The sequence below is a fragment of the Vigna unguiculata genome, chromosome 3 (genome assembly GCF_004118075.2).
Source record: "Vigna unguiculata cultivar IT97K-499-35 chromosome 3, ASM411807v1, whole genome shotgun sequence".
Lineage (NCBI taxonomy): Eukaryota > Viridiplantae > Streptophyta > Magnoliopsida > Fabales > Fabaceae > Vigna > Vigna unguiculata.
The window spans coordinates 37,657,747-37,729,835 of NC_040281.1; the positions used below are offsets into that span (position 1 = coordinate 37,657,747).

General features: G+C 28.9%; 6 protein-coding genes across 8 annotated transcripts; 1 reads left to right on the plus strand and 5 right to left on the minus strand.

The window, feature by feature from the left end:
- Positions 1 to 15,171: 15,171 nt before the first annotated feature.
- Positions 15,172 to 16,233, plus strand: LOC114176608 (uncharacterized protein At5g65660-like). Its single transcript, XM_028061694.1, has 2 exons — positions 15,172 to 15,491; positions 15,572 to 16,233. Exons 1-2 carry the CDS (start codon positions 15,276 to 15,278, stop codon positions 15,758 to 15,760), a joined length of 405 nt encoding a protein of 134 aa, XP_027917495.1. The 5' UTR covers positions 15,172 to 15,275; the 3' UTR covers positions 15,761 to 16,233.
- A 7,284-nt stretch (positions 16,234 to 23,517) lies between these two features.
- On the minus strand, positions 23,518 to 24,873 carry LOC114175408 (UDP-glucose flavonoid 3-O-glucosyltransferase 7-like). The gene is made up of 2 exons (XM_028060174.1): positions 24,858 to 24,873; positions 23,518 to 24,161 (listed from the first exon to the last, which is right to left on the minus strand). Exons 1-2 carry the CDS (start codon positions 24,871 to 24,873, stop codon positions 23,518 to 23,520), a joined length of 660 nt encoding a protein of 219 aa, XP_027915975.1.
- A 12,645-nt stretch (positions 24,874 to 37,518) lies between these two features.
- On the minus strand, positions 37,519 to 39,742 carry LOC114176302 (tyrosine aminotransferase-like). The gene is made up of 7 exons (XM_028061288.1): positions 39,234 to 39,742; positions 38,818 to 39,157; positions 38,521 to 38,739; positions 38,336 to 38,395; positions 38,057 to 38,212; positions 37,872 to 37,965; positions 37,519 to 37,786 (listed from the first exon to the last, which is right to left on the minus strand). The coding sequence occupies exons 1-7, from the start codon at positions 39,503 to 39,505 to the stop codon at positions 37,668 to 37,670; spliced, it is 1,260 nt and encodes a 419-aa protein (XP_027917089.1). The 5' UTR covers positions 39,506 to 39,742; the 3' UTR covers positions 37,519 to 37,667.
- Positions 39,743 to 45,081: 5,339 nt separating this feature from the next.
- LOC114174895 (transcription factor bHLH61-like) lies at positions 45,082 to 47,028 on the minus strand. Of its 2 annotated transcripts, none has more exons than XM_028059628.1 (4): positions 46,381 to 47,028; positions 46,004 to 46,177; positions 45,758 to 45,925; positions 45,082 to 45,673 (listed from the first exon to the last, which is right to left on the minus strand). In XM_028059628.1, exons 1-4 carry the CDS (start codon positions 46,957 to 46,959, stop codon positions 45,638 to 45,640), a joined length of 957 nt encoding a protein of 318 aa, XP_027915429.1. In that variant the 5' UTR covers positions 46,960 to 47,028; the 3' UTR covers positions 45,082 to 45,637. The 2 variants fall into 2 exon arrangements, with proteins under 2 accessions (XP_027915429.1, XP_027915428.1); XM_028059627.1 differs by having other exon boundaries at positions 45,289 to 45,677.
- A 14,825-nt stretch (positions 47,029 to 61,853) lies between these two features.
- On the minus strand, positions 61,854 to 63,588 carry LOC114174896 (transcription factor bHLH93-like). 2 transcript variants are annotated; one of them, XM_028059629.1, is made up of 4 exons: positions 62,937 to 63,587; positions 62,560 to 62,733; positions 62,314 to 62,481; positions 61,854 to 62,233 (listed from the first exon to the last, which is right to left on the minus strand). In XM_028059629.1, the coding sequence occupies exons 1-4, from the start codon at positions 63,516 to 63,518 to the stop codon at positions 62,147 to 62,149; spliced, it is 1,011 nt and encodes a 336-aa protein (XP_027915430.1). In that variant the 5' UTR covers positions 63,519 to 63,587; the 3' UTR covers positions 61,854 to 62,146. The 2 variants fall into 2 exon arrangements, with proteins under 2 accessions (XP_027915430.1, XP_027915432.1); XM_028059631.1 differs by having other exon boundaries at positions 61,910 to 62,229; positions 62,937 to 63,588.
- A 4,593-nt stretch (positions 63,589 to 68,181) lies between these two features.
- LOC114179096 (pathogenesis-related protein 2) lies at positions 68,182 to 68,771 on the minus strand. Its single transcript, XM_028065314.1, has 2 exons — positions 68,570 to 68,771; positions 68,182 to 68,475 (listed from the first exon to the last, which is right to left on the minus strand). Exons 1-2 carry the CDS (start codon positions 68,748 to 68,750, stop codon positions 68,189 to 68,191), a joined length of 468 nt encoding a protein of 155 aa, XP_027921115.1. The 5' UTR covers positions 68,751 to 68,771; the 3' UTR covers positions 68,182 to 68,188.
- Between the last annotated feature and the right edge of the window lie 3,318 nt (positions 68,772 to 72,089).

Here is a 72,089-nt window from a genome sequence, read left to right on the forward strand (position 1 = left end):
CAAACATCCAGTGATTCTAACTGATTATATGTATCCAGATAATTGAGTCCTAGAGTCTTGCTTATTAGTCATCCCTTGCTTAGTTGATTTATGTATTCTTGACTTTTAAATTGTATGTTCAATTGTATGATAAAACCCTTTTCGCTATAGCTTACCCTTTCTGTTTGCTTGTGTGTCTCGTGTGTGGTTTTCTCCTTTTGCGATGATTATCAATTTATTGGTGTGAGCAAATGTGGGAACTCCTAGTGATCGTAGTGGCGATGGGAATGCTGCAGCTTAGTTGGACATGGTTTGGGGTTGGGCTCACTGTTGAGCCCACGTTGAAGAGTTATTATTATATTGTAATCCCTTGCTTATGAGCAAGCTTTTGGTCACCTGATGAATCCTTTTGTATGTTAAGGGTACATTGGTGTGCCTTAGTTTTCTTTATTGAATACTTGGATGGTTGTGAAATCCTTATACTTTAAGTCACGTGCCCTTGGATATCATAATATGTACGGTGTTATATTTGAATAGATTTATCTATTATAATGGGACGTTACAATTTTAAAAAAAAAATGAAAAAAAAAGAAAAAAAACTATGAAGTGATATGTGACCGTTAGTGTTTATCACTGTTAATTATTTAAATGATATTAACAAAAAATGATAAAATTAAACAAAATTTACAAAAATTGAAACAAAATAAAAAAATATCAAAATTGAGTTGAGACAACTAAACAAGATAGAAAACTAATGAATGTGTATTTTAATCTAGAATTATATTACAAATTTGTTCACCTAGAGTTTCAACCTACCTAAAGAAATGTGAAATACAAGTCACATTAACGCACATTAATTCTAGAGTTAAGTAACTGAAACCATTGCGTATCCTATTTAAGGAGTACAGACAAGAAGAGTAAAAATTTCCTGTGAGCTGGCACTGTTTCCCATTTTATTTGTCAGGATGACATTATGTATACTATAATTACATAAGTAGCATCACTTTTCAAATAGTTTAGAATTCAATTTTTGGAGACCGAACTCTAACCTTCTTCTTGTTATTCTATACTAAAACACCAATCAGAATTCGGTTTCCTGGAGAGTGAATTTTGAACTAATTTTTTATTTTACCTTTTATGTAATTATTAATCGATACAACTATTTAATTGTTATTAGTATACTTACACTATTACTCTAACCGAAGAACTACTTTACTTTGATGTATATTAAAATTAAGATTATGCTCAGTTATTGTATTCTATTCTTCAAAATAAAAAAAATAAAGTTAGAGTATCTTAATATGAATACTTGTACTCGTGTATTATTTAATAACAAAAGGGTAAAGCCTATTTTTTCTTAATATCCGTTTTGTTTTGTGTGTTCGTTTATTAGTATTGTTACATGTTTGTTTTAGTGGTTGTTATAGGTATCATATATGAGAATATTTCCATACTTGATAGGAAAGACTATAATGATTGGTATGTGTAAATGAATGTTGTTTTTGTATTTTAAGAAGTTGATAAGGTTGTGAAAATAGGATTTTAAGAATCTCCCAACAAGAGTGCCTCGGAAGAACAAAAACATGTGCATAAAGGGCATATGAGATTGATTGCAAAGGTTCAAATTTTGTTCCATTAGTATCTTTCTACAATTGTTTTCCGGTAAATCTCAAAGGTCACCACTTCAAAGTTAGCAGTGAATGATATTCTAAGATAAATATATGAAAATTCCAAAAAAACAAAAAAAAATTAATGAATGGTGGATATTATATGTACAAACAAATACAAATCTCGTTAGGATAAACTTTAAATTATAGTTCAGATATCAAGTTAAAAAGGTGAACTTTAAATTTAATTCAATATTAAAAATTGGTTTGTAAGGTGAAATTTGCACCCTTTTATATATTACACAATTGTCTTATTTCTAGTCAATGTGAAACTTTCAACTACTTCTCTTCCAAGCGAGAGATTATTTCAAAACGTTTCAACAAAATTCATATTTCGACTAATTTTATGTGAACTTGTGATAAAACAGCTACTAATATTATAATAGTTGAAAAAATACTTGAAATTTTAATTTTTAAAAAGCTGAAAAGCTTTTTAAAAACACATAAATAAAAAGTGATTAAGAGAAAAAAAATACAATATGCAAAAACAAAAAAATTATGAATAATATATTTTTCAATAATATATAAAAATTTGAATGATCATCAAGATCCTCTTCTTAACTCAACTAATTTCAAGAAGAAAAGAATTTAAGAATTGAAAATCTATTAATAGAACAAACTAAATTATCTGTTATTGATGCAAAAGTAGAATTCAGGACTTACAATCAATTTTTGGTAATAAAATGTTTGCTAAAAATAATAATTAAACTAGTTACTTAAACATTTGATTAGTTTATAAATTAGTTTAACTAATACAAAAATGCTGAATAAGTAGCTTAAAATATTTTATTTTAAAAGCATATAACTTAAAAATATATGTTACTTCACAAATTTATATGAATATGTATTTTTTAATATTGTTTTGCAAAATACTTTTATTTTAGATATAATGTGTTTATATTTAATAAAAATAATAATAAATTTGTATGCCTATAATTTATTTATAAACATAAAATTTATAACTATTATTTTATGTTTGATTAAAAAGTTCGTTATATACAAAATATTTAATAAAAATGTGGCACACTAAGTTTTGGATAGTGAGAAATCTATCTGGGCTTTCTTTTCTTCCTGCACCACCAAGATTTCTTCTACAATCTCAAAAATTTGTCAAATTTCAAAAATAATTTTTCACCATTTAAGCAAAATCACATAGATCACATCCCTAAAATGACTTTCAAAAGTCGACTTTCGATGAAAGATACTACCAGATGTCAACATTGTAGACTTTAGGATGTCAAAGAAATATATATATATATATATATATATATATATATATATAAATATTTTATTTTTTTAATATATATTAAAGATAAATAATAAATAAAACAAAAAATAATAAAATAAAGAAAAAATAATTAAAATTTAAAAGAATTAAACTTTAAACAAAATTAAAAAAGGTAAAACAGAATAAACAATAATATATATATATATATTTTAAAAAATAAATAAAATTAAAAAATAATTAAAGTTTAAATTAGAAAAAAATATTTATTCTGTTTTAAATTTTTTTAATTTTATTTAAAGTTTAAGATTTATAAATTTTAAATGGTTTTTTTTTTGTTTTATTTATTTTTTATGTTTTCATATTTCGTAGTATATATTCTAAAAATAAGTAAAGTATTTATATATATAATTTTATTTTTATATAATGTATTGTAAAATAAATATGAATATAAAAATAAATAAAACTGAAAAATTATTAAACTTTAAATTTTAAAAAAATAATTGAAATATATATAATTTTGTTTTTATATAATATATTAAAAAATTAATAAAACAAAAAATAAATTAAAAACAATTAAACTATAAATTGAAAAGTAATATAAAAGAAAAACAATATATATATATATATATATATATATATATATATATATATATATATATATATATATATATATATATATATATATATATATATATTGATATCTGGAAATCCACAACTTTAATTGGATGTTGAGATTCAAAAGTATTATTTATCGAAAATCGTTATCTGAAAACAATTTAGGACGTGTAATCTGCGTGATTTTGTACAAACGTTCAAAGAATATTTTTGAAATTTAAAAAAATTTTGAAGAAGAAAAAAAAAACTTTGAGATGGAAGAAGGAAGGCCCTAATCTGTACCGAATCTGGACCTTGTTGCAGCAATGGACAAATGCTACTGAAAGACTTTTTCTTCCTGAACCCCATTATTACTAATTACATCCCATAATAGAAAAAGAAATTAAAATTTCCTCTCTCATTATCACCGCATCTCTGTTCTCCACTTGACAGGAAAAAGAAGTAGAAGAAAAGTAAAAACTTGTTATGAAAAAAAAACTTACTTTGGAAAATAACTAGTTCTGAAAAGTTGGTTTTAAAAAAATATCATATATGCTTTGGAAAACTAATTTTATAAATTAACTTGTTCAAGAAAGTATTCATACATTTTAGAAAGTTCATTCCAGGATATCATGTTTTACAGGATTTCCTATTCAGATATCTTGTCCAGATATCCTATTCAGAAAATCATGTTTTACAGGATTTCCAGGATAGATAATTCAAAAATCACTTCAACAAAAGGTAAATTGGTCATTTGAAATAGGAAAAAATAGGTTTTGGGCATTGAAATAATATTACTCAAAATTAAAAATAGTTCTTGCATCATTGATTTTATTTTTTTAACAGTATTAAGTTTATTCTAAGGGACAATCGTCACTTGTTATTTATTTATTTTATAAAATAAATTACATAACTCTCACTTTTCATAATTAATTTAAAAAATTTTAAAAATAAAAGAAAAATCAATATATGAAGATACAAGTATTGGCAAATGAATGGGTTCATGGTGACCACAGCCTCCTCCTCCTTCTTCTTCTTATTCTTATTATTATTCTTCTTCTTCTTATTATTATTATTATTATTATTATTATTATTATTATTATTAATATAATAATATAATTAAAATAATAATAATAATAATAATAATAATAATAATAGGAAGGTTGTGATTGGGGTTAACTCATTCTTTTTCATACACCTTCATATTTGCTATTTACACTTCCATATATTAGGTTTTCTATTTTTTTTTCAATTAATCATGAAAAACATAGGTTAAGCTGACTCAATTAATTTATTTTATAAAAAAGTTAAATAGCACATGTCACGCTATTTTGATGTTGTTAAAAAAATAGAGATCAAATTCAATATTTTTAAAAGTATAAAAATCAAATGGTATACAAATTTTGATCAAAACTATTTTCAATTTTAAATAATACTTCAAGAATAGAAACATATTTTTTTTCCTTTGAATATGAGAGTGTAGTTAGAAATTGTGGAGATGAAAAAAGAAAAAGTTGCCACTAAAATGGATTTGGGCTGGCTAAGCATAGGAGGTTCGCTGAGTTGAAAAGGTACGATTCCTATATTCTACACCTATTTAATCTAAAGGAGATTAACGATTCTGCAAGTGTCATAGCGTAATTTTAGATAATTAAAATATAACTTAAACACTATTTTAGTTATATTTTCTAATTTCTTTAACGGGTTATTATTAGTTTGAATGAGAACGTTGTTCCCAAGGTTCCAAAATAAAAAGGTGCAGTGCTTTTGATTCAAACACTATACTACCTAATAATAAAATAAGTTTCTATTCTCTATTATTTATTTCTCTCTTATTTTTATTTTTATTTCTACTTTCCACTTTCCGTCTAATAATTCTTTCTTTTCTTTATCTCACTTTAGAATCCAAACAGAGCTACTTGATGCACGTGCATGTATTATCCTGGTCTCAATCATAATTTCATCTGCACCAAACTTTGCATAAAATTGTTGACTTTTGTTATATATATGGCAAATTTTAACATTTTACTTAATTTTTTTTTTCCATGCAGAAATAGAAGAGAAATTCCGTTGGCTGTTCAGATCTTTTAATCATAACTACAATAGTAAAGTTGAAGTTTTGACGAGTGACTTGGCGTGCAAGTTAATGAAGAAAACTGGAGTTTTTTTTTTTGGCGGCTATTGAATTTTGGGAGTCAACATTAACGTAGTGAGAATAAATATGCATATTTTCACCTCAACTTCAACATGGTCACACAGGACTTCTAATTCATCACGCCAATGTCACTCTCACTTTTTTTTTTTTTTTCTCAACAGATAAATTAAATTTTATAATGACTGTTATTTTTAAGTTCTATTTTTCATGAATAAATAGCACTGTATTATAACCATGAAAACTCGAAGGAAAATTCAGTCCAACAAATACTCTTATGTACTTGCATTCTCCATTTGCATATTTAAACATTATCTCTCATATTTACATTCTAATTAATCTCAACGCGTTTACTATTTCTAAAGTTTTATGAAAATACAATTTGCTTTTCCATAGATTTTTAAAGTTTGCCAGATATATCAACTCAAACAAGATTATACGAAAATCATTAAATAACAACTAATTTTAAAAATAAAAAATAATTAATTATTATAATAATTAATTTTGATATCAATTTATAAAATAAAAATTATTAATGTCTAAAATCATTTATATTATAAATAAAAAATCGATTTATGAATTAGAGTCTAAATTGATACTTAATATTAACTACTAAAATTTCAGTTATTAAAAAAATAAAAATAAAACCATATTTGATAAAAAATAAGGTTTCATTTTTATTATTATGAATGATTAAATTACTAATATTTCAAGATTTTTTAGTCAAATAAAATAAAATTACTTTATAATAAATCTGCCGCTAGAAACATAGGTTTACAATAATGATCACATGGATTAGTAATCTCTATTACAAAAATGTCTACTTTTTTGTAGGTTTAATATTTTTTACCAAAACCCCTTTGATAGGCTCTATATAAGGAGGTTTAAAACTTTTTTGATATAACTGTCGCAATATATTACAGGTACCAGAAGTTTTTAAAAACTTCTACTAATTTTTTTGTGGCGAATCTAACTTAAATTTTTTGAAATTTCCGTAATTTAATTAGTAGAGGTTTTTAATCTCCACTAAATTAAAATAAAATCTCCACTGTTTAATTAGTTTTTTTAGTGATACAATTATTTAAGTTGACATGTATCACAATTAATTTTATGACATTGTTAGTTGAGTTTTCCTTTGTCAACTTTTTTTATCTAGAGATTTTTCAATTAATGTTGGCAAAAATGATCATAATTAATGTTGACCAAACACTTTTTTAATGAACATTTAAAAACAAAAATTCTAACAAACTACTAACTAATACTAAAAATTAGAGATGACAAATAAACCCGTCCCCGTGGGTATTGCTCAAACTCGTCCCCGTTTTGACGGGGAATCTCCGCATTGACTGGATATGAGTATGAATATGGAGAATCCACGACTTTTTTAGTTGGGAATGAGGATGAGTATGGGGATGTACATATCCCCGCCATAATACCCGTCCCCACCATATCTCCATTCTCGTTTAAATTATTAAAATATTCACATAACCATATATATATATATATATATATATATATATATATATATATATATATATATATATATTCTATTTTTTATTTCTTTTAATTATTTGGTTTGTCATGAAACTCATTTGCATCTCCAATATATTTTTTATCTTATCATAACCTTTATATAATTATGTTAAAATGATGTATGTTAATTAAAAAAAAATTATGCCTCACATTTGAATATTTCTATTATTTTTTAATATTTTTATTTATTATATATTTTTCTTTCACATGAAAATGTTTATACTCTCAATTTAAGGTAATATAACAAAAATTATTTACTTATTATTATTAATTTTTGTTTAATTTGAAGAACTCTTTTGTTTCATTAAAATAATTTTTGTTATTTTTCAACCATTGAGTATATATGTTGATATTTGAAAAGTTTTCTTAGTTCTCTAAGATATTTTTCATCTTATCATACCTTAATTATACATTTGATTTTCTTTGTGCGATTTCTTTCGATAGTCTCTCAAATTATTTCTAAAACACACATTTGTTAGTTTTTTAATATTTTTATTTATTGTTTATTTTCATCATGTATAAAAATATTTCGATATATTCTATCTAATTATTTTTTATTTTATAACTCATTATTAATCATACTGTAATTTTTTCACTTTCAATTATGTTTGAAGTGGTTAAAGTTATATATATATATATATATATAATGATATTTAGAAATAATATATGATAATTCACTACAAGAAAAACATGAAATAGTGACTGATTTAGTCATTAACCTATATCAGTCACATTTTTCGTCATTGGTGGTAGTAATTTATTTATTGTCTAAATCAATGATTAAATTAGTGACCGATTCAATAATCGAATTGGTACTTGATTTAATGACCAATTTAATTACTAATTTATTTGTAATTTAATGACAAATTTTTTTGGTCACTAATGATATTTCTATTTAATTTTAACCACTTCAAACATAATTTAATAATTAGTTCTCTAAGGTATTTTTTTATCATATCTTAATTATACATTTGATTTCCTTTGTGCAATTTCTTTCAATATCTCTCAAATTATTTCTAAAACACACATTTGTTAGTTTTTTAATATTTTTATTTATTGTTTATTTTCATCATGTAAAATAATATTTCGATATATTCTATCTAATTATTTATTATTTTATAACTCATTATTAATCATACTGTAATTTTCTCATTTTAATTGTATAAATAACTTTTATTTACTACAATATAAAAATTTAATGTAATTGCTATGAATATTTATTTGTCACTATCCAACATATATTAAAGTTCAAAAGATACAAAATCTATGTCAAAATTTTATTATTATGTTTATTATTTGTTCTTTGTGTCATTTTGATCAAGTGATGTATTATAATTTGTATTAGTGTATAAAAAAGATATTCATTAGAATTTAAAAAATTGAAGTAAAAAAACATTTAAAATATATTTTAATTTGAATATTTGTTTCCTTTTATATTTTTTTGAAATATTTTTAAATTTTATCAACTAAGTTTCATCAATGTTGTAGTTTGCAAATTTAATAAATGTTTTGGTTGTTATGAAATTTTATTTGGTATTCTAATCTAAAATGTAGACAATTATAATTTATTTCAAAGTATTTTATACGGAAGAAACAATCATCCTCCTAATATTGAATATTTGATAATATTATGTTTTCTTTACCGTAACTTTTTTTTCTTTTATAAAAATTAATATTGAAATAGTTAGAACATGGGTACGGGTATGAGTACTGGCGGAACTTTAAAATGACAGGGGGGAGCCACGGCTCCCCCAAAATTTTTTGGAATTTTTTTAATATATATTTATATATATTTTTTAAATTATAATTATATATTATTTATATTAAGTTTATATTATGGAAAATAATAATAATAAATAAAATAAAAAATGTAATGGAAATATTGATTTATAAAAGAGATTAGGGTTTCGTTTTTGTTATAAAATTTTTCTACCATGTAAGTTATTACGAAAGTGTGTGAGAAGAAAAAATTACAAAAAGATAGATTAGAAACGGAGGTTAGAATATAACCCTTAATTATGAAATTTAAGGATTTTGTGTTTTCCTACCTATGGTAAATTTATAAAGTTTTGAATTTATATAGGAGAGATGATAAATTTATATTAGAATAATTATGATAAATAGTAAAAGAATTAATTCTTTTTTTGGAAGGAGGAAAGTTTGTGATAAACATGTAAAAAAATTGCATCTACGTTACATATCTCTCAAGTTTCTAGAGTTACATATAATGAATTTAAAAATTCATTAGAACGCGATTTGAAAAAAGTGTCATCAAATTTCACATTACTCACCAAATCAAATTGATGAGGTAGGAAAGGTTTATCTAAAATGGTATTCATGGTTTGGTATCATGATTTAATAATGAATGATAATCATATTTTTCTGAATTATACTATTATGTGTGCTTGTTTTAAGTAGAAGAAATGAAGAGTTTTTTCTTAACTAAAAAAATAAAAAATATAATTTGGCACCCCCAAATTTTTTGTCCAAGTTTCGCCACTGGGTATGAGTACGAGATTATACTCGTTACCCGGTGGGGATAGGGATGGGACAAAAGTTTGATACCCGTTGGATTTGAGTATGGAGATGAGAATGAATTTTTTATGCGGAAATGGGTATATGATAGCGAAACCCGTCCCCGTCCCGCCCCGTTGCCATCTCTACTAACAATTGTATCAGTCACAATAAAAACAATTATGATAAACATCAATCAAATAAATCGAGTTTCCATTCATAAAGTCTTCCTAATATTGATAGAAAAAAAATCTAGCTAATACCAAATGACAAATAATAGTGGTAATAATAAAAAAAATGATTCTAATAATTTAAATAAAAAAAAATTCTATGAACATCAATAAAAGATTTTGACATCGAACAAAATGTAATCGTCCGTCCAAACAATGCCTTAATCAAAACAATGACCTTAAATTAAAATTAAGTTAAAAAAGTGTGAAAAAGTTACATAAATTTTAAAATATGAAAGAATTAAATTCTTACATTTTTTAAATAAAATTTAAAATTCTCTACTTAAGTAATTTAATTACTTTCATAAAATTATATAATTTTAATTTCTTTTTAAATTTCTTTCTTAAACAATATATTGTATTGTAAAGTATTCCAAATTCACTCTTCAAAGAAATCATCCTCTCAAAATTCTCTGTACAAACACCTACAAGAATCATGAATATTCCAGGGACTTCTTGTCAATTTAAATAATAGGGTTGAAGCAATATACATGATTCAAAAATATACTGAATTCCAATCAACTTATATAATGCTTGATTCTTATTTACCTTCGTAATTATAAAACCATTTAACATTACGGAGAAAAAAATGTGAGTGATTTCATACATTGAAAATGTACAAAGCTTTTATGAGGATTTCACTTTAATTATTTTTTTTTTAATTTACTCATTCACATTTTTAATGAATTACGTGTTTGTAATTTTAGAGGTGTAAGTTAATAAGATCGAGTTGGAGTTTAATGTGTTACAAAATAAAATATTTTGATTTGGATTTATCACTTGTCATTGTCATAAACTTTCTTTTTCTAAAAGTCCGACCTAACATTTATGAAAGCTTGATTTGATGTATAAATTTGTTTAGAAGTTTGTTTTATTATATACATATAAATTAGTGGATATAATATATTATTACTTTAATAGGTCTATTGATAATAATTTTTTTCATATTCTTTTTTGCTATATTATTGTTGAAAAGAAAATTAAGTGTTCGAAAGTCAAAGATTGAGACCTAGGAACTTCTAAAGCACCCAAACAAGTTTCTGAATTTCACACGCCTCTTTTCACCATCCACAGCTAGGAGCAAGTTAATTTGTTTAATGACATTTAAATATATTTAAAAGAGTAGAAAAAAAATTATTAGACTAATTTGTTTGTCATTAATATCAAAATAAAACTCAGTTGTAAAGTTGTTTGATCTTAGAAAGTAACATTAATGGAAATTAATGTTAACCTGACTTAAGAGGGTTAATGTCTACTTAGATTTAGTTTGCTCTCGTTGTATTTTTCATTAACTATCACAACTAGCAGTTAATAAAGTGAGAAATATATATTATATGGTTTTAAAAGTAGGAAATCAAAATAAAACATTTTAATTCTGAGAAACAAAAATTGAACTCCAACACTTCTAGAGACTAAGTAACTATTATTATGAGCAATTGGTTTATGTTATTTGAAGTAATTAATAAATGCTGAGGGCAATTCTCGTTTATAACATCATTAATATTAGAATCTTTTGGAATTAGTAATTTCTTGTAAGGAAATGTCAAAAACATTTTGTTTATATCTACCTTTACACCATCATTTTTTTTTCTTGATAGAAGAATACAATACAAGTGAATTTTAAAAATTTTGAAGTCCCACATAAAAAAAGTTTTATTTTGATGTTTACTTTTTCTGGTTATAAAAAGTGTAATGGTTTTTTAGTAAAATGTATCAAAATGACTTTTTTATATTACTAATCTTTAAAAAAAACAGTTTTTTTTTCCTTTTTAAGATTTTCTCATTAGTGGTATTTTTCTTTTAGAAGAAAAGTAGTAGTATTTGCTCTTTCAGCTTTTACTAAAATTATTTCATTTCCTACTTTTAATTTAGTATTTCACTGGTTAAACAATTTGATTATCATTTGATCATATCATATCTTAGTATTGGCTTGATATCTTTTTCCATAACGAAACGACAAAACAAATAGTCGACTAACCGGCGTGAAAGTTTCCCATGTTAGTGTTCACTTCCAGTTGTGAGACATTCTAAAAGCATGATAAGAAAATTGGCAAAAGCGAAATTGTAACCTTCAACTTTGGGACTCAGAAAATGTTAGCAAAAGTCCTCGTCATCGATTCGTGTACACACCATCGGCGATCTTTTAACACCTAACATTGCAAGTTTCATATTACCTTTCCACGTTAGCTTTATCTACTCGGTTCACAAATTAACTTCTCACAAATGTCTTTTTCAAAAATATTTACTTCTACTTCCAACATCCTAAGACATACATAGCATCGGTGATCTTTGTCTGATATATGTTTTTTATATTTCTCACGATAACTAAAGAACTTCATAGGTTAAACTTCTTAAGCTCGAGTCAATGAGGTAGAAGAAAACTTAGTTAAATATAACTAGATCAGAAGAGTATGGTTTTACATAATTCTTCTACCTCAAATCAATTAAGGTGAGAAAATGTAATTAAACATGAAATTGAAAGATAAAGAAGAAATGTTCACCTTTAAATTATTTAGTGATGTTTCAATAGAGTCTTACCCTTTCCCTTTCACAATTATTGGTTGGGACAGTTACCTATCAAAATTTATTACTGTAGTGATAATGTTCTCTGTTGAGAATCAGGAGTGCAAACATACGTGTCTATTAGTCTATGAAGAAAGATAGGTGTCACTGAGTCGCTGTTTTTACACTCACAACACAAAATCACATGAAAATGTTATAACATTTTGAAACAATGGAGTATAAATTTAATTAAAAATATAATAAAATGAGAAATTAAATAAGTTTATATATTTAGAAAATGGAGTATAAATTATAAAAGTTAAACGGCATGCAGTAGGGCACAGACACAAATGGTGGAAGACATTTATGGCCATAAGCACGCAGCCTTTCATGCATTCGAATAGCCGCATATATTGCCTTCATATCTTTCTTTTTTATTATTTTGGTCAAAGTTTTTTCCATTTCAATATTCAATCTTCAATAAATAATCTCATTCTATACTATTTCCCCTCCTCCACTTATGGACCTATATCCATCTTACTCCACAATCTTAATCACCTGCACTCCACGCAAAAACATTACTCTTTACTATCATTTTTAATCTAATTGTCAAACATATAAATTATTCTTATGTAGTCAATATATATTTTCAATGTTTCCAACTGGCTCTGGATACAACTCCAAATCAATATCTTAAATTATTTTTACTGTTAATATTCAATCTTATCTAATCTATGTATCACTATATTTAATGTGTCCAACTGTCATGCATGGACACTACTCATTAAAGTAAAAAAATGTATAGTTTTCATTCAAGGAAAGATAATATTCATGTCTTCTTATCTTATCATTTTATACATAATATCTCGCCAGAATAATAATAATAATACTTGAATTCAATCAAGATATTAACACTACTCTCAACTCAAAATCTTAAAACAATAAATTTATGTATTTTTATCTTTATATAATATTTTATTTTCTTATTTTTAGCTAACGTAGAATTTAGACTCATACATGAATTCCTAATTAGAATATTACGTATATATACCTATGAACCATCAACAAAATACTAGACTTGACATCATACATTCAATCCGAACTTTAACACATTATACATTATCCGTTGCCTACTCATTTGCACTCGAATATTAATATATAATTATATTAGGATATAGATGAATGACATGTAGGAAACCCTGAAAATAGATGTGTAAGACTATGTTCTTCCTTACACCTTCACTCCCTCACATATTTACTTTCATTTAAATATTTTTTTTCTCTTATAAAGTAGTGGACTTCACTTTCCTAATATGCACATGTTATATTATCTTATACCTTTTTTTATTAATTTAATTCTTTACCAAGTTGTAATTGACTATCCAAAATTAGTTTCGAATATATAAATTCAAAACCCAAATACGCTTTTAATTAATATGTATCTAATGTATCTTTTATAACTTAATATCTGCTGAATCATTAAACAAGTAATAACTAAATAAGAGAAACAATTATACGAATTAATTTCTTATCTATCCATCAATCACTTCTAATTTTTTTTTTACTTCTGAATTAAATTTCAATATTTATTAAAATAAATTATTAATATTTGCAAAAAATATAACTTATTTAACATAAATATTTAAAAATATTTATTATTCTAAAGTTTAATTATATATAAACATATGTGTTTCTTACAATGCAAAAATTAAAATCTTATTTTATTATTATATTTATAAGCGATTTTGGTCTAAACTTAAAAGGTCACACAAACAAGTGCACTGCTAAAGGTATTGATTTTAAATAATTGATAGCATCTAATATTTTTGACCAGGTAAATACAAATCAAAAGAAACCATTCGTATTTAATTATAAATTAGAATACAAATGTTAACGTCGGGTTTAACGATTTAAAACATAACATTTTTACACTAGTTTTAATAGGAAATTAAATATTTATTGCATGCATAATATAAAGTAGGGAATGTAATATTTTCTTCTAGTAAAGTTTCCGTTTTCATTTCATTAAAATCAACCATACAAATTGTTGTCAACAACACAAAAATGGAAAAAGAAAAAAAAGAACCAAGTGTGTATCTCGGTAACCACTAAACTATAACTCATTCAATATCAGTCAAACACTCTCATTGCTTCTACATTTATGTATTGAAAGTGTTAAACTCCCATTTAATGCAAATAAAAACAAGTACCCTAACTTTATCTCAACTTTATTTAGTTTATGAAGAAAAAAAAATGAAATAATGAAACCAACAATTTTCCTCATTTGGTTCAATAAAAAAATTAATTAAAATTTCTTGAGTAAATACTAAACTTGTCATTTCCCCATTTATTCCTTCAACTTGACCACTTTCTATTATTTAAATATTTGACACTACTTTTAAATATTCAATTAAATATAAATTATTAACATTAATGACATCATCTACTTTTACTTCTAAATTATCAGAAGAATTTAAAAATTTTACATACATTGATAACATATATGTTAATAATAGGTTAGTTTTTGGTAAAGAAAATTGGGGAGTAAGAAAAGAAAAACTACAGTACATTATCGGGGCGTCGCGGCTCACTTGACTGAAACGCGTAATGTTTTTGTAACAACCACCGAACAAGAACCTAAATAAAACACCAAAACAATAGTGGTCCCCACAATCATTCCGTACTATGGGCAAGACTCAACATGACTTCACTCCTGAGTTACCAACTTCAATTTGCCTCCCTTCCATTCTTCTTCCTCTTTATATACCACCACCCTCTTCACATTCACCACACACAACAACACAACCCTCTTCTTCTCTTCCCTTCTATTCTCTTCCTCACGCACATGAGAGTGGGAGCCACATCATCACCGCATCATGGAAAGCCCGGATATCTCGCCGCCGCATGTCGACGCATCTCGACCGTCCCTTGGCTTCCCCTTGGGCACTGCCCTTCTCTTGATCATCATCTTCACCCTCAGTGGCGTCCTCTCTTGCTGCTACCACTGGGACAGGATCCGTTCCCTCCGTCAATCTTTCTCTCATTCCGATCCCCAAATGCATTCCGATTCCACCAAATCTAAACCATCCACGGTACCTATCTATTTATCCTCTCACCAAACTATGTTTTTTTTTTTTTTTGTCTTTTTTCTGACAGTTTTTGTTTTCGTTAGGAATTGCGGCAGAACAGGGGAGCGAGCTTGCCAGTGTTGATGCCGGGGGATGAGGTGCCCAAGTTCATAGCCATGCCGTGCCCGTGCCAGCCTTCAAGGCCAGACAACGTTGTTGTCACCGTGGAATTGGAGGAGAAGCAGAAGCGGCTGCCCAAACCGCCGCAGTTACCGATCCCTTTGTATTTGTAATTAGCTACCTCCCAGGTTGTCAAAAGGGTAATGGTTTCGCAATGTAAAAATACACAGAGACAACATGGGTTCAAAAAACTTGACTGCTTGTGCTTCCTAGTTGCCACCATTTGTTGTGCTAATGTATAGTCATTTGTTGTGCTAATGGAAAAAAAATAATAATAAGGGGATAGATAGGGTTGCAGGTTAATTCGTAGATACTGAGGAGCTATTTCATTTGATTCAGTCCATCTCTGTGTTGTATGTAAAGTGTTAAGGAGTTTGTAGATGTTGGTGTTGATCGGAAACAGAATCCAATTTGGATGGCTCTTCCTTCTCTTCTTGATTTTGACATGCAAAAGAAAGTAGCAGATGTTGAGCACAACTTTTCTTTTATGAGATATTTAGGTGTGAATTTGAATTCATGATTTTAATTTCAGCAAGATTTTTATTTGTGAAAAGCTGTTTCTTTTTATAATGTGGAGGGTTCAGATAAGACAGAGTCGATCACTTTCTCCTCCTTAAACAAGAGAAAATCTGGGATCTATTTTAATTTTTGTTCAGGACTTTCTTTGAACAACGCTATATAAAAAGAATGAAAAATATCACATATAAATATATGTATTGTGTGTATTGGTTGGTAAAATTCTTGAAAAATCAAGCTCTTGATAGGAACGTACAACCTAATTTTTGGAGGCATTTGTCTGTATGGTGAGGCTGTGTCCCAAGAATGAAAAACTGGTCAAAGGCATGAAGAACATATATTCTTCAAATCAAAAGGCACTTAGATTTGCACCCAATTCCACATAGCGTTCTTTTGGTGAGAGGATTTGAAGTAGTGATTTGTTTTCCTTGACAATTTGTTCTTTTAACATGATCGTATATTGATTTGATGCCAGTAAATTTCTGAAACGTGCCCATATAATCATTTTGGTGAATGTCAGTGATTCAAGAAAGCATGCGCCTCCACAGAACTAAAAGAGACTTACTCTGTTGATGATGCAAACAATTAGTTGCACTTGCACAGTAAGGTGCACTTCCAAATCAATTTTCCTGTGAAGACAATAGAGCAGAAGTGGCATGAAAATGAGGTTTTAAAAGGTGTAGAAATAGTGCATTAATTTGACCAAGTGGAGAATGTTGTCCACTCCATGGTCATGAGTTTTGAAGATACGAGAGAAAGCAAAAGCAATTGGAAAACGTGATTGATGACCCACAAAGAATGATTCATATTGGGTTGTCATGACCTAACTTCACTGTGGCTTCAACAACGAAAATCCTTTGGTTAACCTTTCCTTGTTAGGAATAGCCAAAACTATGTCCCTGGTTTTGTTGGTGCGGTACAATAGTTGAAAAAGGTGTACCTTTCCGTGATTGTTGCCAGTACACACTCCTTTTCCTTTACCTCATTAATGGACCCAACATGTCCCCATTCTCCATTACTTACCCTCACATTTCACAGAAAATGCTCCTTAAGAAAAGATCCATGTTCACACCAACCCTTTCTTGGAAAGGAATGGTTCAATTCTCTCTACCTATTCAGTGTTGTTTGGGATATGCTTGTTGTGATGGAATGAAATATCAAACAGATTGCAGATAAACGAAGACACTGAATTTTACATCATGTTTGATAAGTGGAGAGAAGAAAAAATTAAGGTTGCTAGAGAACAAAAAATAAATCTTTGATAGAGTAATGAATTAGTTATTTACACACATTAATAATGTGTGGTCCTCTTCTTTATTATGCAGTTATATGATTCACACGAAACCTTAATTGTTATTGTCATATTCTGCAGTTACCTTGGTATCCTTCCTATGTTTTTCTTGTTGGAGAGACATCCATTCAAGTTTTCAACTCTTTTTCCAATCACAAAGCACGATTATAACGTCAAACTAATTCATCTTTGATGATCTCAGTAAACCAGATATTTTAAAAAATATTTTTCTCTATATTTCACTTATTTTTCTTCAGCAATAATTCAACACATAATTTTATTCCCATTTCTTAATTTATCCAACTTTTTACTTATTTTTATTATATTTTTTCCCGCAATCAAACATGGTGTTAAGAATGTTTGGTACTTTTCTTGAGAAAATAGAGATAAAGAAAATTTGACTAATTTTTTTTTTCTATTTATCTCCTTCTATCTATATTTTCTGTTCATCTATCTTAATTTTTTTAGTATTTTCTCTTATTTTTTTTTTACATTTTTATTATACTAAAACAATATAATTTTATTACTTTTATAATTCTAGTTACCTTTATAAGTAATTAATTAAAAGATATAAAAAACGTACAATTTAATTTTATATATATATATATATATATATATATATATATATATATATATATATACTTTATCGTTTGTTTTTGTCTTTTTCAAATACATTGTTGTCATCTCAAGGAATTAAAACTTGATATATAAAAAATTATATGGAGTGAAATGTAATATAGATATGAGAATTTGAGAACGTGAGTTGGTACTCATTTGTAACTCATCTTAATTCATATTATGCTTTTATGGTTCAATTCTTCGATTATCATTCACTTTGAAATTATTATTATTTTGATCCTTAATATCACCAATGGTGTCGTTCGCCCTTTTGCTTGGCCTTCTTAGCAGAAGTTTAACACCATAGTTTCATGGCACATTAGAGATAGTTTAATAGTTAGTTGCTTTTGTTGTATAAACGGTTGCTTAATTAATTTTATTGTAAGAATAGTTGGATTGATATGCGTTTTCTTTTTCTTCCCTTCACAAACTTAGTCTTTATATGCTAAGTTTTTGTTCATTGTAAAACTGAGTTGATCAATGAATGAAGAATTTTATTCTCTTATCAGAAACTCTAATATGGTATCAAAGCCAGGTTGGTTAGTAAAGGCTTCACACAAACAGAGGGGGTATATTTTTTTGAAACCTTTTTTCCTGTAGTTAAGATTACTACTGTTCGATTTCTACTCTCCCTTGTTGTTTCCTCTCGCTAGTTTCTTCATCAATTAGATGTAGACAATGCTTTCTTATATGGTGATCTTGTTGAAAAAGTCTACATGAAACTCCCACAAGGCCTACCTCTTGCTTCTCCTAAACTTGTGTGCAAACTTCACAAATCTTTATATGGATTAAGACAAGTAAGTAGGCAATGGAATGCCAAGCTTACCTATGCTCTCAACTTTGGTTTTGTTCAGAGTACAACAAATTACTCTTTATTTGTCAAGCACACAACTAGTTCTTTCACAACCCTCCTAGTCTATGTCAACGACATAATTATGATTGGGAATCATCTTGGCATGATCATTGACATTAAAGCATATCTTCACACCCAATTCCACATCAAGGATCTTGGTGATTTGAAATATTTTCTAGGCTTTAAAGTGGCCTGATCCAAACGTGGCTTAATCCTTAATCAACGCAAATATTGTCTTGATATTATTTCAAAATTTGGACTTACTAGGTGCAAGCCGCTAAGTTCTCTAGCCACCCCTTCAGTTAAGCTTGTTGATAATGAGGGTGAACTCATCCCTGATCCCACTAAGTTTAGAAGACTCATTGGCAAACTGTTGTACTTGACAGATACCCATCCAGACGAATCCTTAGATACATAAAAACTGCTCTTGGACAAGGCCTTTTTTATCCTATTCAGAACCCACACAGATTACAAATCTACTCTGATTCTTATTAGGCTACGTGTAACACCACTCGCAGGTCCATAACTGTTATTGCATCTTCTATGGACATTCCTTCATTTCTTGGAAGCTCAAGAAGCAAAATATTGTGTCTCGCATTTTAATAGAAGCAAAATATCAAACATTGGCCATTGTGGCTTGTGAATTACAATGGCTGAAATATGTTGTTGATGATCTTTAGCTCACCATTTCTCTCCCTATTTGCACCTTTTGTGATAATCAATTTGCCATCCAACTTGCCAAGAATCCTTCCTTTCATGAAAGAACCAAACATATAGAAGTTGACTGTCACTTCATACATAGCAAAATTGTCGATGGGCTGATTTTGTTGTCTCATATTCCCTCTCAGCATCACCTTGTTGATATGTTCACTAAAGCTTTGTTTCTTGCGCCTTTCACCGCTAACATGTCCAAGATGGGTCTTTTAAATATCCATAACCCACCTTGAGAGGGGGTATTAGAGATAGCTTAATAGTTAGTTGCTTTTTGTTGTATAAATTGTTGCTTGGTTAATTTTGTTACGTTGTTATGCGTTTTTTTTCTTCCCTCCACAAACTTAGCTTTTATATGTTAAGTTCTCATTCATTGTAAAACTGGGTTGATCGATGAATAAAGAATTGTATTCTGTTTTCATAAACTCTAATATGGCATGAGATCAACCAAGGGAGATAATGCTATTACAATTAATGAACATTTGAGATGTTTAGAAAAAAACAAATGAGGGATGCAATTAAGGGAGAATTATAGATGGTGCTAAAAACTTTGTTGAGGACGTTGTTTTCTTGTTTTTCAAAAACTAAAAGCGAAAATAGAAAATAGGACCAATATTCGATTATTACATGTGTTATGAGAATTTTTTTTAATGAATTTTTATAATTTTTTTAATGAATATTTATAATTTTAAGGTTTCACTTTTTTAAAACTGATATAGTATATCATAAAAGAAAATAAGAAAATAATTTGGATGATCTAAATAAATAAAAAAATATAATATGGTTGCAAAAAGGAACCATATTTTAATTACAAAATTACAAAATTGTAAAAATTACGGTGTCAAAACTGCTCTGCTAAATGGTTGCAAAAAGGAACCATATTTTTAAATCAACCGCTTTCAATGTTTTTTTTTCTATCGGCACGCTTTTTGAATTTAATATCTCACATTATATCCATATTTTGAATAAAATAAGAATTACACATAGGTAATTGGCAACATAAATCAGATGTGTTCTGAATGGAATAGTTTCTTTTTCTTGATAAATTCCTCATTAGTAAAAATCCATATGCTCATCTTGAAAAGGTAAGGTTTTTAAAATTAAATGATTGTTTATCATCCATTTGGTCGCATCTGATTTTTATGCTATGTTTAAAACAAACATGAAAATGTCCGTATAGCTTGGATGCATCCTGCTAATCTCTATTGAATTACAAATATGATAAGATATTGAAATGGTTAAACCAAGTAAATGTGTGAAATATTCCATATTTTTATTCTTTTATTAACCCTCTTCAGCTTAATTATGATATTCTTATTCCATATTCCATATTTCATGGACTTTTAATCTTTAAAGAGAAACAAAACACTGTCCTCACATATATAGTAAGAAAGCATATTTCCACTATTTTTTTTTACTTTTTTTATTTTTATTTTTATTTTTAACTTTGTTGCTTCTTGTGTCATTAAGTAACCAATTTTTATTTGTTGAAGGTTAAAGGCAACCAAACTCGGTCTTCTTTGTATCTTTAATTAATATATATATATATATATATATATATATATATATATATATATATATATATATATATATATATATATATATATATATATATATATATATATATATATATATATATTCAATATGTTGATGTTAGTATTTACTCCTCTACTTAATGTTTTATATAGAATGGTCAACTATAATCTTCTTTATCTAATTTAATCGATGATTTAAATGCTTTTAGAAAATCTTTCCTGACATAGTTTCAATCAGTAGCAAAATATTTAGTAAAATTGAAATTTATACATTGATCCGAGTTTATTTATTTATTGAGTATCATTGAATCACTACTAAAAAATACACATTTTTTCAATTTTCTTAAAAAAAAATTCTCATAAAATACTAATAAATTTTATTATGAATCATAACTGATAAAAAATTATTATTAACTTTTATAAAATATTATACATAAAGAAATTATATATAATTTTGTAAAAAATCTTACGATCTTGTAATTTTGCAGAGAATAATTATTCATTTTAAAAAAAGTAACAAACAAAAGTTCTTTTATTCAAAATTTTATAAAAGTTTGTTAAAACAATTTCATAAAATACAAAAACTTTAGTAGTGAACCAAAATTAATTTATTTTAATTAAAAATTTTAGAAATCAGAACTTGATCGATAACGAAACTAAGAATGTTTTCTTTTAAGATATTAGAGTCGATAAAATGACGGTTGACTAATTCTAGTAGCTGCTCAAAGCTGAAAAAAGAGTGTAGATATGAAGTCTAACCTAATTATATCACATTTGACAACGTTAACCACAAAACTAGAAAAAAAATCATATGACATGTGCAGCTTTTATCGCCACAAAATGAGTTGAAAGTTTGTATTTTTATTATTTGTTAATGACATGAGATGCATAATTGTAGTTTGTGAAACTCCCAAAGATAATGGATCTCATGTGTGCTTTGTCTTCACCATTGATGTCATAAAGTATAAGAATGGCAGAGTCAGGTGAAAATGTTTGATTGGGAGCGTACGGATGCATGATAAGGTAGCGTTTGTGGCCATGTCCAAAATCACTTATGGGAACCATTCTCCAAACAATACTTTATTTAACTAGTGGAGTCTTGTCTTCACTGGATTAAAGGTAACAACTTTGCTTTTCTTCTTCTGGTTATTGCTTAGTGCTAAAGATTATTCTACTAAACATCACTTATATATTATAAGTCATTTTTTGTTTTTTTTCTCCACTTTATGGCGATGTTAAGCCAAAAAGAGATCATCAAAGACTGTGATTTAATTATAATATCCAAACAGCGGCTGAGAATCTTTTGCGATCTTCATGCTCATCTCAGTTAATAATTAAGATGACTGATTAGGCAAGTCATAATTTTTTATTACTATAAGTAAACAGCCACCATTTCATGAAAAAAATATATTAGATAACTTATCTTGTGAACGATATTTAATGAGTACTTTTACGTTTTGATAAAATTTTGAATTTTTAAATATTGGAAAGATATTTAACAAATGTAGAAAAATCATTGTCAACTAAAATAAGTTTAGAAATTATTTTTTTAAAAACGTACATAATTTAACTTAAAGCATTTAAATTTAAAAAATTTAAGAATAACATTGAATATATTTTAAAAGAAAATATTATTTAAAATTGTAGTGATCTAGATAAAGAAATTAATATCTGTGATTTTTTTTTGTTTGAGCTAGTAATACTTTAGATTTTCAATTTAAATGAATGAAAATGCAAGAATTGACAGGACACAAAAGTTCATGCACAATAATATATCTCAATGCGACTATTAATTAGCCATCATTTGGGGTTACCGAAATTCTTAATGATTTATCTCTACTTTCAAGCGGTTGCATCTATAAGCAATCCACTTTTCCATTTTTTCATAGATACCTTTCTACCACGTACTTTTCTCCACTAGTGCAGTTTCATGTTTAGACAACGTCTTATATGTCTCGGTTCTCCCGCAAACGAGATAGATAGAGAGCGGTGGCATTTTTATGATTTTAAACAACTTTTATGTCTCGGTTTACAAAAGAACCAAGGCCTATGAGTGTTTATGCCTCGGTTATAATTCTAACCGAGGCAGTAATGCTGTCAAAAAATTCCAACCTTCTCGCTTTTTTGAAATTCAAAACTAATGACGCAATTTTATGCCCCGGGTCCCACTCAACCGAGGCCTATTCAGGTTTATGCCTCGGTTTCGAATTAACCGAGGCAGTAAAACCAATTAGGTTTAAAAACCCCAAATCGCAACATTGTTCCTGCGTCTTATTCATTCGGAAAAAAAGGGCAGTCGCTGGTTCAAAGAATCCAGGTCGCGCCACCACTGATTTTGCTCCTCCATCACGATGACTCCATGATTGTCCTCTTCATCTTTGAGAAGAGACTCCGTGAGCGCTGCGAAACCCTAGTGCTGCGAAACCCAGCGAGGGTTTCACCGGGAGAGTGAGAGGGTGAGGGAGACCGGGGATCTGGTACGGCGCAAAATCGAAGAGAAAGGCTTCGGGGGGTTTTAATGGCCTGGATCATGCACACGTCGAAGATGGATATAGGGTTGAAGACGAGCCTCTGGATTTGAAAAGTCTTGGACAAGTCCTTGCTCCAGGTGAAGAGGATGTCGGGGATGAAGATATTGGGATGAGACTCTTTCAGGATAGCTTCGATCTGAGGCTGGATGAAGTGCGCTGCCATGTGGATTTTTGCGGCGGTGGTGCTCATGGTGGCTGAAACCAGATTTTCCACAGCTTCCGGTAGACCCACACGGGTGTTGGGGAATTTGATGACGTGGACGCAGATGTGGTGGTCGAAGGCTATGTCATCGTCGATGGTTTTCTGAAAGAGTTCGGCGTTGTCGGGAGTGGTGACGATTGTTACGTGCTGTCCACGTGAGGCGACCAAGCGTGAAAGCTGAACCAGTGAGATTTGATGGGGGCGTGCGGTGGCAGATTGGAGTTGTGGTGGTTTGAAGGGAAAAGAAGAAGAGGCTGCTGGAAGAAGAAGCTTTATTTTTTAATTAGGTTTACCCATCAGGCCTCAGTTATGAAAAAACTGAGGCAGTGAATATTAAATATGCCTCGGGTTAGTAACCGAGACATAAAGTACTACCCTTTTACCTCGGCTGTATATGTCTCGGTTGTGGACCTGAAGCCAAAAGCTGGAAATAACCTCTGTCATTTCCCTTCCCTGCACTAGTGCTCTCATTTTAACTTTTTTCTTTTATAACTTATGTTTAGGGTTCTATAACTTTTTCCTTGATGCTTTTATAATTGGTTAAATCATTTGTCATTTTTATAGGAAAATTTAAAGTAGGTCTCCTGCACATCTAATTTTTTTTATAAATTTTATATTTGAATTTATAAAATTGTTATATTTAAAGCAACTCAAACATTTATTTTTAAATTATAGATATATAAATATTTAAAAAATAAAAAATAAAATTCAATGCAAAATATACATTTAAATAAATTTAATTTTGTTAAAAATATCAATTATAATAAAAATACCATTGTAAAATTTATATAAAAATTAAATTTAATAGGATGAAATTGATTAGGTTTTAAAAAAATTGAGACCAAATTGAAACAAAATAACAAATACAAAGACGACATTAAGACTTCTTACATTTAATAGTGACATGTGGCACAGTTACGATCACATCACATTGTCTCTATCACGTGACATACCGTCTTCTTGACACATGGTAATTATTACTTTTTAAATAAAAATTATAAAAAAATTATAAAAAAAACATGTACCAACCACGACACATAATTAACTCTATTAGTATACTACTAAAGAAAAAGATATAATTACAACAAATTTTTCAAAATAAAAAACTAATTAAGAAAAAAAAACCTACTTAAAATTTCCCAAAACAAAAATAGACACAATTGATTTAACCTTTATAATTCATCAACCGCACACTTCTACCCATTCCTTGCTAGATTATAATATTCTCTTACTTAGCTTTTTCCTTTTCAATTCACAATTATGACTACCTTTTTTCATAAATCGATACCAAGTGCCAACATGGGACGCTTCACCTAAAAATTCACCAGTTTGTTTTCCAAGATTCTTCAATTTTCCAAACAATGATCCAATAACAGAAGATTGATATGAACTTCATAACTAGTTTGATATATCATAATTCAATTTTTAATAGATTTAAAATATAAGATTTGTTACGGTCCCAACACACAAAATTAATAAACATATTCTTCTTCTTTCTACGTGAAGAGAAAATGAAGATCACATCATAAATAAGATGACTTTATTGAAGAAAATAACATTATGAATAAAATGATTTGATTGAAGAAAATAATAAAATTTATTATGAACAATAGTCATTTTAGAGTAGATAGGACAACAATTTGAAAACAAAAGTTATCAATATGTTTTACGTGACAATAGTTAAAAAGCGATCATGAATATAGCATAATTGGTTTAAATTTCAGAAACATAATTAATGGTATAAATAAAGCTAATAAAATAGAGAAAAGAAGAAAAGAAAAAAAATAGAAAATGAGAGAATTGGGAACAACTCCTCTATGTGTTTTATTTATGATAGGAGTAGTCCTAATTATAGATACAAAATGTAATTCCCATGAATAATACAAATTAAATAGTTGATATAAATATTTAACCCTCATAAATAGTAATTAATCATATGAGTAATTTGTAGCAAATCAATCAATCATCAATCGTAGTAATTGTATCAAATCAATAGAGGTTAATTCATTCGTATAACACCCCGTTGTGCCTCGTTAAAATCTTATTAGGAACAACCACTCGGGATAAAAAACCTAGTGTTAATCACGTAGTTTATTTCTCCCCTTCATATAAACTTACATCATAAAGATAATGAAGTCCAAACATGTGAATATGTGCTCAAAAGTTCATTCTTCTTAAAAATGGCATTATATATAGATTTGTTAGATTTTCACATGAACGAATCTTTTGGATATTTGTATCATCCTTTCAATTGAACAATAAACTATTGTCTTCATATATGATTGTTGATTCCATCTTTGCCGATGATAGACCACAAGTTTGTCACACATGTTGAATTATAGACCTTAACCAAACACATTCACAACTTATCTTATGTAATGCTAAATATTCTGCATGATTTGACGATGTTGTTGTTATGGTTTGTTTCATATACCGCCATGAAATCATTGTGCTACCACATGTGAACAAATACCTTATTTTGTGATCAACCAATATGACATTGAGAGGATATGATAAATAACATGCATTTGCATGACCCATTAGGTCTTGATTTTGAATCATTTGGATAAAATACTCCAATCCAATGTCTTCTTATAGGTGAAAAACTATATCTTGCTTAACAAATTTACAAAAAATGTAATATTAGGTCGAGCATAATTAAATTAATACATTAGTATTTCTATAACACTAAGATATGATACTTCTAGACCAAGAAGTTTTTCATCATTTTGTTAAGGTCTAAAAGAGCCTTTATTGACATGTAACGACCTTACAAAATAATATATGTGACTTGTCTATTTATAACCTTTTAAGCACCTTCATTATATAAGCTTGTTGAAGTATAAAAACACCTTTATTTATATGCTTAATTTCTTATTTCAAACAAAACTTTGCCCATCCAAGATCCTTCATCTAAACTTTCTTTAAGCGATAAATTATCCTTGTGAGCTTATTAGGAGTTCCAACGATGTTTATGTCATCTACATAAACAACAATTATGGCAAATTCTCTTTCTAATATTTTCATATAAATATAAGGACAAATAGGATCATTTTCATACCCTTTTAAAAAGCACTCACTAAGACAATTATACCACATACGTCCTGATTGCTTTAATCAATACAGGGACTTGTCCAATTTTATTGAATAATCTTCTTTGCAATCTGTCTTGTTGGGCAAATTAAATTCTTCAAGGATTCCATATAAATATCATTCTCAAGAGAATCGTACAAATAGATTATAACATCATCTATTAGATGTAAATGCATATCTTATTGTGCAACTAGGATGATCAAATATTGAAATGTTGTTGCATTTAACACTAGTGAAAAATCATTGAGCAACCACCCGTACTTTGTATCTAACAATTTCATCATTCTTATTTTGTTTTTGTGCAAAAATTCATATGTACCCAACGGGTCTCACACCCTCAGGTGTGAGAATTACAGGTCCAGAAACCTTTTGTTTAGAAAGTAAATATAATTATGCTTATTTGCATATTTTCATTCTGGTCAATCATTTCTTTGTCGACAATCTTCAATGATCATTAGTTATTGATCTGATTGTCACTCTTAACATTCAACGTTATATTATATGCAAAAGTTTTGTCAATATTGACTTTATTTTGGTTCCATATTGTGTGATTTATTAGATAATTTATTTAGATCTCATCATTTTCAACAATTTCAGGTACCTAAGGTTCTTCTGGAATCAAATCATTAATTTTTGACAAATGAATCTTTTGATATTTCTACCTTTTCGATTAGGTCATCTAACATTTTAGCTTATTTTCTCATTTGAGAGTTTTTCTCTTTGGAACCAATAGGGCTATCACACTTCAAGCGTGTCTTCGAAACCAACTGGCCTATTACGCTTCAGGTATGTTATGAATTAATATCAAATCTATTTAGAACATTAACAACTAATATATATATGATTTAGTTACTCTTTGTGTCGATATATATAAATAAAACTAATAATAAAAAGAAGAATAATAATATGAATAACTATATTAAATCAATCACGACTATTAATTCATATTAATTATCCATTAATATTTCACAACTATTTTTCTTATAAGAAGTAAGGAATACAAAATATGTTTACCTGCAACTATGGTAGCAAAGATAACGAGAGGAGAAAAAAACCAAGCACTACAATAAATCTAGAATAAATTACACCTTTTAAAAGTTATTTTCGTTTTTATATATTATTTTTCTAATATTCACAACCATCTCAATTTTATTATAAAGTTTATGTTAGGCACCCTTGAGTTTGAATCATAGTATGTTTGTAAGCAGTGGCGGATCTTGACCAACATTGTCGGGAGAGCCAAAATAATACATCACATTTCATTATTGTCACTAACACAATAAAAATGAATATATAACTTAGTATAACGATAATCTAATGAATCTATTCTTTTATTCTTCATCAATATACCTATTTAAAAAAAATACTAAAAAATGATTTATCATAATCTAATAAAAAATTTAGAGACATAAATACCAAAAGAAAATTCGATGATAATCAAACCACACTTAAAATTCAATTATAAAAAACACACAATACAATCATTTGTTCTTCTATGTTCATAAAATAAAAAATCAATATAAAAGAGGCTCATTAAATAGATTATTAAACTAATATTTCACTATCAAGTGAGATAAAAGAGAATTACGTACCTTCCTTTTTAGGATGGAAGAGAACATTTGAGAGATGAGATAAAAAATAATTGATCTTTTTCTCTTTAGAAACAAAAGAAGATAGGTAAGAATGGAAGATGAGAACAATTTGTAAGAAACTCAAGGCATAAACATATAAACGAGACTTATTAAATAAATTATTGAACTAATATTTCACTATTAAGTGAGACAAAATAATTATTTTCTTCTTTTCTTCCTCAAGGATGGAAGAGAATAAAGAAGAAATAAGAGAAAAAATAATAGATCTTTTTCTTTTCAAAAACGAAAAGAAAAATAGATGAGAATGAAATGTGAAAACAATTTATGAAAAACACAACCTATAATGAAAACAAATAATATAAAATATTTTGATAAATCTTTTTAATCTTTATTCTTTATTATATTTGATTTTATATTTTATTATTTATTAGTATTATTTATTATATTTATAAAAGAAATAAAATATTTAATTTAATATTTATAACAAAATAAAATAAAAATACCTAATATCTATAATAAAAAAAGTAAAAATACATATTGTAAAAAAGAATTCAAAATTTTTGGGGGGGCCAAGGCCCCTCCCTGCTACCATAATAATCCGTCATTGTTTGTAAGATGAAAACAAAAATAAAAACCCGAGGGTTATAAGAAATATTAATCTTATTATTTTTAATATTTTACTTATTTAAGATATAATTTCAGCATGAGGAATGCTAATTATAAAAAACATAGTAAATAAGATCAGTATGTGTTAAGTTTATTTATTTTTATTTAAGTTATTTATATATTTTGAATTCATGTAAGTTTTTTGTATTTATTAAATGTGAACCTTATATTATTTTTAATTTAAATATTCATATTTAAAGATAACAAATTTCTTCCCTCATAATTTTTTTTGACTTTTTATAAAAATTTCATCACACCCATGTAAAATATATTTTATTCATCCTCATCTCCTTGCATTCATCTTATTCATCCATATTTATCATTTTTATTAATATACATATATCCTTCGATTTCATTTTTTTCTCATCTCCTTCATTTATGTCTTACTTCTCATCTTTTTCATTCATACAACTTTCCTTCATCCACATTCATTTTCTTCATTTAAATTTATCTTCTTAAACTATTATAATTATTTATTTAATTTTTATTATTTGAACACGAATGTACTATAATCATTTTTAGTGACTATCATTACCAAGCCGACGTAAAAAATTTAAAATAAAAAAGTCTTAATATCGGTTTGGTTGACACTAAATTATTTTAATTAAAAAATTAATTTAAAATTTAATAATAATTTAATGCTGATTAAATCGACGTTAATTTGAATTAACCTTCAAAAGTTAATATTAACAAATTAGCGTTTATGAGTTTATAGTATCGTATAAACATATAATACGAAACCAACACTAATATATCAATTTTTACTTATTAGTAGAAATTTTTAAGGTTTAATTACTCATATGATATACAAGTGTGTCAATCTGGTACTCACTTTTAAAAAAGTGTCAATTGCATCCCAACTTTTAAAAAAATATTTCAATTAGGTCCTTTTCAGACGGGGTAGACTAACGTCGTTAGTCAACGTGCCACATGTCAGTCTGTGATTTTTTTATTTTTTTTTAATTTTATTAATTTAAAATAAAAATAAAAATGCCACATGTTAGGTCCTTGTGTGTGACACGTGGCATTGCAATGTCACGTGTCAGTGTCACTATGTCATTGTGTTGATTTTGATTTAGTACCCGTATATGGTTTTTGGTTTCAATTTAGTACCTACTTATGTGTATCTGATTCAATCTTGACCTAATTTTTTTTAATAATTAAAATTCATTTTTTATAAAATTAAAAGTAATTAAGTATAAAATTTTTACAAAAATTAAGTATTTGATATTTATATTAAAATTTAGTGGTAAAAGTCATTTTATTAAGTCATTTTTAATAAAAAAAATTAGTATAACATTTAGACAAATAGAAATTTTGGTTTAAAATTAGTAAGAGATAATATTATTCTATTTTGGAAAAAAATAATAATTAAAAAAACATGAGTACTTAATAAAAAAGTAATTAATAAAGTAATATGTTAAAAAGTCATTTTTAATAAAAAATATTAATAAAACATTTATACAAATAATAAATTTGATCTGAATTTAGGAGAAACAATATAAATATTAGTACTTAATTTTGTAAAAATATTTATACTTAATTAGTTTTAATCTTATAAAAAATGGATTACAAAAATATTTTACTTATTAAAAAATTGGGACAAAATTGAATCAAATACACATAAGTGGTACTAAATTGAAACAAAAAGACATATATAGGAACTAAATCGAAATCAACACAATGACATCTGGTAGTGACACTGATACGTGGCATTGCAATGCCACGTGGCACTGGCAATACCACGTGTCACACACAGGGACTTGACACGTAGTATTTTTTTATTATTTTTTTCAAAAAGTTAAAAAAGAATTAAAAAATTAAAAAAACCACATACTGACACTTGGCACGTTGACTAAAGGCGTTAGTCAATTCCGTCTGAAAGATACCTAATTGAAACACTTTTTCAAAAGTTGAGATGCAATTGACACTTTTTTAAAAGCGGGTACCAGATTGACACACCTATACCAAAGTAAGTGGTATTATCAAAGTAATTAAACCAACTTTTAACTAGTACTTAAAACACTTTGTTCATGTTAATAGAGCAACAACAAATAATGATTAGAACAATTTCTTTAAATAACCCACTCATCCAAAGAGGAAATATTATAGAAGGATTTTATCAAACTTTCTCTCATTTGTAAATGTATTTTTATAATATTTTTCAAACAATTAAGAAAACCAACATAACATATTATCGAGTGCCGATATAATATCATTAAAGCAATCAAAAAGTTTTATACAAGTTTTTAAAATGAAAAAAATATCAAATAACATTTAAAAAAACAGTATAATTTATTCAAAATTCTGTCATATTTAATAATTATTTATATAAAAGAAGTCATTCATAACACTGAACTGTCATTGATTTTTTGTCATACAAGTGACGTTTAAGAAATTGTTCTCAATTTAAAATTAAAAGGTGAGTAATAGTAAAAAGTTTCTTTATAAAATGAACCCAAAAAAAAAGAAAGTCAAAACTATAATAGCAGTATTTCAGAATTTCAGCATATGCCTTTAAGTCTCCAGAATAACCGGAATATATTCCTCAATTTATTCCGATACGACTTCTATTATGAGTCAAAATTATGTGCCTAAACCAAATGCATTTCTTTGATTAAAATATTAAGAATCATAATATATTAAAAAATGTTCAAGCATATGCTAACAAATCACGAATTTTGTAATAATCTAATATATCTTCAAAAGCATCATATTCACTTTAAAATATAAGATCACAAGGTTTATACGTAGTAGATTCCGAATTTGCGTATTGCCAAAAATGATATGCGCATGCACTAACTACCTAAATTGTCCGTATCCTTATATGGAATTATACTCGTTAATAAAAAAAAATTAACAAAAAAATTTTAGAATTTTAATTATGCATGAAACTCAATAAAATCTGTCAAGTAATATATATATTAGTAAATTAGAATTTTTATTATAAATAAAAATGTCTGTATGTAAAATCCTCAATAATTTATATATTATTTATGAATATTTTTTCTGATAATTTTCGTTAGGAAAATAAACATCATAGTTTGTCTTTTTGAAATTTATCGTATCGTAGTAAAATTTGTCTGTAATTTTGTGTTTTAAGATTCATTGATTGACAGTGGAATTTATTTTTTAACATCTATCAGTAATTAAATTTTTTGAAAATTATTGATAAATCTGTCAGTAATTAATTTTTTAAAAATTATTATTAATTGACTTTTCTAAAATCTGTTTGCAAAATAGACACCAATTACCACTGAATCTAATAAAATGTTTGTTATAAATTAATTAAAGATGAGTGGAAAGAAAAAAGAAGAGGAGAAGAAAGAAGAGAAGAAGAAGGAGAGGAGGGAGAGGAGGATGAAGAAGAGGAGGTGGAGGAGGAAAATGATGATAAGCAGAATAGCAAAGAAGAGCTTTAGAGGAGTAGGGGTGAAAATTTTTAAATCATACATAGTAAAAAATTTAGAATTTTTTTTAATTATAGGTTAAAATATTATTTGGGTCCCAATTTGTGTAAAGATTTTTCAAATAAGTTCTAATTTTGGTTTTGTGTTCAAATATGTCCTAATTTTCGTCAATTTTGTTCAATTGGGTCCTTTTTTGCTAACACCATTTAAATCATTAACGACCATGAATAGTGACGGCCACGTGTCACTTCGTGGTTTTTTTTGAATTTTTTTTTATTTTTTTTAAATGTACACGTGTCAACCCAGTAGCGTATCACGTGTCACTTCGTGATTTTTTTGAAAATTTTTTTGATTTTTTTTTGATTTTTTTTGATTTTTTTTAAAAAACATTTAAATGTCCATGTGTCAACCCAGTAGCATGCCATGTGTCAAAATCAATGTTCTATATTCAATTTGGTCCCTATATTTGTTATTTTTGTTCAATTTAGTCCCAATTTTTGTTAACATTAACCAATTTGGTCCTTATCGAATATGTGATCAAATTTAATTTTTATATCAAAGTTATAATGATGTGAATTTTAATATATTATATAAAAATATTTTAATAAAAAATTAAATTTGGTTTCAATTTGGAGATGGATCAAATTGGTTAATTTTAACAAAAATTGGGACTCAATTGAACAAAAATAACAAATATAGGGACCAAATTGAATATAGAAAATTGACTTTGACACGTGGCACGCCACTGGGTTGACACGTGGACATTTAAAAAAATATAAAAAAAATTCAAAAAAAAAATTCAAAAAAATCACAAAATGACACGTGACAATCACTGTTCATGGCCATTAATGATTTAAACGGTGTTAGCAAAAAAAGACCCAATTGAACAAAATTGACGAAAATTGGGACCTATTTGAACACAAAACCAAAATTAGGACTTATTTGAAAATATTTGACGAAAATTGAGACCAATAAGTTATTTTAACCTAAATTATATGTAGTATATTAAGAATTGATGAGAATTAAATTAAATATTTTTTTATTTCTTTTATAACGTACAATATTTAATGTTAATAAATGATAAATTACAAAATTAAATATAATAAAGAATAAAAACATTATTAAAATATTTTTTATTGTTCCTTCCACTGTCTTTTGAGTTTCTAAAAAAATATTCTTATGTTTACTTTCATGTGTTTTTTTTTTGTTTTTGAAGAGAACAAAACTTCTAATCTTTGCTATCATAGTAAAATTTCTTTTGGAAATTGAACATGTCATAGTAAAATTTATCTGCAATTTTATTTTTTAAAGTTTATTGACAAATTTGTTGATAATGGAGTTTATTTTTAAAATTTATTGGTAATTAAATTTTTTAAAAATTATCGTTAAATTCGTTAGTAATTCAATTTTTTTAAAATTTATTAGTCATTGAATTTTTTAAAATCTATTTGCAAAATAGACATCACCAAATCTAATAAAATATTTGTTATAAATTAATTAAAGATGAGTGGAAGAAAAAAAAAAGAGCAAAAGAAAGAAGAGAAGAAGAAGGAGGAGGGAGAGGATGATGAGGAAGAGGAGTTAGAAGAGGAGAAAAGCAAAGAGGAGTTTTAGAGGATTAGGAGTAAAAGTTTTTAAATTATGTTTAGCAAAAAATTTAGAAAACTTTTAAATTATGTGTAGTATATTAAGAATTGATTAGAATTAAATTAAATATTTTTTATTTCTTTTATAAAGTACAATATTTAATGTTAATAAATAATAAATTATTAAATTAAATATAATAAAGAAAAAAAATATTATTAAAATATTTTTATTGTTCCTCTCATTGTCTTTGGAGTTTCTCATAAATTATCTTTGTCTCCTGGTCTCACCTATTTTTTTTTTTTTTTTGTTTTTCAACATAACAAGACACATCATTTTTGTTATCATTTCTTATATGTTATCTTCCATTTTTGAAAACAAAAGTAATTATATCTCGTCTCATTTGATAGTAAAGATATTAATTTAATTATTGAATATAGAAGAATAAATATTGTACTGTGTATTTTCTCATAACCAATTTTTAATTGTGACTTGATTATCATATATTTTTATTCTAGTATTTACGTCTCTCAATTTTTTATTAAATTATGATAAATTAATATTTAGTCTTAATTTTTTTTTCTAAATACATAAATTAGTGAATAATAAAAGAAAAGATTCATTTTTTAAAAGTGATAGAATGAAAGTTAATTGTGAAGATGAAAACAGGACAAATTCAACTTTTTCACATAATTTCAAATATGATACTAATAATCCAATTGTTCAATTGGATGAACCCTCTCTTTAAGGTTTAAAGAATTACAGGTGAAGAGTTTCATAGTAATTGTTTGGAACATGATCTAGAAAAACATCTTCAAATATAAGAATATCTAATGAGTCAAAGAGATGGAATCCATATATAAAATCCATATATAAAAATTAGTAGGTAAATCTCATGTAGTAATTCAGTTAGTCCCACTACAAGAAGAACAACTAACTAATAGAAATAGATATTAAAAGGGTTCAAACCTCATTTAGAAAAGATTGAAATCTTCAGTCCTATTCAACTTAGAAAATTCGACATATATTCTCTCAATATGTCACTTTTTCTTGTGACTATGCATTTAGGTAACAAAGATCTGCATTTAGATCTCTTTCATGGGGTCTCTTTTTCCCACTCTCTTAAAAATATGACCACCATCATAGGGTTAAAACCAACTATTTGATACCTTTAAATTGGACAACCATTTAAAAGATGAGATTGATTGGTCTCAAAAAGCTTATGGACAACTTTTTTAATCAAACGATTATGTACGATGAAAATTCTTGCATTGTTAGAATCATAATAGGTTGCCTTTTTGGTTTATTTCCAAATGTCTTGCTCAATGTTGACCTAGATATCATCAAATTACCTCATCTTAATGTCTCTTTTTCAGAAGAGAGAATATAAATAAAGCTATTGGAGGGATAGAATACTTTAAATGTTTTAGCTGGTGAGACCTCGTACCTTTTGACCAGAATAATATGAATTTTAATTATCTCTACACAGAATTTTGATAATAATTTAACAATTTCTTCATCGAATATTAGTTATTTAATTATAATTTTCTTATATTTTTAAGAAACTTAGGTTAAGTATGATAAAAGAAACACTTGCTTGAAAAATTATAATATTTATAATATGTTTTTGCGTGTTTATGAATATAATCAAAGTTGTTAGTATTATTAGAGCCATATATAATGTGTAAAAAAATAATATTTTAAGTCGTCATATTAGAAAGATAAACATAAGAATTAAAAATTAGAAAAAATATGTACTTAGAAACTTAATTCATAATAAAGTCTCATATTGAATCCTATAAAGTTGTAAACAAAGATGTAAAATTGTCTTTGTTTTAGTTAATCTTACCGCACATCTCAAGTCTTATTAAATAAGTCTTTGTTATATAATTTAAGCATTTATTTTTAAATTAAAAATTAGTTTAGGCGTAAATTAAAAATGATCTATTTAATAAAAGTTAATAAGAATTGCTTTCGCAAATGATCTTATAAGATTTTTTTTTTCTAAAATAGCACGGTTTTCCTTTTTATTTTCTTATCTACTGCGCCTAATATTTACGGGAGTAGCACACTTTTGAAATTGGTTTAGAATTTGGTTTATGAAAAATCATATCCTAACTTTCATTTTTGTTGAAAATAACTTGGAAATCAGTAAGAATTCGGTTATCGAGAAATCGAATTCTGAACTGAATTTTTTTAATTTTAATTTTCGTTTTCATTAAATTTTTTTATTAAATAATTATATTTTTAATTATATTTTAAAATAAATTAACTTTTTTATTATTTGACATGTAATATATACATAATTAAAAATTATATTTTAAAAATCAAGGAATAAGTGATTGATCGAAGATTATTTGTAGAAGTAGAAAAATACTTAATTGTACAATAATTCAAACTAAAAATAATTACTTAAAAAACAGTTAATTATTTAAAACTTCACACATCAAATTTGAATAACAAATCATCACTGCCAAATTTATAAACTTTCAACAACAACAAAATAATAATAAAATCAATTTATTTTACAATATAATTTTACAATCAAAATTTTTTTCCTTTAACAACTTTTCAATCGATTATTTATTCCTCTATTTTGAACATATATTTTTTAATAATCTATACATTACAATAATACTAAACTTAATTTATTTCAAAATATAATTATAAATTTTTCAATATTTAATTGTTTCAAAGAATTACATGAATTATCATCAACAATTACTAAATTAATTTATTATAATTCTTACCATTAATTTTTTTTCCTTTCCCTATAAAAGGAATAAAACTAAACAAATAAACAAAAATTTTAGCTTTCTCTTCAATTTAAAAAAAAAACGAAAATTAAAGAAAAAATATTCAGCTCAAAATTCGATTAATCGAAGTCTAACTGATTTTGGAACAATTTAAGAAAAAAACAAGGTCAGAATTTCGATTTTCGAGAACAAAATTCTGATCCATTAATAAAATATACAGTGTGCTATTTGGGTGATTATTTTTTGTATTTGTACTACTACAGAAAAAAATCGATCTTATAATCACATTTTTAACAATTTATATGTTAGAAAATGGATTAAAGTGATAATATAAAAAAAAAGGAGGTGAGTATCTTCATACATATATATTTTGCCAAATTACAATGATATTTTGACTGCTAAATTTTGACAACTTTCTTTTATAACATGAGATGTCATCTTTTAAATGGTTTTGGAATATTGAGAATGAGAGAAAGGAAAAGTGAAAACCCACTTAAAATATGATATCTAATATTGTAAGAGAAAGTTGTCAAAATTTAGTAGTCAAAAAATCATTTTTTCTTTGTCAATGATGTTCATAAATATAACATGGATAAGAAAACAACACTTCCCACCCTTTACCATGTAACATGACGAATTTGGTGGCTTTTTCTGAGATGACTTCATGACATCTTTGCATATCGAAGGCAAAATGCTTTTATCCTGCTGAAGCCATCTACAATATCGGAAGGATCCACAGCAAAACTAATTCGAACCCAATTCTTCAGTCCAACCATAACACCTAGTATCAATGATCATCATCAATAGAGACAAATTTACTACGAAAGTAATGAAACTAAGATTGCAGAAGAAGAAAAACATATTACCAGGAAGAAGAATGACAGATTCCTCTTCGGCTAGCTTGGCACAGAAATCCATGTCATCAATAATGTCCTTAATTTGCGAAAAGTTAATTTTCACCTGCCCCATTCAATTTACTATTAATTGATCATATGTGATCCAGTGTTAATGCAATAACATGATGACAACCTTAAAGCTCTTTGCCACTTACCAACACACTCATGGCTCCTTCTGGTTTGTTTGGGCATGTTAAGCAAGGAATCTCCTTGCATAAATCATAGAACTTATTTGCTGTCTCCCTCAATATACTAAGATTTTTTACGAAGAAATCATCTTTGGTTTTGCCAATGATGTCAGGTATTGCTGCCTGTAAACTTATTAGCTGTAATTTTTCTTTCGTGGGTAAACAAAATGGAATTTTGAATTTAATCTATGCTCAGAAGAAAACAAAAATGTTATTTTGCTTATGGTGGTTTTCATTGGTTATTACCTGCAAGATGGTTGGAAGGTCAGTTGAGATTTCCAAATTGTCGATCATATTTTTCACCAGCTGATAAAGAAAGAAAACAATTGCAAAATTCATACAATATAATCAGTCAAATATATGATGATGATGATAAGGAGAAAAATTTATTCCATTTGGTGTTGAAAATGATAATTAAGGAGAAATCTAACCCCAGTTTTGTGAAAAATTCCATGAGGGTCACATGTGGCTATCCAACCAATTCTCCAACCGGGAACCAACCATCTTTTTGATAAAGATCCAATTGTAATGACAGGGACTATTGATGAAAACACTCCCATGGGGACAAATGGATTGCTTCCGTAGGTTATATGAGCATAAACTTCATCAGAAACAACAAAGATTCCAAGTTTCCTAGCAACCTCAGCAACCTGCAAGACCACTGAGAAATCATCACATTTCATTTCCAACACTGAAACAAACATGCACTAAAGACTATATATGTGTACCCTTTTTAAGTGTTGGTATGTGAACACATTTCCACAAGGATTGCTAGGATTGATGAGGACCATAGCCACTGTTTTGTGATCCGCTACAGCTTCGAGGGAGTCGAGGTCCACCTCCCAACCTCTCTCGGGCAAAAGATCAAAGTGACGAACTTCAAGGTTGCAGCAAGAAGCACGAGAATCATATTGCGGGTAGCCTGGTCTTGGAAGGAGAATGTTGGCACCAGGGCGTGCAAGAACTGGTAAGATTATGTCTACAGCTTGTGTTCCACCAACAGTGATAAAAACATTCTCAGGTGATAACTGGTATGGAAGATCAGCAGAGAGATAATTTGCAATGGCCCTGTTATTAGAAATGCTTAGTATTACATGAGAGAGTAGTTTGAATTAGTATAGATAAGAGTTGAAAGTGAAGAAACCTCTTTGCATCGGGTAAGCCAACGGTGGGAGAGTAAGAGTTGTAGTTATAAGAGTGAACAGCAGTTGCAACAGCTTGAGAAGCATCGAGGCTTGTCCGATAGAGTGGGTTGTCTGTAGGATCTACACGACAGAGACGAATTAGAGGTTTCTTGTCTCCACTGTTTTTCACTTTTTCCATCAACATGTTATAGGCTCCTCTCACGGACACGGATGAACCCTTCTGCTTCTGCTTCCCATCAAAATTCCATTTCTTCTCACTTCCATTCTCCATTTCTTCGGGGTGAAGCTCCGACACGGCGCTTCCCTGCTTCCGATGCGTTGCGGACGCGGACACTCGTCGGAAGCGTGTATGACGCGGTGTCGGACACTCTTCTCTGAGCCAGACACGGCCCAGTTATTGGACACGGTAACAAGACGCGGCCGTTTCTCTATCCCTTTTCGAGAGTGACGCAGCGACGCTTGAAGGTTTGCCAAGAGAAATAGGATTGCAGAGGAAAGTAGAAGTAAAGAGAAAGAGTTTTTATAAAAACAATTTCAAAAATTATATTGGATACGCAAGTACTGAAAAATAAACTAAACATTTATTTAAGAAACACAAATAAATTTCAAGTTATGTTTTACAATAACGATATTAAAATTAAAAATATAACATAACACTAAATAATCAATAATTTAATATTTTTTAAACGTATATAATATATTATATTATAATTAATTTTAATTTGTGACATTTTTTATTTTTTATGTTTAAATAATTTAATTTCTATTACATTAATTTATGTGATTATATAATTAATATATTTTTCTATATATATTTCTATTACGAAAGTTTTTTTGTTAGATTTTGTTTTTTATTTATAATTGTTCATGTTGATTTTTATTAAATTATAAAGTATACTTGATATACTGTTTTTTATATAAATATTAATCTTTAGTTATTTAGATTATGATTCGTAATTGTTATATATAAATTTTTATTATAGAAGTTTTTTTGTTAAACTTTGTTTCTGGTCTTTATGTTTGTGTCGTGTAGGTATCTATGTTTGGTGTCTGGTCTTTATAGTGCCCGAGTGTGGTCAACGAAGGGAACTTAACATAAGCAAAGAAAAGATGCTGCTGATTAAGAAAGACGTAGTGGTTTGCATGTGTATCTTGTTTTTATATGCTTTTATATCAGTATGGAGTGGGTGGGGGAAGGGAAGTCATAACATAACTCCCATTTTTTGGAATAATCTAATTAACAATATTCTCGAGAATCATTAAACCTCAAATCCGACAATAACATTCTTGAATTTCTACACGGGAGGTATCGGAGCTGACGAAGTTAATATTTGATGGATTTATATTTTTTTTTAATGTATGAGTTATAGTTATTAAGATATTTATATATAATAAAATATTGATATATAAGATATTAGATATTATTTTTAATTCAAAGACAGTAAAATTGTGGGTTTTTTTATTTTATATAATGTTTGATTTTGTATTTTTTTATTTAACGTTAAACTTTAATTAACATTTAGATTATTTTTAACAATTATAAATTAGAGCTAAATTTTATTAAAAATTTCATTGATTATTTTTTATTTTGATTTAATATCTTCTTGTCTCATGTTGTTTGATATCTTTTCATTTTTTATTTTTTTTATCAACTTGCTTATTATTTTTATCCATCTCCTTTGAATCTAGTTGGTTTGCTTATCCTTAAAAGCGAATTCATTGAAATGCTATAAAAAATTAAAAGAAAAAAAGAAGACAAGTTGATAAATGAGTTAAGATAAAAATTCAGTCAATTAATGACAAAATAAAAATACGAATATTTAAATGAAAATAAAAAATAATATGTCTAATACACAATATAATAAATTAAAAAAAAAAACTCAATTAAATATGTAAATTTATGATGTAATTAAAAATTAAGTAATGACTATTTCAAGTTGAATCTTTTAGAAAATAAATAAAATGTAAAAGATAAATTAAAATAAAGAAGATAAACACAGTCTATATTTTATATATAAAATACTTCTCTCCTAATTTTTTAGAAAATTAAGTTTCTTTTTTTTTGTATTTTTTTATTTTAAAAAAATAAAATAATTTTATAACAAAAGATAATAATTAATTTTATGATTTTTTAGTTTTATTAATAAAACTAATAAGACAAGTATAAAAATAACATTATATAAATTATTATATGAATATCTAATGTGGATAGTTTATACAAAGGAAAATAGATCACATGATCAAGAATCAATGGTTGGTAGATGATATATTATAACAACAACTTGGAGTATACGGCTCTCAGAGACTTCTTAAATTATGGTAAGTTATTGGCTTAAATAATATTTTAAAGATTTATCATTATCATGTGAATATGGCTTGTGTGTCTCCAGATATTGATCAATATGCTGGCTTGCTTTATCTCTTTGGCAGAAACGAAAATTTGAGTAAGGCAAGGGATTTAATCCAAGAAATGCACTATGATCCTACTATGTAATCTAGTAATACGAAAAAGCATAAGCAGGTTCAAAAGAAAAAATGAAACACAAAAGCAATGATGCAAAACGCAAATAAACTTGAGAGAAAAGAATATGGAACACTGGAGCACAAGAAAGAAAGAAGAAACCACTGAATATTTCGAATGAGTCTTCCTGAATTACAGAAGCTACAGAAGATAAACAGTTACAAAATTAGCCAAAACAAGACGAGGCTCAGCGGGAAGAAGAAAAACGTGAAAACTGTCATCTGGAGTTCTTATAAGATATAGTGAGACTTGCTTTTAGAAATTGTGCTCAGGTCTAAAGAGAAAATTTCCACTATGCCATTAGAATGCAGTGGCAAGAGTGTTAAGGAAGAATTTTGGGCTAAAGCCTAAAGGGTCTATGAGTTGTTGTGGATGAAAATTTCTTGATCTCTGGAACAAATATGCCATTAGCATCTGTTACCGTTTGAGAACTGTTGAGAGAAAATTAATACTTATGGTATAATGACGCCTCTTTTGTATTTCAAGTTGTTTTGAATCCGAAATTGTAAATCTGGGTCAATAGATTTTTACTTTTTTATAAAATAGGGTAAAATCGTGAGGACTTGTGACGATAATAAAACTGAAGTTGTCATAATATAAACTGGTTTCTTTTTTTTTTCTTTTATAAAATTGAAGTTGTCATGATACAGTATAGATCGATTTCAGTGTATCAGAAAAGTGAAGTCGTTAGGACTCATGACGATATCACTTTCATATATACATATATAAAAGACAAAAATTGTTATGAGTCCTAATAACTATCACTTATCTGATTTATTGAAACTGACCTATATAATAACAATTTTACTTTTGGAAAAGAAAAAGACACCAACTTATATCATGACGACTTCGGTCTGAATGTTATCACCAACCCTAACGACTTCACCTGTTTAAAAAAAAATCAACCGATTCTGATTTATAATTTCAAGCCCAATGACATATGAAGGAGTTCCAAAAGGCCGCCGCGTATTACTAAATAAGGTAATAGTAAAAATAAACTTCTATTCTTTTCCTATTCAAGTTGAACAATATCTAGTTAGACACATTTAGGGCGTACAAAATGATCATTTGTTCCATAATTAGGATTACAATGGAGTAATTGGGTTGCGGTTTTCATTATTATTTCATCTAATTCTTGTGTTTAACTATATAAAATTTTTGTCTCATTTGAAACTAGTAAATCTAGATCTTTAATGCCCATTTCCTTCACAAATTAACTTAGGTAACAATTTGAAACAAGTCATAAAACAAAAATAATTATATAAAATATTAGTATTTTACATTATAAAAATATTAAAAAAAAGACAAATGACTAAATGTATGATTAGAAACAATTTAATACAACGAAATCACAAAAGAAAAGTATAATTAAAAAAAACACCTTGAAAATCTAAAAAAACTTGTTGAAAAAACAGAAGTTAAAGTTAAAAAATAAGGAGAATAAAATACATAAATTTTTATGTTATCAATTGAATTAAGAATTTAGATTGAACATTTGAAATTAAAAATTGAAAAATTAAAAAGATAAATAAGAAATAAAAATATTAGATATAATTTATAAATAAACAATAATGTCCCCGACTCATAGAGTCTATGACATCAGTCTTTACTGTTGAAAAAATGTCTTCATTTCCAGTAACGAAGGGATACGTACTCGTGATAAATGAGTCCCTCTCTCTTTGTGAAATTTCTCAAGAGAGTTTCCCTTATTATAATAGCACGGTGTCTGATTTAATAGTTTTTTAAGATCAACTTTGCTGGCTCAAAACAACTACACAAAGGTGAAAACAAGTCACGTGAAACAAAACCAGAATCACTTTAATATTGGACTTTTGTTCATTGCAGTATTGCCATTCACCAAAAATGTTTCTGCACGCTCATTTGCCTATCGTTGTGGCCCTTCCTTCTTCATATATGCTACCTTTCCTTCATTTTCATTTTTCTTTGATCGTTAAAATAAACTTTTAAGGCCTCGTTTTGATGAGACCATGTGATCATCGGTTGCAGTTTGAATACACGCAAACTTGGTTTTACGGCCATAACTTTGTGTACTAATGCAGTTACATGAAAATTGAAACATTGACCACTGCAGGTATTGAAGTAGAAGCTTCAGCCGCAGTTTCAAGCTTTTGGTGAAGGGTAATCATTACAGAGCAACATTTTGAATGTTCACAAACTTTATTTACTTCTTCATTTTACGTATAGAAAAGTCTAATTCATTTTGTTTCCATTTTTTTTTTATTTCATTAATACTTACCAAGGAATTATCCAAACAGGAGCTTCGTTTGTTGAAACGAATTATTTGACCACAAACCAGAAATGGTAACCTTGTGCTTTGTGTGAAAGATAAATAACTTTTAACATATGGATTATAATCTAGCCAAAAGAAAAGAAACAAAATAAGTGGTAATGATCATATATGAAAACAAACCTAAATTTCACTTCACCAGGAATCAAAAGAAGAAATGAATACTTACCAAACCAGTAAGCAAGCACAATCTGATTGTTTGTTTGTGTGACATTCAGGTGATGCTCATAATGGGCTTTACTTTATGGTTTGACTAAGCATCAGTGTCACAGCAAAAATCATGTTACCTTGTTTCTTCGCCATGCCAACCCCAGCAACGCATTTTTCAACTAGCTACTTTCATTTACCATATGGAACCAAACCACTGAGGAAGCCATACAAGATTCTTTAGTACCATGTTTTTTCAATTTGCAGAACCTAATCTATCGTTTCTGTACTTTTTTCTAAAATCAGGTTCAGTGTTTCTCCGTATATCTTGTGTTATCTGCACTTAGCAGTATAGTTGTATATTCTTACCCTTTTGGGCTTTTCGTGGACATAAAAAAGGTTATATCCAATGTTGATTGCTATGCTGCAAAATAGGAAGCTGCTACATGGAAACATGATCTTTAGATGGAATGGAAAACCTCATCTTTCCATTACAGAAAATCATAAAAGCGATATGCAACAATACTTATTTAACTATGAGTAAATCCCTAAAATATTTTTCATCAAATAATCGTCTTATCATGCTTCTAATTCTAAAGATTACCTTTTCATTGTATTAATGGTTCAAATTGTCACCATAGTATTTTTCATATGCACAGAACACGTTACTACATTGATTCTTCTGTTGTTTATTTTTTAAGAAAGATTGATTCTTTCTAATCATTAGTTTAATCCTTCATAAAAACAATTATAATTACATTTTAAATATTTAGAAGACTATGTCATGTGGAAATCTTTAAAAGACTAATGTGATAATAGACTAATCTTCAAAAAATAACACAAAAAGGTTGACGATTGACTCTTTTTAAAAATGGATGTTCTGCAATTCTTTCAAAAGTTAACAGCCTTACCTCTCATAACATATCTGACAGAGAACAGGACCCATACAGTTTGAAAATCCAGTTGGTTGGTGTGTGGTGGTCACAGCCTGGGCAACAGGAAACATGTAACAGACATTTATTGTTTTAAGGTCCCAGAAAAGGATATTTTGAAGTAGCAGCATGCATAGGAATCCATGGAAAATCAAGTTGATTCCACTTAATTATGGGCTTTGCAATAATTCTCCTTCATTATAGATCCCTTCTTAAAAAAGAACACACTTCCTTTACAAAGGTGAACTTGCAGCATACTAAAGGATAGCCCCGGTATATGTTAAAACACAGGGTGTGGCTTTAAGAAGGAAATCGTCAATCAAAACCAACTTATTCTGAATCTCACTAAAACTTCTACTTCCCTAATTCCATGGATTACAAACTAAAGAAGGAAAGTTGCTTCTTTAACACCATCTGCAAATTGTTTTATCAATTTTCCATCTTTCTCCTTGAGACATTTCCCACCAAACCCTGCATTTCTGAATAGTGATTGTTTTATCTCCTCAGGGCTAACGCAATTTCTCTGTTCACCTACCTATGACCATGAAATGAGTAAGTTTACGGTAGAGTTTCAAGCATGCAAATAAGATTGAAGGGACCAAATAGAATACATACCTCAGAACAAGATGCTTCCACTGAAAAGTCATTGAAGCTGCTTACAACACATTGCTGAATCTCAAGGCCTAATGCTTCTAATGTATTGACGGTTGATAGTAGCAATCCAGGCTTTGTAGCACAACAAATGCTGATCCTGGTGTCCTGGTCTCTCCTTTCAACATCAAACTGCAAATACATTTATTGAGAAAGTGGGTCTGTGATTATGCTTTAAGTCAGGGGGTTTGGTTTGGTTTGGTAGAGTACCTTGGGGGAGTTTCTTACAATTGCTTCATTTGGTTTCACTTGGTCTTTTGAAATGCCCAACAGATTAATCTGACTTGAGCCCTCTTCCGCCTCTTCTTCCTGCAACTTACCAATCCTTTCCAAGAGCTCTTTCATGTAGTCTATAGTATCCCCAAGAATAGAGGTCCTGTCCATCTGTTAAATTAAAGTTGATATTGCTCAATTCAGAGTGTCACACAGCAAATCAAGAAAACAAAGAAACCAAGTATGGGTCATGTTATGGATGTAAGCCAAACATGAGAATTCCAATTTCCCTTATACTGATTCAGACATTACAAAAAGGGAAAAGTAAGGGTTAAAAAAGAAAAGAAAACAAAAGACATTGTTTTGGAAATGACCTTGCTGATCTTGGGGACTATTGACCTAAGCATGGAAAGACGGTCATTGAGACGCTTTCTTCTCCTCCTTTCTGCCATGAGATTCTTTGAGGGCTGTCCCTCTAGCTTTTTGGACTTCTGTTTCCTCTCTGCATCATCAGACATGCCTGTGTTGAAGAGTGGAATCTCTGTGCCTTGTGGATTCTCAACACCTTGTTCCTCAACTTTGCAGACACTCTTGATTTCTTCAAAGTTGTTGTTGTTGTCATAAAAGGCAACATCTTCATCCTCCAGTGTGGGTGGAAGTGGAGGTGGGGGATCATCGTTGGCAGGGTGAAGGTGCGGCAATGGCATTGTGAAGGCATCAGGAAAAGGGTATGGTGGTAGTTCATTGGTGAAAGGGCATTCAAATCTGCGGTCTATGGGTGTTGAAAATGCAGCAAACAGAGAGTTAGAGGTGGGGAAAGATGGGTTCTCAAGAAAAGTGTCAAAACTCCAACCATTAGACAATAGCTCCAAGAACCCACTGGACAGAGCATTCCATGTCTCTCTTCTTGGAGCCACCAATTCATCTAAGAAACCAAGCTGAGAAAGCTCCATCTCTCTTCTTTCTCTGCTGCACACGGAAGACTATCTAGACACTGACTCTGTGACCTTCCCAAGCAATAATGTTTCCCAACTTAAAAAATAATTTAAATTATAGGTTAATAAGCAAGTTAATCACTACTTGTAATTACATTTCCTTTTGAACTGAAATTTATTTTTTATTGGAATGACAACGCGGGTTGGTCCGATCCGTTTAGGCTCAATCTGCATATTGTGGGTTGATCCGTTTCGTCCTGCACAATTTATGTGGACTGTGAACACTGGTCTGTCCCGCCTTGTACTTGGCTTGCGGGTCTGTGGACTGGCCAGTTTTTTTTAACTTTTTTTAATTTTTTTAATTTTTTTTAATTTTTATGATAAAACTTTTAATGTTTAAAAATTAGGAAACTTTACAAATTCACAAAATTAAGTATAGACTTTGAGGAGTTGGATGATAAATTGATAATTCAACATTTTCATCATATTTATATTCATACTATGACATACACAATGTATTATTTAAAATTTTAGTACATTAAAAAAAAAATACATAATACTTGTCTTTTCCAGTTATAAAAGAATTTGAAACGTGTTAATGCAAGAATCCATAAAAAAAGTAATTAATATACTCAAGTGCAAGTTTTTTTTTATGCGAGCTTGTGGCCGGCCCACGTGCACCGCGGGCCAGCCCACACGGGTTGCGGGCTTATGCGGGTTGGACCAATGCGAGCCTACGAGCTTACTACCCTGGCCCGCCTCGGATTTTTTAGCGGGCCGGCCCGACGGATCAGACCCTAATTGCCACCTATAATTTTTTACATTAAGTTATTTTTAAAATTTAATTTTATATATTCTTTTTTCAAATACATTAATACATGATTTTTTTATTACATTCATCATTATGTCATATCTCTATAACAATTTTTTATCAAATATCTATTTACTTTTTTTTAGTTAGATAATTTTATGTCTAGTAAGTGATTTAGCCTTATAATTTATTGGTTTGATTTCATCTTATTAATTTTTAGTTAATTTGGTCCTATAATTCTTTAAAAAATTTAATTTGGTATTCTCCATTAACGTTGTGTGTGTATATGCCATCTGTCATTTTGTGAAATTTTCATTTTCTAAATTTTTCTTAAAATTAAAAAAAAATAAAAATAAATTGTCATGTGTCACATCATGGTTGTGCCATATGTCAATTCGTGAAATTTTATTTTTTTAAAAAATTTTAATTTTTTTAAATTAGAAGAAAACTATCACGTGATAGATCATGGTTGTACCATGTGTCAAAGTAACAATGTCTATTTTCAATTTAGTCCCTATATTTACAATTTTGATTTAATTTTGTAACATATTTTTTAAAATGATCCAATTTTATTCTTTTTAGTTTGAGTTTAAATTAGTAATTAAGTTTAATTACAACTTATTTATACATGTTAAAATAACTTTTAGAGTTTATAAATCAAATTACTCCACCTAATTATTCAAATGATTTTGTTTTTTACATGTGTAAAAAAATTGAAGTATAAAAAATTACAAATGACAAAATATAAGAAATAAAATAACATGATTATTTAGGAAGTGTATAAATGATAAAAAATTATTTTAACATGAATATATAAGTTGTAATCAAACTTAATTACTAATTTGGTCTCAAATCAAATTATAGTGGACAAAATTGAATCCTTTTAAAACTAAGGGACTAAATTTAATCAAAATTGTAAATAGAGGGACTAAATTGGAAATAGTCAGTGGCACAACCATAACGTGTCACATGACAATTTTTTTTTTTTGTTTTTTAACAAAATAAAAAAGTAAAAAAGAATTTTAAAAATTAAAAATTTCATGAATTGACACATGGCACGATCATGTCGTGACACGTGAGAATTTAATTATTTAAAAAAAATTAAAATTCCACAAAATGACACGTGGCATGTACAAACACGGTGTTAACACCAACATAACGAAAATTATCAAATTGAACATTTTTAAAGAATTAGAAGACCAAATCAACAAATTATAGACTAAATCACTAATTAAGCCATAATTTTACTTTTCAATCTCTCTTCCTTCATTTCGTTTCTTTTTTATTCTTTTCTTAATCCAATAAAATGAAATAAAAAAATATAAGAATGAAAATAAAAATTAAATCAATTTTACATATCATTTATATCCAAGAAGAGAAGTTTTTGATTGGATAAAAGAGATTGAAATGTAAAAGTTCAAGTGTGAGAACCCCAAAAATTCCTTCTTCAAGAAACCCTTTTCTTCTCTATAAACATAGCTCTCCCAAAACCCTTCCTTTTTTAAAATTTTGAATCAGTTTCCATCCTTTTGAAGAATAAAAAATATTGGAGTATTCTACGCGAAGAAGCCTATCAAAATCCTCAATCAATTTTTCTTAATGGTGATTCAAAAATTCTACCCATTTTCTAAGAGTAACATTTTTTTCTTGCATGCAAGCCCATATTCAGTTTCCTGTCGCCTCTTTCGTTCTTAATGAATCACTCTCTGTTTGTGATCCTAAAAATTTTTCCTTTGATCGTTTATAATCAGACATTTGATTTTATAGATAGTGATTTCTGTGTGTAATGTTGTTTAAGGGATGAGAGCAAAGTTAGATAAACTTTATCAGGTAAGGGAAACTAGTCCTTTATAAATATAATTGATGTTTTAGCATCTTTTCTTTCTTTCTTTTTTGAATAAATTTGTTAAATGGATTGAGAATAATGAGAAAGAATAAGACCAATGACATGGAGATTTATTTTATGACCATTATTGAACTTAATAGTAAATGTGATTTTCTTAAATGGGTTCTGCAAAATAAATGATGAAATTTTATTGTTGAATGTGATTATACTGAGAATTTATATCCAATTTCTATGTTATTGCGAATGATGATAGAAATATTTTGAGAGGGTGAGTTATGTTGGTTTTACATATCCTGTTATGTGAGTTGTTGGTTTGGTTTGAATGATGATGGAAAGGTATGGAGAGGGTTGGTGTTGTTGGGTTTACATATATGTGATATGAGTTATTGGTTGGTTTGAATTGGTTAGATATGTATAACTAAACTGGATTGTGAATCATGACAATGTGTTGAGAATTATTGGACTTGTGTAATTGAATTAGAATAGAACGAGGATATTGAATTGATGCTTTGAATTATGTGTGGTATTGATATGGATTGATTACATGAGGTTTGCAACCATTAGAAGACTTTGACTTGTTAGAATAGTGATTTATAATTTACTATATAGCTATTCTTTTTATGTCACAAATTGTAATAGTGACTGTATTGAGCTATAATGGTAAATGTAAGAATGTTTGTGAAAATTGGTGTGATATTAATAGTCAAATTAGTTATTTCCAAAGGGAAATGCCAATCTATGGTGAGTCAAAGTGTATTGAAGGAGATTTGTTATGTGAGACTATTCTAACTCAACTAGTATCCAACTCACACAGAGGAAGATGCTATAATCTAGGTGGTGAGAGTCAAACGAGACTTCACTTGGCAGATGGTATAATCACTACAAGAAAATGTCTCATTAGTAACCAATTTTAGTGACCAAAAGTTGTTAGTCACTATAATGACTAGTTTAGATACCAATTTACAAAGAAAAAAAATTATTGGTTATTAAAATAGTCACTATTATGAATAAAAAATTATAATTGATCACTAAATTGATTTTTAAAATTAGCTACCATAGTTTTGGCTACCGAAAGAAATTGGTCACTAAAAATTAGCTACCTAGGTTTTGGCTACCAAAATGACTCAGTTACTAAATTGATCTCTAATTAATTAGTAACCAATTTAGTGACCAATTATAATTTTTTATTTATAATAGTGACTATTTTAGTAACCATTAATTTTTAATTTTGTAAATTGGTATGTAAATTGGTCACTATAATGACTAATAACTTTTGATCACTAACATTGATTACTATGAGACATATTTTTTTTATCATACTTAGGGAGTTAGTGAAGTTAATCCTATCATGACTTGATAGTGAGTGTGTGTGAGTGTGTTAAGTGTGTTGAGTGTCTGAGTAGGTGAGTGTGTTGAGTGTGTGTTATTTCTTTTTAATTCAATTTAGTCCATATATTCTTTATTTTTATTTAATATTTCTTATTTTTGTTCAATTTAGTCTCACTTTTGGTTGAAATGGAGCAATTTTGTCCCTTCTAAATTGAGACTAAATTTATTTTTTATAAATATTATACTAATATTTTTATTAATTATTTTTAAAATTTAATTATAAATTATTAGATTTAATTATAAATTGAACATAATTCTTAGATTCAATGTTAAATAAAATATAATTATTTATAATATGATTATAATATAATTATTAAATGTTAATTTTAAAAATATTAGTATTTTAGAATATAATTACTAGAAGAAAATATTTAATAATTATATTTTAATAATATTTTAAATAATTTAATTCTATTTAATAATGTAATCTAAGAATTATATTTGATTTATAATTAAATCTGATAATTTATAATTAAATTTAAAAATAATTAATAAAAATTTCAATTTTAGAAAAAATATTAGTATAATATCCATAAAAAAAATAAATTTGATTTTAATTTGAAAAAGACAAAATTACTTCATTTTAACCAAAATGGGGATTACATTAAAGTAAAATAGCAAATATAGAAACTTAATTAAACAAAAATAAGGAATGTAGTAACTAAATTGAACAAAAAGAAATAATACAATTTCAAACTAATACATGAGACTGATTAACATGTAACATATTGATAACTTTAGACAATTATTTTAAAATTTAAAAAAATAAAAAATAAAAATCAGTAGCTAACATTAAACTATTTAAAAACTATTAACAAAAATAATAAAATTGACGAAATTTAAATATTAAACACTAAACCAAAATAAAAATCAACTTGAATAAAAACAACCAAAATAAAAAAATCAAACATGTATTCAAGCCATTAGAAAAATTAAAAGATTATAATATCATCTGCTTATATGTTATGAAATATAAAGAGAATGACGGATAAGGTCATCTTAAAAAAATTTAATATTTTTGAAGTCTAATATTTTTAACTAAATAATCTTAAGAAAATCCTTTTGTTTACACTATTCTCGTAACTTCCACTTGTTTACTCTGTTAGCCAGTAGAAACAAATGCTGGTGTTGAAAAAAATTCATTCCTTTATGATTGCACCCGAAACTTTCTTTTGTTTTGGTGCAACACTCTAACTCATTTCAGCTGGCAACAATGGTACAAGAACCCATCCTCATCAACACAGTTGGCCCTACACAGTTTTTAAGTCTAGCAAAATTATTTCTATAATTTCCCTCAACTATCTACAATTCTTTCACCACTCCCGAGACATGAATTTCATAAGTACCATATGATATATAACATATATTATTATTACATGGCGACAACTTTATAACATATGATACATAAAATGAATGCATGATGGTCCTAGATTTTGTGCAATACCAACACAACACACTTGGGTTCAATGAGAGAACCTATGATGTGGCTGATTCAGCATTACTAGCTAGGGAACATGTCAATGTGCTCAAATCATCATCACCAGCCTTTTCGAATCATTCATTCACCTGTCGTTGTAACAGTAATAACCCTATTGCTATGGGCCAAACCTTCGTTCCTGCTGTTCAATGCCAACCACTCACTCCATGCATGTGACCAAATCATTAACTCACTTCAATCACACGCTAATCATTGTTTGCAAAACCAAACATAGCGCCAATCAACCTTCACACTTTGTTTTATCATATCCATATTTCTTACCAAAATACAATTTCTGGGAACTATATAGGTTGTTATGTAAAGCAAGAGTGGGTCGTGTGTCAATGTCTGATATCATGCACCAGAATTGCTGTTAGGTCCACCATCGTTGTCTATTTGCGCATGGAATTTGGTTGTTTGATTGGTGTTAGAAACAAAATTGTTGTTAATGATCGATGATGAAGTGCATGCAGTGTTGTGATGGAGTTTATGATTCCCGTTTTGAGCCTGATTTTGTGAGAGGACATGGTTGATTGGGTGGTCGGAATGACGTGATGTGAAAGGCCATGGTTGTTGTTGGGGGAAGAGAAAAATGAATGAAAAAAATATATAGAATAATAGAGAATGGGGTAAATAAAGTAAGAGATGAGGTAATTATGAGTTGGTAAGGCTTTCACGTGCTGCTCTGAAAGGCTTTGGGGTCATACAGCTTCATCATTTCCCATCACTACCCACTCCTTTTCATCCTTCCGTCAAAATTAAAATTAAACCTATTTTTAGGTTTCTTACGAAGTCACGGGAACGCTCTTTGGACTCTTTTTGGTGTCTAGTAGCCATTTACTTTAGATTGGTCCCTTCTTCCGTGATGTTTTCTTAGAACCTTTCTTTCACGTCAATGGATTATAAACATCAAAATATTAATTGTTACCGTTCCTACACCTTGGCCCACTTCCATTTTCGAGTTTAAATTCGATAATTCAAGATTAGCAAATTGATTATTACAGTATAAAAAGGAATGTTGTTTGTTGGTAATTTGAAGATCTTGCACAACGTGAGACATTGTATTTCACAAAGTGGTAGAAGAAAAACTATGTACTCAATTTCTGAAGAATTTCGAAAGACTTATTTTTTATTTTTTATTTTTACTTCTATAAAATGGTCAAGGTAAACTATGTAACTACTAATAGAACAGGAAAAATCAAAATATTCACCCCAATCTGAGTCATCGAAGACTTTGAATTGAATTTCATTGAATATTCCATGTTCAAGAACTTGTTTAAGATATAATTTGGCAAGAGAAATATGAAAATCATGAAGTATGCAGGAACAACTCTAGCCCTAGTGGATCTTCCAAGAGTTGATTGTTCAACAACCATGTTGTTGCAATTTTTTTATGTTTGATATGGAGAATCTTCTTTAACAGGTTCAACAACCATTTCATCTATGAATTCAAGTTTGTTATAATAGTGCTTAATAATATATCTATTCCATGAATGATAGTTATTAGAATTAAGAATAAAAGAGACAAAGGAAGTGGAAGGATTTTAACTAGGATGAAGATAAACAAAACTATAAGTAAAGAAAGAATGCACAAATTCTTCATTCATGATAAGAAAGAAAGAAAGAGAAAAAAAAAGAATAGAGAACAAAAGTGAAAGCAAAAAGAAAAAGACTAAAGACAAGCAATAGAGCTCTTAAATAAGAGTTTTGATGCCATTTTAAAAATGTTATGACATCTTTCTAAAATTCATAAGTATATATGATGACATAACTGTAACTCATGAAATTTTTATAAAGCACAATATTTAATGTTAATAGATAATAAAAAATAAAAATATTTAGGTTTAATTTCTCTTTTACTCATTATTTTTGTCAAAAAAAAAAACGAGACTAGGATTATATTAATTACATCAATAAAGCAAATGATCCATATTAAAAGTTTCAATTTTAATGAAACAATCATTAATCCGTTTTAAGAGATTTATAGAAATTGATAAAAGACCAAATTGCATTAGTTTTTTAAAAAATCTAGATAAAATTGAGACTAAAATAAATTGGAGGACCAACTTAATATTTTTAAACAAAATCATGAATCAAAAGAGTAATTAAACCAAATATTTATTAAAATAAATTTTATTTTTATTTTTATTGTGTTTTTTAATTTTTTCACAACTTGTAATCATCTCTCACTCATATATGTTTTCTTTTTCTTTTCTTGAAGAAAAAAAAGTTAGACACACTTTTTTTTTGCTTTCATTTCTCATTTATGTTCTTCCTTCCTTGTCTCTTGTCTCACTTGATAATGAAAACATTATTTTTTATCTCATTAGCTTTTTGTTCACTTTTGTATGAATATAGAAAAAAATATGTATACATTTTTTCATAACCGATTTTTAATTGTGACTTAATTACGTGTCTCAATTGTTTATTAGATTATGATAAATTATTTTTTAATATTATTTACAAAAAAGAATATATTGATAAAGAATAAAAGAAATTCATCGTTTAAAAGTGATAAAAAAGAAACTATTAATAAACAATATAGATTCTACTTCTTTACATATTTTGAAGCATTATACTAATGATCAAATTGTTTAGTAGAGAAGTCATTCTTTGAAACATTATACTAATGGTCAAATTTAATGATTTCAAAATTATATTATTTTGGCCCTCCAATATTTTTTGTCAACATCCACCACTATATATATATATATATATATATATATATATATATATATATATATATATATATATATATATATATGGGTTAAATATGTTTTTGTCCTTTAAGTTTTAGTGAATTTTGGAATTAGTCGCTCTTCGAAACTTGATACCAATTAAGTCCTTCATCTTTAGACATGTGTGGATTTAGTCCTTTTTACCAAATTTTGTTAAGTTTATTTGACATTTTAAATGCATTTTATGATAATATTTAAATTAATATTGAAGCAAAAGTGTGTCAAACGGAGTAAACAATTCAAATATTATCATGAAATACGCTTGAAACGTTAGATAAACTTAATAAAATCTGGTAATAAGGACTAAATTCACACATTTATAAAGATAAAGGACTAAATTGGTATCAAGTTTCGAAGGGGGACTAATTCCAAAATTCACTGAAACTTGAGGGACCAAAAACATATTTAACCCTATATATATATATATATATATATATTAAAAATTAAATCTAAAAATGTCTATAAAAATTCTGTCAATGATAAACAACCTATCAATGTCTTATATACTTTAACAATTTATTCAGCAAATCCCGAATTCATCACGATATTATTAAATACACACATTTATTATATTTTATTTGATAATAATGTGAGAACCCTCCCTCTTTGCCACCCACTTCACAGAAACAACACACTTTACCCTAGCAGTCTCTCCTTCTCTATTTCCTTCTCTGCCTTCTCTCTACCAGAAATAATCTAAGTTCACATCCAAAGGTCTAAAATCGCTCTCACTGTTGCAAAATTCAGAACTGAAGCTAGATCAGGACCACTTCCTCAAGCTGAGCCTTCCCTTCTTACACATAAGTCAACCTGTATTCCTCCCTTGCCTTCTAATTTTCGAATTCTAGGTATTTCCATCATTCTGGGTTGAGGTAGGATCTGTTCTCACCCTTGGCAATTGTAATTCAGTGCCTTGGGTTGTGAGATTGAGGTGTCCCCTTTGTTGAAAGAGTCATTGCTTGTGGAAATTCCAAAGGTAAGGGGAGCTAGCTAATTTTTACTCAAAATCGTGTATAATCTATTTTGATGAGCTTGAACTGCATGTTTAAGTGTTGAAATGATGATTGAAGTGCATGATTTTAGTATATGTTGCTCTTGTGAAGAACTCTGGACTCTTGCATACGGGAACATGTTCGTAATCTGGTATTTTTGCCTGGGCGAGTGGCTCTCGCCTGAGCGAAAACACCAGAAAACCCACCCATGTTCCTGCGCGAAGTCTCGCCTAGGCGAGCTAGGGTCGCTTAAGCGAGAGCTACCTTCGTCTAAGCGAACCAGCCTAGCCTGAGCGAGAGTTTGCCCAGGTTTTTAATTTTTGCCACTGTTAAAGCCTCGCCCAGGCGAGATTGACTCGCCTAAGCGAGACAGCCTCTCGCCTAGGCTAGATTTTCTAGCTTGAGCGAGGGCCACTGTAGTAGGTTGCTTGAAGCCCTGTTCTAAGGAGTGAAGTGATATGTAGTATTGTAATTTGGTGCAGTTAATCTTCTGTGTGTTTGAAATGTTATTATAAATGTAGTGAGTGTTGAAAAGTTGATGAATATGAATTATGATAAATTGTGATTGGAATGGAATTTCAAGGGAAATTCATGTGAGCTTGTTAGTGTGTGTAAGGACATGAGGAATCCGTATTGGATGGCATCCTGAAACTCCAATAATCATTCACGCTCATATAGAGTATGATGGATTATGTCGTGAGGAGTAACAGGAGGTCCTAGTCTTTGGACTCGATCGAGTCTTAGACGCGAAGGAAACTTACCCTGTGAGTGGTTGGGTGATAACCCCTTGTGTCCAAACTCTACAGAGTTTGGGAACCTTCACAGGTGCAAGCCACCAAGAGCTCCAATGTCGCTTACACAATTCGGATATCGAGTCTAGAATTTTATATATATATATATATATATATATATATATATATATATATATGTATGTATATGTATAATTGAGATATGTTTGTGATCGATGATTATGATATGAATTGTATGATTTCTCTTAATTTCAGTTAGCTCACTCTTCTTGTTTATGTCTGTTTTTCCTTGTTCTTTCTCCTTGCTATGATCACTTGCTGTTGGCGTGAGCAGAGCCGAGTCCAGATGAAGATGCCCCTCTCCTTAAGAGGAGTTGATTGGTTGCTTAGCGGTTTCGTGGTAGTTCTTGTGGGTTAGATACCATGGAGTTTTGAGATGTTTGATTTATGTTTTGAGTATCTATGTTCATCATCGGGAATTCATAGGATTAGTTTTGGATGACTGTATCAGCTGTATATTCTATATGACTGTTCTTCTTACTATCTGCTATACTTGATCATAATATAATATTTTATTTGATAGCGTAAAAAACTATTAAATAGGATGTTACAAATAACATTATATATTTAAAAATAAACATAAAGGAAATTCAAATAATGATATATATATATATATATATATATATATATATATATATATATATATAATTCGATTAAAAAGAAAATTTGTTGGATACACCCTTATATTTAGTTGAATTTTGAATCAAATGCTTTGTCCTGATTATAAAATTCAAATGTTGTCGTATCCAATGACATTTTGTCTGTGTAGCCATTTTTGGAAAAGGTTGCTTTAATTCAAATCCAAATCTTCTTTATTTTTTTGAATATTCAATATTGAAACTTTTTAATTGTTGTCAACTTTTTTACTGCACCTTTATTATGTTAGAACTTTTACAGAAAATCACATAAAAGTGAAAGCTGAACCAAAGTTTTTGTTCCTAAGAAAACAACTCTTACTACTTTATGCCATACCAACATAAGGTTAGTTGTTGCAGGCATGCATACTACCTTACCTTGGTAAAGTTATCCATGTAACCACACAAACCAAATCAATACAAAACAATAAACTCAAAAGGCTTTAAAGATAACATTTAATTTAACCAACAATGCTTGGAGTTTCAAACACAACACTCATAAGTGCTGACAATAAACTTCAACAACAGAGATATTCAGAATAGAAAAGGAAATTAATGTACACTCATAATGTTTGTCACATCTGTCAGAGACAAAGACAGAAAAAAAGTCACAAAAAAGAGAGAGAAACTTTGTGGTCATTTGTTTTATCAATAGATATTATATCCATCTTGTTTTAGTTTTACTATTTTTGAATTATGCTTTGCATGAGTTCAATGATATTCGAATCATCATAGACATTGAAGAAAGTTGAAGAAATTGCAAAAGAAAAATTCAAATATAGAAAATAAGATAAAATTTTCATAACTTATTTTATCTCAAAACATCAAAAAGATATATGCATAATAAATACATGTTTATCATTACAATAAAACTTAAAATTAATTAGTTATATAATATGTTATAATTAATTAAAAATGTAATCTATTAATAAAATAATAAAATAAAGATATTAAGAACAAAAAATTATAATAAAACTAAAATTATAAATTAAACAAATAAAAAATTAATTTAATATTTAATTAAAATAAATTTGTGTTAATAAAAATAATTTATTAAATATATAAATTTTAATATTTTAAAGTTATTATATCGCTTGAATAAATTTTTTTCTTTAGTTTTTTCACTGTCCTTTTCCTTATCCAAACAATATCACGTTCATATCTCTTTTTTCTCACATCACTAATTTTCACTCTCTAAATTCATTTTTAAATCTAATTACAAACTAAATATAAAAACTTACATATAGGTGTTATCATTTTCTAAAACCTAATAACTCTTTCTTTATTTCTATAAAACCTCTTGGGAGGTGACATAATTCAAAACTGCAGAAAGCGCCCACAGTATCAAAAACCATTTTGGGGACATTTCTTTTTGACGTTACTTGTATATAAAAAACCAATGTTTTGTCCTTACTCAAAAACTACTTTTTCACTACATACATTTATATAAACATCATTCTACATAGTCTCAACATTTTCCATGTTTGGTGGGGTAATGAATAAAGATGAATAATATGGGAATTAAATTTAGTTTGGATAGATGAAGTAAAGATTAAAAAACAAATAGAAAGTTATATTGAATTGCTGTATATATAAAGTGAAAGGATATAATGGGAATCATATTATCCACACATACAATTTATTTCTTATGTCAATCAAATTATATAATTTTCAAATTTCTTTTCTCTATTTCTATTTCCCATAGAATTGAACTTTCAATTTTAGATTTTACTTGCTATGTTCCCTCGTCTTTTTTATTCTTTAAATTATCTGTTAGAACAGAAAAAAAAAACAGAAAAAAAAAACAGAAAAAAGACATTAAAAATTAGACCTATTCCAGTGTGCACCGTTAGATATTTGGAGATTGGATTCAGCACTTTACATTATAAGGAAATGAACTTGAAAGATGTGACTCAAACATAATAAATATAGACAAATTTGAGTTATTAATTTAGATCTAAATTTCAAAATTTAAATTTTCTTTCTTTGTGTAGTTCAAATTTTCTCTACACTTAAAAGTAACTATATTCCATATTTACATTTTATATTAGATAATTAAAATGTCATTTAATAGATGTTCATACACTATAAATAAAAATAAGAGAAACTTCTATTGTATTGAATGAAACTTATTTGTTTGATACAACTAATAGTCCTATATTAAGTTGGTTATCCTTTGGGTTACACTTTTACAGAATAAAATATTTCAATAGTGTTGGTGTAAGACCCTTACCAAGGATCTCACACCCCAATCCCTTCTTCCTAAAATAGTGTCATATATAACATTTATCTGTTTTATATAATTATCATCATTTTTTGTTTATATATTATTCCAACCCTTAAGCATACATAAAATATGTAATCTTTGTTCTTTATTCCATGAAATCATTTATAGAAATTGACATTTGAGTACCACTTAATTAAAAAAAAAAAAAGAAAACAAGTGTTCTTATAACAATGTTGATAGAATTAACTTTCATTATCAATAACTTTTGTATAAGTCTATAATGTGTAGGTATATTTGAGTTTTGAAAAACTATTTTGAATCACAGTCAATAATGATCTTGTTTATCCCAATTTGACTTATGCTCGTCCAAACTTGAGATTAAATCTCACGTAGTCTAACAACTTGTCTTGGGTTTGAATTAATCCAACGTAATTTAAGTCCGACCTAGCTTGACTTAATTTTGACATGATTTAACTTGTTTTAGGCTCAACACAAATCAATATTGTATGACTTAAGTTGAACGTTACTCAACCTTGTATCACTTGAACACAACTTGAACAACGCGTTCATTTGTGTGCAATTCAATCTAACCTCACATAATCTAAAATGATCCAAACTCACATTAATATTAAAATTTTCAAAATCTAAAAAATTATCCAATCTATATTTTATTTAAATCTAATTAAATGAATTGGACTTAATATCCAATAATATAAATTTATATTTGAAATAAATGTATTAAAATAAACTTGTTGTAATTATGAATTGGATTTGAAAATATGAATTTTGTTTCACCTATCCTATCGTTAATTTTAGGGTTAGCTTTTAATTTCCAACTAAAATATTGAGTTTATATATATATATATATATATATATATATATATATATATATATATTTATAAAGTTAATTAACTTGATAACGTTAAAACTCAAATAAATTTATTTTAATTAATTGACTGGATTTTTTTTGGATTATGAAGCATATCCCATAAACTCACATAAATTTTGGAGTTTACCCAAATTCTTAAAACACAGAAGGCCGTTAAAAATACGTTCACGGAATTTTCAGGGACTAAATGGCAGTCTACGATGGCAGTCTTTGATGCTAAAATTTCAGTCTTTGATGTTAAAATTTCTTCATTTCCAATACCGAAAGAGATATTCATGGTCAATGACTCGTGAAATTCAAGAAGTTCCCTTCTCTGATTTAATGGTCTCTTAAGATCAACTTGGCCAGCTGAAAACAACCACACCAAAGGTGAAAACAAGTCACGTGAAAGCTGACGTGGCTGGACAAACAAACAAAAACGGAATGACTCTGAAATTGGACTTTTCTTCATTGCAGCATTGCCAACACCAAAAATGTTTCTGCACTGCCATTTGCCTTTCTTCATACATGCATACCTTTTCTTCATTTTTCTTTCACAGTTAAAATCAAGTTACGGCTTTCCTTTGAACGGTGAATTCTTTGAACAACTTCAGCTATCATCTATTGTTTTCATAAGACCATGTAATAATGCAAGAACACGTTGAAGCAGAAGCTTCAGCCGCAGTTTCAAGCTTTTGCTGAAGGATAATTATTACAGGGCAACATTTTGAATGTTTACAACCTTTCTTTTCTTCTTGATTTTACCTATATAAAAGTCTTATTTGTTCTATTTCCATTTATTTTTTTATTTCATTAGTACCTACTAAGTGTTTATCCAAACAGGAGCTTTGTTTGTTGAAACAAATTATTTGACCACAAACCAGTAATGCGAACCTTGTGCTTTGTAACAGTAATATATGGATTATAATCTAGCCAAAAGAAGAGAAACAAAATAAGTGATCATGGTCGTATATGAAAACAAACCTAAATTTCACTTGCCAAAACAGTAACCACAATCTGATTGTTGGATTGTGTGACATTAAAGTGATGGTCATAATAAGCTTTACTTTATCGTTGACCTAGCATAATAGTCACAGCAAAAATCATGTTACCATGTCAATTGATTCCACTTAATTGTGGCCTTTGCAATAATTATTCTTCATTATAGATCCCTTCTTAAAAAAGAACACTTTTTATAAAGGTGAAACTGCAGCATGTGCTAAGGGGATAGCCCCCTAATATATGTTAAAATGCAGGGTGTGGCTTTCAGAAGGAAATCGTCAATCATAGCCAACTTATTCCTAATCTCACTAAAACTTCTACTTGCCTAATTCCATGGATTACAAACTAAAGAAGGAGAGTTGCTTCGTTAACACCATCTGCAAATTGTTTTATCAATTTTCCATCTTTCTCCTAGAGACATTTCCCACCAAACCCTGCATTTCTGAATAGTGATTGTTTTATCTCCTCAGGGCTAACGCAATTTCTCTGTTCACCTACCTATGACCATGAAATGAGTAAGTTTACGGTAGAGTTTCAAGCATGCAATTAAGACTGAAGGGACCAAATAGAATACATACCTCAGAACAAGATGCTTCCACTGAAAAGTCATTGAAGCTGCTTACAACACATTGCTGAATCTCAAGGCCTAATGCATCTAATGTATTGATGGTTGATAGTAGCAATCCAGGCTTTGTGGCACAGCAAATGCTGATCCTGGTGTCCTGGTCTCTCCTTTCAACATCAAACTGCAAATACATTTATTGAGAAAGTGGGTCTGTGATTATGCTTTAAGTCAGGGGGTTTGGTTTGGTTTGGTAGAGTACCTTGGGGGAGTTTCTTACAATTGCTTCATTTGGTTTCACTTGGTCTTTTGAAATTCCCAACAGATTAATCTGACTTGAGCCCTCTTCCCCCTCTTCTTCTTGCAACTTACCAATCCTTTCCAAGAGCTCTTTCATGTAGTCTATAGTATCCCCAAGAATAGAGGTCCTGTCCATCTGTTAAATTAAAGTTGATATTGCTCAATTCAGAGTGTCACACAGCAAATCAAGAAAACAAAGAAACCAAGTATGGGTCATGTTATAGATGTAAGCCAAACATGAGAATTCCAATTTCGCTTTCGCTTATACTGATTCAGACATTACAACAAGGGAAAAGTAAGGGTTAAAAAAAAAGCAAAAGACATTGTTTTGGAAATGACCTTGCTGATCTTGGGGACTATTGACCTAAGCATGGAAAGACGGTCATTGAGACGCTTTCTTCTCCTCCTTTCTGCCATGAGATTCTTTGAGGGCTGTCCCTCTAGCTTTTTGGACTTCTGTTTCCTCTCTGCATCATCAGACATGCCTGTGTTGAAGAGTGGAATCTCTGTGCCTTGTGGATTCTCAACACCTTGTTCCTCAACTTTGCAGACACTCTTGATTTCTTCAAAGTTGTTGTTGTTGTTGTCATAAAAGGCAACATCTTCATCCTCCAGTGTGGGTGGAAGTGGAGGTGGGGGATCATCGTTGGCAGGGTGAAGGTGCGGCAATGGCATTGTGAAGGCATCAGGAAAAGGGTATGGTGGTAGTTCATTGGTGAAAGGGCATTCAAATCTGCGGTCTATGGGTGTTGAAAATGCAGCAAACAGAGAGTTAGAGGTGGGGAAAGATGGGTTCTCAAGAAAAGTGTCAAAACTCCAACCATTAGACAATAGCTCCAAGAACCCACTGGACAGAGCATTCCATGTCTCTCTTCTTGGAGCCACCAATTCATCTAAGAAACCAAGCTGAGAAAGCTCCATCTCTCTTCTTTCTCTGCTCCACAGGGAAGACTATCTAGACACTGTCACTCTGTGACCTTCCCAAGCAATAATGTTTTCCCAACTTAAAAAATAATTTAAACTGAAATAGGTCAGTAGGCCAAGGTTTTCACTACCGGTAATTAAATTTCATTTGAACTGAAATTTATTTTTTACATCAAGTTATTTTATAATTTTTATTTTACATATTATACTGTAAATATATTAATATATAATGAAATTCATATATTAATATATAAATTTTAAGGGTGTACCATAGTTTTAGAAAAAATGTGAAGATAAATTTGCAATTATATTTGAATGGATTAATCTTTATATTTTAATAAATTAAAATATAAAATTATTATTTTATCTTTATAATAAAAATTAATATATATATATATATATATATATATATATATATATATATATATATATATATATATATATATATATATAAATCCAAGGAACATCATTATTCCATTCCACTTCTATACCTAATAATAAATATAGATAGAATTGTGCCTAAGGAACTGGTTCCATAATCGGTACCTCCCATGTCCACCCACCATTCCACACCTCTCATGGAATGAGTTAGTTAATCGATTCTAACATCTTTTGCAAGCACATAAGAATCGGTGACGAAACTGATTCTCTTCTATAGTTGGTTAGTAACTCGATTACTATCAGCAAAAATAACAAAAAAATGGAGCAACGTGGATGTTGCAACAGTCATGTGATAAGGATATAATGGTAAAATTACCATTTATTCTCGCAAATCTTCGCAAAAATAAAGAGATGGGATTTCAGTGTTATCCCACGAATCGCCTAAAATATTCTCATGAGAACATGAATATAGCTTAGAATCCGTTCCTACAAACTAGCGGGTTCTCATGCAAATATAACATATATGTATTTATTCTTCAATTCATAAATTTACTCTTCTTGAGTCTCTCTACCCTCATTTCTTTTCCTTTCCACCCTCCTCCCAATTCAATATGAACTGGTCTGATTGGACACTAAACTCAAAAATGGTCTTAAAGAGGAATAACATAACCATTATAAGAGGTTTAGTAGTGTACATACTACATCCAAAATATATTATTATTGTGAGACTTAAAACGGTCCAATAAACACAAGATCCAAATGTGATATCCCAAAATTAGGGAAAGATGATATTTGTAATTACATAAACAAAATCCAAGTTATAATAAATTGAATCTAGTTATTATATATGTTAATCTGTTATTATATAAAGAACTTATCTTATTTATTATTATTCTCTACATACTAAAAGGCCCACGAAAGCCTATACATATATGTATGTTATCACAGGGAGTACACTCATCCAATACTCACTCTTTAATCTCATACTCACCAAATACTCTTTATTAATTTGAGTGTTGGAGTCTTTGTAGGCTGACTTCTCTCCTTTGTGGCAGATCAGAACTCACACTTGTTCCGAAGAATAGACTAATTTATGTAGGATCAATCAGGTAATTTTTTGTAAGAACAAGTAACTAGTATGGTTGCACCATATTTTGATCGAGATTAGCTTGTGATTACCAACATACCCACCAAATAGCCCTATAAATACAATAGTGGTAAGGATAAAAGGTATGTTTTCTAATTAGCCAATCACACATTTGTCCAAGATCGATAACAACTGAATACTAACTCAAGCATCAAAGTACCTTTTGTAGGTACCTCCCTCTTTTTACTACTCAGACCGATTAGAAGAGAAGACGAGAGAAGGATCATCCACCTGAAGCATCGAGTATCAGTGGCCTTATAAGACTATCCCAATCTTGTAAGAACATTTGTTACTTATCGTGGGGTCGAGGACAACCCTACTTAGACTAAATGGTGAGAACGACGAACATGGCTAGATCGGAAGCACAAGGGCCTCGCAGAAAAGAATGGGAAGACCTTGAGAAGATGAACATGGATTTAGATATAAGAGAGTGTGTGAACATTCAAGTTGTTAAAAAGAAAGAAAATTGACAAGATAGAGCATTTGAGAGTCAAAAAAGTGTGCTCACAAAAAAAGCTAAAGGACAGTGACATCATACCAACGCTGATGAACGAAGACCACGAGCTGATTAAGTTCACTAGCTAGAGCCATCCCAAATCCTTGATACCTGAGAGCAATCCATTTATGGGGTACCGACCTTCGTCTTAAAACTATGAAGCTTCGATAAGGAGGCACCCCTTTATGGAAGGAATCATGGAAACATCACTACCATCTGGTTGAAAAACGCCAACTGTAGACCAATATGACGGGTTTACTAACCCATATGAGCATGTCGGCATTTATGTAACCCAAGCTAGCCTATACACCACGAAAGATGTCATCATGTGTAAGGTTTTCCCACATTGTTCAAAGGAGCCCCATTGAGCTGGTTCACACGATTGTGTCCTTTATTAGTGGATTGCTTTGATACATTGTTGCTAAGTTTGGAGCAAAACTCGCCATGAGTCGACCTCACCATTTGACATCCATCGGTCTAGTTAAAATCTAATAGGAGAAGGAAAAATCCCTATGATCCTTCATTAAACGATTTAGGAAGATAGCGCTTGAAATAAGGGGGCTAAGCCTAGACATAGTCACACACCACATGGTTAGGACCTTAAGGTCGAGCCCTTTCTTAGATAGCCTCTAAAAGAAACCTATCGTTGATATGGATGAACTCAGATAGAGGGAAACCATGTTGATGCAACCAGAAGAGCTCCATGATTTCAAAAACCAAATCAGGAATGATGTGCAGCCCGAGAAGAAGCCCACTAACTGACCACATCTTCAGTTACACATTCAGCCCCCCTCAACAAGAAGCATAGGGACCTTATCTGAAGTCCAAAGCTTAATAATTACACCCCTTTAAACGCAGATTGCACCTCATCTGACACCACTTCCAACCCAAAACCTTAAGACAGTGAGTTTATGGGTCTTCATTATATATGCTCAACTTTCTCATATCTATACAATATGGAACTTAGATTCATACTTAGATTCTCAACAATCTCCTCCTCTTGAACCTTTTGTCAAAAAGACTTTCGATATAGAAATCATATTGTACTCATATGAGCTAATCACAAAGGCTAACCATTGACTCTTATACCACTAATGAGTCTTTCGAGGGAGGATCACCGAGGAGATAAATAACACCAATGAGATATGAGTCCAATCCACATAAGGGATTAACACTACCTCCAACTCAAAACCTTAAAGCAATAGGTTTATGGGTCTTCATCTTTATATATTGCTCAAATTTCTCATTTTTACCTAATATGAGTCTTACACTCAAACTTGGATTTCCAACATATATGACATGCGTATCCATTATCAACAGAGAACCATATTGATTATATTAAATTTGTAACAACAATTCAACCATTGCTCCAACCACTTTCATGAAATACAATGAAGAAAGAAATTATCGGTATATATAAAAATTATCGATACAAATAAAGGAAAAGTAACAATTACATCAGATATAAGAGGAGGAAGAGAGGATTACACGTGGAATAGGACCACTAGAAGGAGAAAATCAAAGTTATACATAGAGTGTCGAAGTGAGTCAACTCGGCTTACACGGGTTAGCCAATCATGAGTTGAGCTAAAAAAGATTAACTCAACCCAACTTACTTTTTAGTGAGCAAAAATTTTGTAATTCGACTCGACCCACCCCAGGTTGTGGATTAGTGAGTTTACTTGTAATGTTTTTTCTTACAATTTATTTTATATATTTGTTGTAGGACAACGAAAGTGGTTTTACTATATTCATTAATAGTAGTGAGATTAAAGTGTTTACCTAATTTTTTAAATATTATATAACTTGAAAAACATATAAATTAAACATATCTAAACTAATTTAAATATTATATTGAACAACATTGTAGTAGTTAAAATAATAAAATTGTGAATCTATATAATTAGAAGTATTAAATAATTATAATAAAAAAAGGACAATGATATTATGACTCTTATTTTTTGACTTTTATTATTTATTTCTTGACGTGACTTAGTGTGGATAATTGATTAATGTACTACCATTTTTTTTCTTTAAAAGAATCAATGGTCCACCTTAAGGCACCTCGGGGAATCAAGGATAAGAGTCAAAAAATAGGAGTCAAAGTATAATTTTTCATAAAAAAAATGGTAAAATAATTACTAAAGTATTGTTGTTGGTAGATTGTGGATCAATACACCTTTAATCTAATTCAAACTTGTTTAAATTGTGGAGTTAACTGAGTCTAGTTCAGTTCAATTCATATTTAAAAAAATTTAGAAATTTTCAACCTAACTTGAGTCGAACTTATGTTGAATCGGGTTGGATTACGCATTAGAACCCATTTTAACATTTTTGGTTATGCATATAAGCGTTCTTGGAAGAGCTAATGACCTTTAGGAATGAGCCATGAGAGTCCAATATGGAGTAATTTGAATTTCTATATATGAATTCACTGCATAAATATTAAAACAAAAACAAACTTCAAGTGATAATATATAATACTTTCCTTTATTGTAACTTATTGATCTACGGTTGATGTAGTGGATACAAAGATCACCCTTACAAGAAAACTTAACTTAAACACAATACGTTGAAAGCCTAACTTTAAGATAAACACAGGGAAAGTTTGTTATATATGTAATCGAAGACGTTGGTAATAATTCAAGCATTGGCCAAAAGGTAAGCCTCGATGACCTTGAAAAGAGCATCACTCTTGGCCTTGCCAGCTTTAAGCTCATCTTCATTGGGTGGAGCATCTCCTTTGCTGTGGTATTTTATACTCAGCTTTACCACTGAACCTCCGTTAGGAGCATCGCTGAGTTTGGAGTCAATCGTGATCTTCTCTGCAGTGTCTGGCAAAGCAACACCTCCAACAATGCTGTAGCTGTATCCCAAGTTGGCCTCATCTATTCCTTCTATTTTGTGCAACACAAACTTTGTCTCCCCATCTGTTCATTCGTTCGTTCATTCACAATCACTGTCAGATAATGTTATGATGCAAATACAGAAAATTTGTAGAAAAAGAGTGAAGATGTTACGTACCCTCAAGGAAAGAGATCTTCTTGATGGTTCCGGGGCCACCGTTGCCCTCAACGATTTCAACACTCTTGAAGGAATCAACGGCTTTTGGGACGATGTTGTCGGCATCTTTCACAAGAGCTTTGTAAAGGGTGGCTGGAGCCACGGGAGAAGTGGTTTGGTCCTCGAATGTGAAAACAGCCATGGTCAATGGAATGAAAGAGAATGTTTGTTTCTGTGTTATGTTGTGTGTGGCTCTTTGGCAGAGGAGTGCCGTCTATTTATAAGGAACCAAGGCCTCCCTCTCGCTCCTTTCACAATGCTTCTACCCATCCATGCTTCTCTATATATTTCGACCAATTTTTTTATTTGATATTGTTAAATACTATCAATTTTATTTGTTTCTCAACTACTGTTATTTTTGAATCATTCAAACTAAAAGAAAAAGTTTCCTCAAAAATAATTCATAAAAAGAATAAACGGCACATACATCACGTTCAACGATGGCGACTGCATGTGTGGTACTGTATTTTGCAAGAATGAACAATTTTATAACTTACACGCTTCTTTATTTTATGGATGTAAGGGATGATTAGGAATGTAGCGTGTTATTTTAGAGGTTATATAAGATGATAGGAGAAGATGATTAGAGAAATTTACTTATAATTCAATCTCACTATCCATAATAAGATTAAAGGGTAACATAGTTTTATGTACCAAATTATTTTTTTATTATTTAATTTTTGTTATATATGATTTAGCTGTTAAAATAATACACGTTAATTCAGTTTATTATTTTAATTTTATGATAACTATAATAATAATTTATTATGGTTATAATTAAAATTTATTACTTATAAAATTATTATTAAAAAGAGAAAAAAGGTTTCCATGTAATTCAATTATTTTATACCTTATATAATAAATTTATTTTTCTACAAAATATATTGTATTATTCATTTTTTATAAATAACTTTTTTTTTATTTTCAATCATTCAATAAAACTTATAAAATAATTTTAAATTATCTATATATAATTTTATATTACGTATAATGATATGAACATTTTATTAATCTAACTTCTTTTCTATTAAATGTTTTTTTTAATATATCACATTAGTTAATTCAATCACAAACTTCATTTCCTAATTCACTCTAAAATTACTTCTGAATCTCTTAAAAGAAACAACACCAACTTTACTCTCTAATCCTTCCGATCTCTTCCTCTCATTCTCCCTCTAATCATTTCTCTCAAGAACACATAACATGTAAGACCCAATATTTTCTGCCCTAAATTAAAAGGGGTGCCCCATGTGAGTTGGGCCTAAGGGTTGGCCCAAAGGGAAACAAACCCTAAGTCTGCCCTAAACCTCATTCCACTCACTTTGTTGAAACAGATTTCCTAACCCCCTTTGAGTAACCGTCACCCTCTCCGATAGAGTTCAGCCTTGGAGCTCCACCGCACTTATTTGAGCTAGTTTCGTTCCACGTAAGTTGCATCCCATCCTATACCTCTCTTGTTTAGCACAGTTGCTTCAAGTTCCAACTAGGGTCGTACTAAGTGGCTTCATGTCCTTCTGTTCTTTTGTTTCCAGCTCGCTAAACCGCTCTAGGAGCTGCTGCCTTTCTCTGTTTACACCCAAGAACCCAGCTGTTGGCCCTTTTCCAGGTAAGGGAAGCTAGAACCCTATTGTTTGGTATGATGATAGTTGTTTTGATGGTATTTCATGATTTCCGTGCTTGTATGTCACTGTGAGTGTATGGCATGATTTGTATTACTGTTTGGGCATGGTTGTGTGTTGGTGGCAGAGAGGAACAGTGGCGAGGTCTGATAAACTCGCCCAAGCGAACCTGTCTCGTCTAGGCGAGGTTAACAGGGGCTCGCCTAAGTATTTCGCCACGAACGGTCGCCCAAGCGACCCGCTGTACTTTTGAGCGAGCGAACGTCTCGCTTAGGCGAGGAGGGTCTCGCCTAAGCGAGAACACGTGCAAGGTTCATATGCTGGAAGTCGAGCTCTCGCCTAGGCGAAGGGAGCTCGCCAAAGCGAGGGTCCCCCTCGCTTGGGCGAGACCCTGCAGCCTGAGCGAGGTGCTGGGCGAGACAGGGCGTGGTGTGATTGTTTTCTTGACTTGGTTGGTGAATGTATGGCTTGAATTTAAGTGTTGTGATGAGAGTATGAGATAAATGAGTATGCATGTGCGAAGTAAATCATAACTTGTGAGTAATGGGTTGGTATGAACTTAGCATGATAATTGTATGAGATGAGTCATGAAATTGAAATGATGAGTTTGGCATGAGTTCGACACGAGACATGAAAGGGTTGGTATCAACATGGCATGGTAATGATATGAGACGGAGTTCCATGTGCTGGGTTCGCGAATACGGAGTTGGCATGCAATGGCGGAACTAGGATATGACAAGGGGGAGCCACGACTCCCCCATTTTTTTTTTTGAATTTTTTTTATATATATTTATATATTTTTTAAAATTATATTATATATTATTTATATTAAGATTATATTATGGAAAATTATAATAAAAGATAAAATAAATTTTTTTAATAAAGACATTAATTTATAAAAGAGATTAGGGTTTTTTTTTTTACTATAAGATCTTTCCACCATGTAAATTATCATGAAAGTGTGTGAAGAGAGATAAATACAAAGAGATAGATTGGAAAATAGAGGTTGGAAACACATAGATTGAGATTCTTGTATACATTCTTGCATGATCTCTCACAAATCAAGGTTAGTATCTTATTATGATTTATGTATGTTAGTTAGTTTATGATTCTTTTTAGGATGTTTCTTCCAAATTAAGTTTATCCCAAATTAATATAAACCCTAATTATGATTTTAGGGATTCTTTTATGAAATTGGTATGAACCCTAATTATAATTTTTCCTAAATTATTATAACCCTTAATTATGAAATTTAGGGATTTTGGGTTTTTCGCTACTTATGGTAATTTTTTTTTTTAAGTTTTGAATTTATACAATATTGCTTATTTAATTAAAGTAGTATGAGTTTGGTTATGTTTTGCATTGTGATAATTGTGATTTGTGAATATAAATTTTATTTTTTCTAAATAGGTGAGAGGTGATAAATTTATATTAGAAAGATTATGATAAAAAGTAAAAAAATTGATTCCTTTTTTTCAAAGAGGAAGATTTGTGATGAAGATGAAAAAGAAATGTATTTACGTTAACTAAACTTGAGAAATTTAATAAGAACCAAGAATTTAAGGCAATATAAAACAAATCTCTAAAGTTCTCAGAGTTACATATAATGAATTTAAAAATTCATTAGAACGTGATATGGGAAAAACGACATCAAATTTGACAATACCACCAAATCAAATTGATGAGATACGAATGACTTATCTAAAATGGTATTCATGAATTGGTATCATGATATAATAACATGATATAATAACGAATGATAGTAATATTTTTTTGAATTCTACTATTATGTGTGTTTGTTTTAAGGAGAAGAAATGAAGAGAAATAAATGAATAGTTTTTTTTCTAAAGAAAAATTATATA

Bases quoted from the DNA above. Each gene is read 5' to 3' on its own strand.
- LOC114176608 (XM_028061694.1), top strand. From the start codon at position 15,276: ATGGAAAGCCCGGATATCTCGCCGCCGCATGTCGACGCATCTCGACCG. The intron at 15,492-15,571 runs GTACCTATCTAT...TGTTTTCGTTAG, and splicing joins CCAAATCTAAACCATCCACG to GAATTGCGGCAGAACAGGGG.
- LOC114176302 (XM_028061288.1), bottom strand. From the start codon at position 39,505: ATGGAGAATGGAAGTGAGAAGAAATGGAATTTTGATGGGAAGCAGAAG. The intron at 38,396-38,520 runs GTTAGATTTCTC...TTTCTTTATCAG, and splicing joins GAATTTTTCACAAAACTGGG to CTGGTGAAAAATATGATCGA. The intron at 37,787-37,871 runs GTAATATGTTTT...CATTGATACTAG, and splicing joins ATCTGTCATTCTTCTTCCTG to GTGTTATGGTTGGACTGAAG.
- LOC114174895 (XM_028059627.1), bottom strand. From the start codon at position 46,959: ATGGAGCTTTCTCAGCTTGGTTTCTTAGATGAATTGGTGGCTCCAAGA. The intron at 46,178-46,380 runs GTCATTTCCAAA...TTAATTTAACAG, and splicing joins TAGTCCCCAAGATCAGCAAG to ATGGACAGGACCTCTATTCT. The intron at 45,678-45,757 runs GTATGTATTCTA...TCATGGTCATAG, and splicing joins TGGAAGCATCTTGTTCTGAG to GTAGGTGAACAGAGAAATTG.
- LOC114174896 (XM_028059629.1), bottom strand. From the start codon at position 63,518: ATGGAGCTTTCTCAGCTTGGTTTCTTAGATGAATTGGTGGCTCCAAGA. The intron at 62,734-62,936 runs GTCATTTCCAAA...TTAATTTAACAG, and splicing joins TAGTCCCCAAGATCAGCAAG to ATGGACAGGACCTCTATTCT. The intron at 62,482-62,559 runs GTACTCTACCAA...ATGTATTTGCAG, and splicing joins TTGTAAGAAACTCCCCCAAG to TTTGATGTTGAAAGGAGAGA.
- LOC114179096 (XM_028065314.1), bottom strand. From the start codon at position 68,750: ATGGCTGTTTTCACATTCGAGGACCAAACCACTTCTCCCGTGGCTCCA. The intron at 68,476-68,569 runs GTACGTAACATC...ACGAATGAACAG, and splicing joins GAAGATCTCTTTCCTTGAGG to ATGGGGAGACAAAGTTTGTG.